Source organism: Meriones unguiculatus, chromosome 5, assembly GCF_030254825.1.
Source record: "Meriones unguiculatus strain TT.TT164.6M chromosome 5, Bangor_MerUng_6.1, whole genome shotgun sequence".
NCBI classification, from domain to species: Eukaryota; Metazoa; Chordata; class Mammalia; order Rodentia; family Muridae; genus Meriones; species Meriones unguiculatus.
Genome location: NC_083353.1, coordinates 124665162 through 124737250, shown reverse-complemented (window position 1 = coordinate 124737250; position 72089 = coordinate 124665162).

The window sequence follows — 72089 nt, the reverse complement described above, 5'->3', positions numbered from 1 at the left end:
GTGAGAGTGCTGGGTGAATGGTACCCATGAATGACATGATATGATACTATCTCTTTAAATTTCCAAGTTCATTGTGAACACTTTCTCCTATATTCTTAGGTAATAGAAGGTTAAGTATTTTCCCCCGGGATATAACCTATCAACAGGAGGACTGTATCAAAGTGTGTTTATTTGTGCCACAAAAATACTAGTAACACTTTCCTATTGTGTCAAACACCAATCCAAACCTTTTCAGTAAAGAGAGGAAACGGAATCAACTACAGTACTACTTTCAAGCACTTATTAGTACCAGAATAAGGACTGTTTCTCCAACCAAGGACCATGTAAGGATATAATCTAGAACTTCTGCTCAGATGTAGCCTGTGGTGGCTCAGTAACCAAGTGGGTTTCCCTAGTAAGGGGAACAGGGACTATTTCTGACATGAACTCAGTGGTAGGCTCTCTTACCTCCCCATCCTCCAATGGAGGAGCAGTCCTGCTAGGCCACAGAGGAAAACTTTGCAGCCAGTCCTGAAGATACCTGATAAAACAGGGTCAGATGAAAAGGAGGAAGGAGGTCCTCCCCTATCAGTGGACTTGGAAAGGGGCAGGGAGGAGATGAGGGAGGGAGGGTGGGATTGGGAGGGAATGAGGGAGCAGGATACAGCTGGGATACAGAGTTAATAAAATGTAACTAATAAAAATAATTAATTAATTAATCAAATGTCATAGTAAACAGAAAAAAAGATAATGCATAATGTTCTGTTAATTTTCTGACTTGTGAAATAACCCAGAAAATTAAGCGGGAAACACTAGATCTTTAGACTTAAGAGTCTTTCATACACCACTGCCACTGTTGTTGACAGTCTACTGTGTTAATGAAGCCCTCTGCATGGGGCTGGACCCCTGTGATTGTTGGTGGCTTCTGGGTTGAGCATCTCCACCATGCTGCTTGAAGAATGCCCATCAGTTGATTTGTCACACGGCAACAGTTCTAGTCCCAAAGAGGGCAACACAAGAATAGTACTGGTGCTTGCGACTCAGCACGGGAAGGCAAACACAGTGTGAGCCTTACATTGTGTTATATAAGAACGGCCATCATCAACTACTGGAGAAGTCAAAGTTCCCGAGGCCCATCGTAAAAGCGGGATTCCAAAGGCCTCTAAAGCGACATAGCAGAGAAGCAATGCTGAATACAAAATAAGTACATGTTCTTACAAAGAATAATGCCACATGTTTGTCTGAAGAAATTATAGGTATTCAAAATAGGTATAAAAATAAATGGGTACTAGATGTATAAATCTCAATGGCACCATTTGTTTTCTATGTAGTACATGACTGTAGAATAAGTTTAACCACTGTACTGCCCATTTTTAATAAAGCATCTTCAACTTTGCTTAATTTGTTTGTTTTTCACATATTTATTTTAGGGAATGAAACTTTATTGGCATTCTTAAAATTAAGAACAAGACAGTGAATATGCCTTTAAAAGCAAACTGTGGCCAATCATGTGTTGATGAGGCACAAAATAATCTTCCTATTCTCCTGTTTAATCTTAATGAAATTCAATAAAAGCTGAATTCAACTTAAAATCCACAAAATTTTTAAAGAGAAAGATTTTTCTGAGCATCAGTCATAAATCAAACAAATGACAATGGAAAATATTCATTAATTTTGGACACATACCCAGATGTCCCTCAGTTGAGGAATGGATTACAGAAATTGTGGTACTTTTACACAATGGAATTAAAAACAAGAAAATCATGAAATTTGCAATCAAGTGGTAGGACCTAGAAAAGATCATCCTGAGCGAGGTATCCCAAAAGCAGAAAGATACACATGGTATATACTCACCTATATAGACCTATAAGATAGGATAGGCATACTGAAATCTATACACCTAAAGAAGCTAAACAAGAAAGAGGACCCGGGGTAAAATGATCAATTCTCACTTAGAAAGACAAATGGGATGGATATTGGATGTAGGAGAAAACAAGTAACAGGACAGGAGCCTACCACAGAAGTTCTCTGAAAGACTCTAGCTAGCAGTATATCAAAGCAGATACTAAGACTCATAACCCAAACTTTAGGAGAGTATAGGGAATCATAACAAAGAAGGGGGAGTTAGTATGACTTGGAGAGGACAGGACCTCCACAATGACAAAATATATCTGGGCACAGGGGTCTTATATGAGACTGATTCTCCAACCAAGGACCATGTATGCATACTCTGCTCAGTTGTAGCCCATGGTAGCTCAGTATCCAAGTGGGTGTCCCTAGTAAGGGGAACAGGGACTATTTCTGACAAGAACTCAATGGCAGGTTCTTTGAACACTCCCCACCCCTGCCTGAGGGAGGAACAGCCCTGCTAGGCCACAGAGGAGGACTTTGCAGTCAGTCCTGAAGATACCTGATAAACCAGGGTCAAATGAAAAGGGAGGAGGTCCTGCCCCATCAGTGGATTTGGAAAGGGGCAGGGAGGAGATGACAAGGGAGGGTGGGATTGGGAGGGAATGAGGAGGGGGATACAGCTGGGATACAAAGTTAATAAATTGTAACTAATATTAAAAAAATAAAATAAATAAAATTTTGGACACATAAGGAGACTGATATTTTAAGTTATTGTATTTTAAGTCTGATATTTCCTGTTAAATTATTGAGTCCTAATGTATTTAAAAACTTACTACAATCTGTACACCTAAAGAAACTAATCTAGAGGGAGGACTGGCTAAAATGCTCAATCTCCATTGCGAAAGGCAAAGAGTATGGACATAAGAAGAAGAAAACAGGAAACATGTTAGAAACCTCCCACAGAGGGCTGCTGAAAGTCTCTGCCCTGCAGACTATCAAAGCAGATGTTGAGAGTTTTGGCCAAACTTTGGGCAGAATGCAGGGTATCTTATGAAAGAAGTGGGAAATAGTAAGATCTGGTAAGGACAGGAGGTCCACAAGGAGAGCAACAGGACCAGAAAATTTGAACACAGGGGTCTTTCCCAAGACTCATACTCCAACCAAGTACCATGCATGGAGATAACCTAGAACCCCTGCACAGATGTGGCCCATGGCAGTTCAGTGTCCAAGTGGGTTCCATAGTAATGGGAACAGGGACTGCTTCTGACATGAACTGATTGGCCTCCTTTTTAATTACCTCCCCCTGAGAGGGGAGCATATGTACCAGGCCACAGAGGAAGACAATGCAGCCATTCCTGATGAGACCTAACAGACTAGGATCAGAAGGAAGAAAAAGAAACCCTCCCCTACCAGTGGACTTGGGGAGTGGCATGCGTAGAGAAGGGGGAGGAAGGGAGAGATTGGGAGGGGAGGAGGGATAGAACTGGAGGGGGGGCTACAAAGTAAATAAAGTAATTAAAATAAAATTAAAATTAAAATAATTTAAGAAATTCGAAATAAAAATGATCACATTTATTTTCCAAAAACATAATTTATGATATAATATGTATATGTTTCATTCATCAATAAACACGATCATTTACAGAAAGAAGCAAAAAGTTTTTGAGACTTCTATTGGCAAAGAGTTTAGTCCAAGGTTATAATCTCCATCTTTCCACAGTGGGAATGAAACAAGGTGTTCCTGCTCTTCTCTTCAGCAATGACTTCTAATGAAGATGACAGCCATCATTTAAATACACATCATTAAGTAAAGAACATAAATGTCAATAAAACATCCCTTATTAAGTAACAAGCTGATGGCACCATAAAAGTGAAAAATTTTCAAGTTGTAAAATATAGTCAAAGTCATAATGGAGTACATTAATACAGGTTGACATTCTCCCAGTATTCCTTAGTGAGCCAAGAAAGGGGCTTTAATTAAAAGTGACTTTGATCACTTTGCATTTACACTGTGAACGACACAGTGTTTTCCAGGAAACTGATACTCTCTCAGAATTAATTTAGGTATCTCTTCAGCGACACTCAAGTGAAGACGCTCTCCAGAAGCTTTGGGTATTTTCAGTGGACCTTTCAAACCTTCCATAGATGTCAGCTGCTTGGACGGTGTGATTCTCCACTGGCGGCTTGCTTAGATCACTTTATGTTACGTTTGTTAGTAAGAGCTACATGTCTACTGTTGGGAAAACTACTTTTTCCTGGCCAATCTCCTGTAGTTCAGTCTTTTGACAAAATCATGACACAAGACATGGTGTAAACACTTTTACCTCTAACACTCTTTAATCCACAGCATGTATTCATGATCTTCCAGACTTACCCACTATGACTGAAGAACTGAAGTATATTTTCTTAATAGAGACCTGGAGGATTTCTTGCTTTCAACACTGCATCTGTGAATACACCCCCCCTACAAACACACACAAATATACACCCAGAGAAAGAGAGAGAAAGAAATCATAGAGACATATATATATAAAGTTACGCATGAATATATTAAAAATAAAGAAATAAATGAAATTAACTTAAATAATAATTTAATTTAGGAGACTATTCCTGTAGTTTTAGTCAAAAAAATATTGAAAAGTAATTATATATATATATATATGAATTGTTGCTGCTGATCATTCACATCTCCAAGATTTTATAATGTGGTAAAACAAAATTAATATTCTAGAATAAAACCAATTAATTTTATAGTCTATCTGTCTTGACAATACATTTTTTCAAATGCATATTATTGTATAATAATTTAATTTAATAAATAATTTAAATAATAATTTATTTTAGGAGACCATCTCTGCACTTTAAGTCAAGAAAATATTGTAAAGTAAATAAATTACTTAATAAAAATAAAAAGAAATCAAAACTTGTCATTTTAGTGACATGACAAAAATAATTTAAAATGAGAACAAAGGTGAAATCCAGTACAGACTGAAGTTAAGACTCACTGAAATATTATTAATCATCAGAAACTCCAGCCATGAGAAATTGCCTTTTATTTACTTATTATTTATGTTCTTCAATATTAGTCATTAACATAGAATGTTAGGGGAAGGTGAGACATGTGTCCACCGCAAAAGGACTAGAAACTAAATGCTGAAGTAGATATTAAGCAGGCACACATCCGATAGCTACAAAGTGCCAGAAACTTTCAACTAAATGTAGACACAGCAGCTGCAGAAGGAAAAGCATTGAGATCTGCAGTGCTTCCTTTGAAAGGAGCCAGGAGATAGAAAGCAGACATCTCTCCAACAGAAGTCAGTTCTAAATTTTATTGGGAAGAATTATGCCATTGAGTCCTAAAAATAAAATAATAAAAATCACATAAATAACAGCATGTTTGAGACACCAAGCAGCAGAGTGTATGTTTCCATACTCATCTGACGATTTCTATTTGAGAAACATCTTGTAAGTTCAGTCTCTTTGCATTGTAACTGAAAAGAAAGCATCCAGGTTTCAGTGGGTCACAGTCAGCCTTAAATGTCTTCTTCATGTAAGTCTTTCAGGTCATGTGTGAAGGCATCTTACACACACCAAACAAGAGTCCCACTAAATGGCACACGCCTTTGTTCATGGGCCACATCCACACATCCTTTATGCACAGGGAATGAGAATTCTATGGCTTCTATCTCTTGTCAGCATTATTTACTGTTTTTGTTAGTTTTTTTTTTTTTTTTTTTTTATCTATCGAGATATTGCCTACATGCATTTTTTTGTACACCACATGTATGCTGTATCTGTAGAGGCCAGGAGAGAACATCCTCTGAATTCCCTGGGAATGGGGTTACATATGGTTGTGAGGCACCATATTGGGTTTGAGAATAAAGCCCGTGTCCTCGGGAAAAGCAGCTGGGTACTCTTAACCTCTGAGCCATCACCACTGCAGCCCCAGAATTGCTATTTTAATATGAGTCAAAGAGTGGAACCAAAGTTTCTAGAGAAAGTCTAGAGTTTTGTGATTGAGCATAGAAAAAAGCCTGTACTATTGTAATTTATTTCTTATTGCAATGCACACTCCTTAAACCTGATGTGTGCAAGCAAGTGCATCCGTTTACAAAGAGTGCTGTACGTCTCTGTCATAACAGCTAAAGCTCTTGTCAAGGTCATCCCTTTAACTGGAGTCCATGAACACTTTTCCATCTTTGGGAACATAAACTTTAAGACTTATTATCCTTTTTTAATCTGCCTGTCTCTGTTGTCTGTCATGTCTCTTTCATCTTTGTCTCCATCTCCTTCATCTCCATTTCTTTCATCACCTTCTTCTTCACTTAGCTTTCCTCTCCCCCTTTCCTCTTCCCCTTCCCTTCTCTCCTTTTTGTTGTGTGTAAACACTGGTTCATATTTCTGGGTGCAGGTGCTTGTGGAGCTTAAAATTCTGGACCCTGAATTGCAAGCAGGTATGAGCCACTAACCTTGGGATTTAGGAACCACATTCAGTTCTTCTCAAAGAGCAGCAAGTGCTCTTAACTGTTGAGCCTTCTCTTGATCCCCAATACTTAAACTTTAGATTAAAATATTGTCTTCCACCATAGGTTCTCTGTTAGTAGTGTGTGTGTGTGTGTGTGTGTTTTGTGTGTGTTTGTGTGTGTGTGTGTGTGTGTGTGTAAGTGCATGCATGCTGGCGCATATGAAAGTCAGAAGTCAATTTTCAGTGGAATTTCTTAGGAGCTTTTACCTCAGTTTTTGAGACAGGGTCCCTCACCAGGACCTAGGCAAAGCTGGTCATAGCCAGGATTCTACCAATCTGCCTGTTCAGGGCTGTGAACCTATGCACATCCCATGAAAACTGGCTTTATGTGTCAGTGCTTGGTCTAGAGCACAGGTCTTCAGTATTGCTCAGCAAGCGCTTTACTGACTGAGCTCCGTTCATGCCTGGACTCAAGCTTAGAACTGGGCTGCTTTCTCTATGTAGCATGGGTAAAGTAGCTTTCCCCAGATGAGAAAAATGAATGTTGAATCACATGTTCTCTAAGCTTTCTTACTTTAAGATTAATAATTGTATGTCTGAATTATAATTCAAAATTACAAAAATACCCTAATTGGAAAGACTTTTCCAATAATTTTGTAAATTTGGAAAAGGTTCTCTACTAGCTTGTATTCAAAAGGAAACAGGAGACTTAGTTGCATGTGCATGTTAAAAGAATTGTGAGACTATGTAAAAAGTATCTAAGTTAAACTCTGTAAACTTGTCATTTGTATTCTACTCAAAAGAACGTCTTATCAACTTGAATATGTTTTTTTTTATTTTTTATTTTATTATTATTATTTTTTTGAGACAGTATTTCTCTGTGCACCCTTGGCTGTCCTGGTCTTGCTTTGTAGATAAGGGCTCTTACACACAGAAATTCTCCTGCCTCTGCCTCCCTGAGTGCTGGGTTAAAGATGTGTGCCACCATGCCTGGATGAAAAGATGATTTTTGTCTAGAGCATAATTTTAAGCTGAATTAGTCAGTAGTGTGATCAGTACAGTACAAAAGTATGTATGTAACACTTATTACACAGATTGAAAACTTTCACAGTCTTGCTAGAATTTTGCTATTGAACCATTTGCTTTCTTCAAGGGAGTGTGCCTATGAGTCCACTGCCCTCTGTAAACAGAACCCTATAAGAAAAAAAGCACCCTGTCTCAGGACAGAGGTGGCTATCTTTATTAGGTAGCTCTAACTGCTAATAAACATACCTCAAATGAAGTTCAAACATGTCATTTAATAATTTCCACTCATAAGCTCTATTAACTCCCTGTGGGAGATCAGGCACCAGACATTTGCTCTTTTGGCTCTTGTACACAATGGGCTCTGAAGAATTTGAAAGCAAGGTGCTTAGTCCTTTCAGCTACACCCAACTTGAAAAGAATATATAACGCTATAATACTAATATAATATTTTATAATATGTATACACACATATGTTAAATTTGCTTCACTTCATTTTATCAATAAGAAAAGAATTTTAAGGTTAACTTTATTGGTATCAAATACAACTCGCTAAAGTTATTTGATTTTGTTTATAAGGGAAAAACAAACTAAAAAAAATTATAAAAAGGTAAAGCATGGGAAAATGCTCGTGTCCTCATTAAAATGTTATTAAATGCTTCAACTTCCAGCACATTAGCTCTGACATTCTGTCGTTTAAACGATGTCAGGTAATGAAGGTCAACAGAAGCAAGAGTCTTGCTCCTGGTCCTTGGCGAGAGGAGCAGTGTACTTGAGCTTCACAGCAGGGTCCTGTCAGCCTGCACACCCTCTCTCCAAGTACTAGCTTGCAGCTGGCTCCAGCATATGGTACTGTATGCAGATATTTCTGGGGCCCGCTTCCTTGATCACTATTTAATGATTAATTACTGCAGCCTGATGTCGGGGTGAGACAGTCAATGCTTCAGGTAAAAATCTTAACTCTAGAAAAGATGACAGCAGGCATGGTTTTGAAAGCCAAAATTAACTCTGTATTTCTTCTGATGAATGACCTGATTTTTTTATCTACTTGTAAGAGTGAAGTGGGCAAAAAAAAAAAAAAAAAAAAAAAAAGAGGCAAATTAAAAAAAAAATGCCAACAATGACAGGAGCGGCATTCAGAGGAATATTCTGATTGACACTATGTTGGGGAGAGCGCAGACTGGCCCACACGGCTAATTCTCTACTGGAAATTAGCAAACAACTTTCAACTGACTTTGGGGACACAAAGGCTTTGAGCTTTGAGTGCTTCCAACAATGTTCTTAGCAAACAGCTAAGAGGTTAATTTTCTAAGAATATATTTTTCTAACAGTGTGTGGTATTGAGGTCCCTATATCCTGAAACATAAATTATTGATATTGTTTGGTATTTTAGACAGTTAACCATCAAGGAAATAACTTGGCAAAATGTCCAGCTTCAGGCCAAATTAATGCAGCATAATTTGATGATTTGTTTCACAAAAGCTGTGTGTAACTTTGATGATACTAGTTGCAGTATAAAAGTTGAAGAGGCAATCTGCCAGCTAATCAGAATCTGAGTTATGCACACTGAATGGTATACTTCAGATCACGAGAAATTTTGATCAGTCCACAATAATCTAGGTATTAATGAAAACATCACTGAATTAAACTATATTTATTTTGTTTATAATATATGGACATACATTGTGACAATGTTCTACGGAGCAAATTATTTGTCATTTTTCTCATCAAAGTGCAATATTTTTTTAAATATCTTAAAAGTATGTGTAGAGAAATAAACATTTCTAAAACAAATTCTGTTTAGGCATGATTATTCAGTGATATTGGTCATCATTCTCAGCAGGTAGCTTGGAAGCAGATGAAGTGATTATTTGGTTATTGGAAATGTTTTAGGAACTGAAAGAGAATTATTGAGGTCACTCAAGATTTTAGTATTTGTTGCTGAATTAATTTGGATAGACTACTAGTGGATAAATGTACATTTATGGGTTTATTCATTATAAATCATGATATGCTATTTTCATTGAATAATTTTACAAATGCATCTTCTATATTTAGGATATGTTCTTTAAACATCATTTAACTTGAAATGGAGAAAGTGAGGGCTGGAGAGATGATTCAGCAGTTAGAAGAACTCTTGGCACTCCCTGAGGACACAAGTTCAGTTCCCAGCACCCATGCAAAGTGGCTCAGAATCACCAGGAACTCTAGCTGTAGAGGATTTGGCATTTTCTTCTGGCCTTCACAGTCACCCACATGTACATGAGCTTATATACACAGACATGCACGCACGCGCACACACACACATTAAAAGGTAACTAAGCATAAACAAGGCAGAACAAGTGTTTACATGCAAAGATAAATGAAACAGTCAGCGTTACTACAACTAGCATATTCTATTGTGATTATAAACTACTGGCATTTAAGCACGTAAGTTATGTGGGATCCAGTTTGGAATGGATTTTCATTTTATATCCTGCTCTCTTCCCCATATTTCCCCCACAGATGCCTAACTCAACAAACAGGGCTCCAAAAGTTTTTAATATATAACAGCAATTAGTAAGACATGGGATCACATCAAGCTATTCTATGCCAGCAATGTAAAAATCAAAATCTCAACTACCTAGGTGGAAGGATGTATTTGGAAAACAAGGAAGAATTGTAACTTGAACAAGATTTGTTTTCTCCTATTTGGCAAAAGGATAATATAAGAGGCCAATAAGATTTACTTCAAAACACTATGTCACCTTGTCTCCTCCAACATTTAGTTTAAACTCTGTTTAAAAATATAAGGGGCAAATTACTTTTTTTTTTTTCCCAGTCTTTATTTCTATGTGGCCATGAAAGTGCTTAATGCTAATTTATATAGCTACAACACTACATTTGCACTGAAGGTTCCAGAAACAACACAGAATAGGAGGCAGACAATTCTAAGAGTCAGAGACTGGGGTATCTTCTATGAAACTGTTTTCTGTATAGGACGGGGAAGCTTCACCCATGAAATGGCAATAGTATGGCTCACGAAACACAACCTGAACAAGACAACAACAATTGAGATGTCACGGTGAGTAAGGGAGCTATGGAAGGACCAACCTATAGATAAAGAGCTATGGCAACTACGGACTGCAGAGAAAGGGTGTTTAAATATGTTTTTAATTCTTCAAAGTTTCTCTTTAGAATATCAATTTTCTTCACTGAAAGAAGTGGTTCTCAGCCATCCTAATGCTGCAACACTTTAATATAGTTCCTTGTGCTGTGGTGATGCCCAACCATAAGATTATTTTGTTGCTACTTCATAGCAGTTATGAATTGTAATATAAGTATCTCTATTTTCTGATGGTCTTATGTGACACGTGTGAAAGCATCACTCAAAATTCCCAAAGGTGTCACAACCCAGAGGTTGAGAACCAAGGGAATCAGCCGAGAACAGGCTTCCAATTTACAAGATATCTAACAGACAAAACACGCATGTTGAGTACTATGATTGGCTGTGTTGATACAGTGACTATATTAAGCAGTTCTCAATGGCTGTGAGGAAACAACTTCAACAGATACAACGTAGTGAAGAAACAATGTATTTGGGCTTATGAAAGCCCACTTGCAGTGACAGAATTCCTCCCCTGTCCTCAAAGTCCTCAAACAGGACTACAAACTGGGACCAGTGTTCAAATAGATGACACCATATTTTCCATTCAAAGCATGATAGCACGACTCTTCACTGCCCAAGGTTTTCCATACAGTGTTCAGCTTATCTTTGAAAGGGCTATTATTTGCAATATCTGAGACACGTTTTGAGCTTCTGCAAATGACAGGAAAAAGAGGGACAAACAAAAAAAGTGACAGAAATTGGATAAGGTACATCTGAGTCCTAAGGAAAATCCTGGCATAAAGGTAAGAATTAATGAGTCATTTATCTTGATTTTGGTGGAATGGCCACAGTAAGCACGATGTCAACCTACAAATATGAGGTAACACCTACGTGGCTTCCTCTAAAGAAACCAAAACTACTTCCCAGTTTCCTTCCGTTGATCTGTCATATTTATGTCCCTGATTAATGAAGCCAAGGAGTTAAGCTAGCAGTTATGATGAGTTAAGACCACAGCTTTGATAGTTCACCATCCAAACAGCAAAATTCCTTAATGCCATTTTATAGGACTTAGAAGACATTAAACTAAATGCGATTGCTGCTCCATAAAATGGTAGAATAGTTTTCCACAGATGGTATATATGCAAATACAATATCCCATCTCAACCTCCAGTGCCCATAGCAAGTCCCACTTGCAGTTTAGACGGAATAACTGCTATTGGCTTTATAAGCTTCTAAATCTTCCCCCTTTTTTTGCGTGCATCTAACATCAGAGCCAAGAACAATGTCTTACACAGAAGACCTCATTGTTTAAAAGCTTAGTTTCATCCCGCAAAATTTTCCTTCGCCATTTAAAATAAATTCATAAAGGATAATGACAACCCCATACAGGACTTGGGAAAAAACAAAACAAAACAAAACAGGGGAGTAGTCTAAATTTCAAGTGTGTCATATATTGGGCTGAGACTAGGGAATTCAGAAAGTAAGGGAATTATAATCTAAAAATATAAACTTCACTGAGTGTAAGCTTTGGGGACATTTGGTTTCTAGCTTTAAGAGCAGCAGGAAATGTATAAATTTTTCTTTAATCAGAAACCGTATGGCAATCACACTTAAGAGTTATGAATGTCATTCAGTGTAGACAGCCCAGAGTAAAAAGGAATACATGCATTACACATTTTGTTTCTCTAATAATATGTTTAATCCTATCTGATGTATTACTAATTATATATATATTTACAATCATGTTTTTTTCTGCAAAATAGTTGGTACTAACCGAAGAATCTAATATAAGTTCATGAGATGGTCACAAGGTTGAGGACTCAGTGTGTGCCTACAGGACATGCGTGCTGCGACAAGAAGAGCCCACCCCTCCCTTGAACCTCCTGTGATATGCTCAGTAAACTTTCCTTTACGGCTTTCTCCACCTTTTGTCAGTGGGATGATGACAAGCATGACAATCATGTTTTATAGAGCTGTGCTCTTTAATGCATTGATGTGTAAAATAGGTTTACTCTACTTAAGGATGCTCTTTCTAGAGAGGCTATGTCACAATTACCTGACCATAATGATAGACAAAAACTCAAAATAGCCTCATTTGGGATAAGCATCAGAGGATGGAAGGCACATTTTGACTATCCAACTTTGTCAAAACCTCTTTTCTTTGTTCTTCAAGAGTAGCTTTCCCCCATAAACTTTGCAGCATTGCTAGTCAGGCTGCAACTTATATTTTTCAGCCTTTCTCATTATTCCATGATGCTTATTCTTAAGTGATAGGAGGAACATTTATTTTGGATGTAAGTAAAATTAAAAGCCATAATTCTCTCCTTTCTGAGACTTATGATGAACATCTTTCAGGACTTAAATTTAATTACATCGAATTATAATTGCATGCTGTCAAAAGTTAAAAATACTAAATGATCTATCTTTAATATAGAAAGTGTTTAGAGATCCGCATGTCAAAATTAAAATAATTATTCATTCAGTCATTCAAGAACATACAGAGGGAGCCAATGGGAAGGGGCTATCAAAACTGATAGGTGCCAACACATGAGAGAAGTCAGTTTCAGAATTCAGAAGATGAAAAGACATACACATATTGTGAATTTTCACAGGGGGATTTCAGAATTCTTGAAACCTTAAAAGATGTTAAGAACTGAAAATAGATGAGAATGTTGAAAAAAGAGCATGCTATATTTTCAGAAACTCTCACCCAGGTTGGAAGGTTTTGGTGTTTCTTGTATCTAGCATGTCCTACATTTGTGGACCATAGAAAGCGTCTGGCTCCGGTTTAAAAAATAGGGAAGGTGGCCTTAACTCCTATAGGGCTAGGAGAGTGCCAGGGCAGTAATGCTCAGGTATGTTCTCTGATTTGCAGAAATTAGAAATGTATGCGTTCCTGTGTAACCTGTGTCTCACTTGAGAATAAGGGTGACTTGAGTTGGGGCGTTCATTAAAAAGAACCACCTAAAAATAAATATATCTGCAAAGAAATTTGGGGGTGGTGCTCAAAAAGGAGTCATTGGATTTTCTAATAGATAGATAGATAGATAGAGAGAGAGAGAGAGAGAGAGAGAGAGAGATAGATGCAGGAAAGGCACCAAAGAAACTTCAGAATCTGTAAAGAGGCATGGGGATAGTAGAGACAAATTGGAACTTCAGCCATTATTGGAAAAACTATGGAGCATAGTTTTGTTCATAATTATTAATTACTACCAAATTTTAGTCAGGCAAGGGTGCTGAGACATTAGCCAATACATAGTTTCTCTAAAAATATTTTCATGTGTCTTTCATTACTAATTTTAAAATACAGGGCACATAATCTAACATTAGGATGTTTTATAATTTAAATTATATATTATATATCATATACATATGTAACTGTACTACCTTTGGACTCGTTTTCTTTTGAGAAATCATCTATCATTTGTGAAATAATATAGAAATAAAATGTCCTCCTTTTCCAGGTTGCTTTCAAGACCTCACTATGTGGTGATTTTTTTTGTCTTGAGTAGCTGACAAAAGTTTTTTTTTTTAGCTGATTTGTAACTAAAAATAAGCTCATACATACTTCTGTTCTAAAAAATAACATTCTTGTAAGCACATATGTTGTAGAATTATTGACTCATGCTAATTAACACATACTTATTATTTATTTGTGATGAGAAATTTTAAATGTTATTTTTGGAGCAATCATCAAGTATCCAGTATATAATTATATCTTTATTTATTATTGATACACAATCTCAAATATGACAGTCTGAACCTTCAACTTGCTATTGAGTCAAGGAGAGCCTTAAACTTCTGACTCTCCAGCCTTCACCTTCCAAGTGCTGGCATGACCAGTATGAAGCCTCACGCCGGGCTTTGAGATGCTGGGGATGGAGAACAGTGCTCTAACACCGGATATCCTCAACACGAAGATTTAAGGCATTTTACTTTCCTCTTTGTGGGCTCTTAATATCTTTGTTAAAAATCAATAAGGCATGAAAAAATAATAACATGACTTTTCTGGCCTCAGAATGCTTTACTTTTGTCTCTGTGTTCTTTTAGTGGCATTAACATGCAGGTTTTACTACAGCTTTGTGAGTTTTTTTTTTATTAATTACACTTTATTCATTTTGTAGCCCCCCATAAGCCCCTCCTTCCTCCCCTCCCAGTCTCACCCTCCCCCCCTTTCTGCATACATGCCCCTCCCCAAGTCCACTGATAGGGGAGGTCCTCCTCTCCTTCTTTCTGATCTTAGTCTATCAGTTCTCATCAGAAGTGGCTGCATTGTTAGGGTTCTAGGTTATCTCCATGAATAATCCTTGGTTGGAGTATGAGTCTCTGGGAAGTTCCCTGTGTTCAAATTTTCTTGTTCTGTTGCTCTCCTTGTGGAGTTCCTGTCCTCTCCAGCTCTTACTATTTCCCACTTCTTACATAAAATTCCATTCACTCTGCCCTACAGTTGGCCATCAGGCTCAGGCTTTGTGAGATTTTTACATCAGGAAACATAGTACCTCCCTCCTTATTCTTTTGCCCAAGGTTGTCTTGACTTCTCAAGGTATTTTGTTGTCCCCATTCAAATATTAAATTTTCTTTTCTTTTTAAAACTATGAGGAATGTCACTAGAATTAAAAAGAAAACCCCTTTAAATTTAAAAAAAAATTAAATACAGACTCTTCAATAAACTGTTGATCACCACAAGTCAGATACTTACATTTTTTTTATTGGTTTAATTTACTAAAGTTCTAAGGAATGAAGCATAGGGTCTTTCTTCTCCATGGATAGATTTCTGCGTATGAGTTTTATCTGTAATCAGGATTTTTCAGGTAGTCTATTACTAGTATACAAAAATGACACTGATAACTTTCTATGTTGACTTTGTACCTAATGGGCACTACATTGATTTTGCTTCCTATAGTTTTTTCATGGAGTCCTAAGGTGTTCTCTATAAGGTCATTAAATCTACAAATACTGGCATTTAGCTTCTTTATTTATTGTTAATACTTTTTATGTAAGTTGTTTTTTTTGGTTAATACAAATAGGAATTCTGATTTAAAGCTCAAGTTATAATTCACACACTTGGATAGTTTGTTTTTTTTTTTTTTTTTTTTTTTAATTTGGGATCATTCCAAGTTAAAAATCTTTTTTTTTCTGTGTGTGTGTGTGTGTGTATGTGTGTGTGTGTGTGTGTGTGAAAAGGTAAGCATTTATTTCTGGTGGGAATGCAGACTGGTACAGTCACTGTAGAAATCAGTATGGAGGTTCTTCAAAAAGATAAATGTAGGTCTACCATGTGATTGAGCTATACTCATGGGAGCAGATACCCGAAGGACTTTAGATCCTATTAAACAGAACTTGCTCATCCATGCTCATTGCTATGATATTCACAATTTCCAGAGAGTGGAAACATCGAAGACGTCCATCAACAGATGAATGTATAATAAACAAGTTTAGAGAACAAAGTACTTTAAAAATAATATAATGTAGCGATGAACTCTAGTTACATCCACTAAAGACTCAGATACCATGAGATAAAACAAACGTTTTCTACTTTTAGTTGATTTTCTTAAGTGTTTTTAGTAGCTACATATTGCCTTGACTGAAAAAAGCCTTAAAGAAAAACAATGTTAATCATAATGGAATATTACTCAGTGATAAAAACAAAACAAACAAACAAAAACAAAGAAACAAGGAAATCATGAAATTTGAAGGTAAATGGTAGGAAATGGAAAAGATCATCCTGAGTGAGGTATCCCAGAAGCAGAAAGACACACAGGGTATGTACTCACTCATAAGTGGATATTAGTCATATAATGTAGGATAAACATACTAAAATCTGTACACCTAACAAAACTAATCAGGAAGGAGGGCTCTGGCTAAGATGCTCAATCCCCATTCAGAAAGGCAAAGAGGACTGACATAGGAGGAGCAAGAAAACAGGGAACAGGACAGGAGCCTACCACAGAGGGCCTCTGAAAGACTCTACCTTGCAGGGTCTTGAGGCAAATGCTGAGACTCATAGCCAAACTCTGGGCAGAGTGCAGGGAATCTTATGAAAGAGGAAGAAATAGTAAGACCTGGAGAGGACAGGAGATGCACAAGGAGAACAACAGATCCTAAAAGTCTGGGCACAGGGGTCTTTCTGAAACTGATACCCCAGTCAAGGACCACTCAATGAGATGGCCTGGAACCCCTGCAGAGAGGTAGCCTATGGCAAGTTCAGTATCCAAGTGGCCTCCATAATAATGGCGACAGGGACTGTCTCTGACAGGAACTGATTGGCCTGCTCTTTGATCACCTCTCCCTGAGAAGGGAGCAGCCTTACCAGGCCACAGAAGAAGACAATGAAGCCACTCCTGATGTGACCTGATAGGCTAGGATCAGAAGGAAGGGGAGGAGGACCTCCCCTATCAGTGGACTTGGGAAGGGGCATGCATGCATGGGTGGGGAAGAGGGAGAGTGGGATTGGGAGGGGAGGAGGGAGGGAGGTTCGGGGGATACAAAGTGAATAAGCTGTAAATAATACAAAAATTTCTTAAACAAAAACACATTATTTATTTATTTATTACTGCAGTAAGAAATTACAAATGTTGTAGCTTTGAAAAAAATAATTAGTATCAACAAAAATTTGATACCTTTGTTAGCTTGTTTTTAATAATGAGATATATGTTTTAATGTTCAATTAAAACCCTAAAGCTAAGATAGAAGTGTAAATAATTTTCTTTCATATTGTATTTATATGCTACTTTAATTTTTATTTATTTGGATAATACACTGAAGTAATTGAAGGTGCTATGGTTACCATCATTCTAATTTATAAATTATGTATTTCACCAATAATCTTATGTCTTGAAGTTTTAGTTCAGACTACAAGATTTGATACTGGGTGGTGATTGGATCTTTTATTTAATTAAATTTTTAATTTTTTACATTAATTGCATTTTATTCATTTTGTATCCCAGATGTAGCCTCCTTGCTCATTCTCTCCCAATCCCACCCTCCCTGCCTCATCTCCTCCCATGTTCCTCTCCATGTCCACTGATAGGGAGGTCCTTCTCCCCTTCCATCTGACCCTAGTTTATCAGGTCTCATCAGTCCTGGCTACAATGTTCAGCATTGAATCAGAATGGCTAAGATCAAAAACTAAAGTGACAATACGTGCTGGAGAGGATGTGGAGAAAGATGGGGATGTAAACATGCTGGTGGGAATGTAAACTTGTACAATCTCTTTGGAAATCAATCTGGTGCTTTATTAGAAAATTAGGAATAGTACTTCCTTGAGATCCAGCTATACCACTCCTAGGCATATATCCAAAAGAGGCTCAAGTACACAATAAAGACATTTGTTCAAATTTGTTCAACCGTGTTTGTAGGAGCTTTATTTGTAATAGCCAGAACCCGGGAACAACCTAGATATCCCACAATGGGAGGAATGGATACAGAAATTGTGGTACATTTACACAATGGAAAATACTACTCAGCAATTAAAAAACAAGGAAATCATGAAATTTGCAGGCAAAAGGTGGTATGCAGTAAAGATCATCCTGAGTGAGGTATCCCAGAAGCAGAAAGACACACATGGTATATATTCACTTATAAGTGGATACTAGACTTATAATATAGGATAAACACACTAAAATCTGTACACCTAAAGAAGCTAAACAAGAAGCAGGACCCTGGGTAAGATGATAAATCCGCACTCAGAAAGACAAACTGGATGGACATTGGAGGAAGGAGAAAACAGGGAACAGGACAGGAGCCTACTACAGAGGGCCTCTGAAAGACTCTACCCAGCAGTGTATCAAAGCAGATGCTGAGACTCAAACAAATTTTGGGCAGAGTGCAGAGAAACTTAGGAAAGAAAGGAAAGAATGGGGAGATAGTAAGAACTGGAGAAGGCAAGAGCTCCACAGGGAGAGCAAGAGAACCAACATATCTGGGCATAGGGGTCTTTTGTGAGACTGATACTCCAACCAAGGACCATTCGTGGATATAACCTAGAACCCCTGCAGAGATATAGCCCATGGCAGCTCAATATCCAAGTGGGTTACCTAGTAAGGAGAACAGGGACTGTCTCTGACAGGAACTCAGTGGCAGGCTCTTTGACCACCACTCCTTAATGGGGGAGTAGCCTTGCCAGGCCACAGAGGAGCACATTGCCGTTAAAAATCTTACCAAATAATATTAGTCAGAAGACTATGAACCCTGAAATTGTGTAATGGTTACATAGATGGCTTGTAAACTTGAAATAAGGAAAAGAACGTTGACTAAATTTGAGTGTTGCTTTTTAAAATTCTCATTCTGGCAATATGGCTAAGACAATAAATGGGCTGATACCTTATTTTGCACTCAGAACCCATATGGTACAAATAGAAAAGGATACCCATACTCTGCCATCTGACTGCCACCGGCACACAAGAGCGTACACTCCTACACACCTACAACTATGTGCACATGTGCATTATACACATACAATAATTAATAAAGTAAATCTAATAAGATTCTGAAATGGTAAAGGTCTGTTCACTAAAGAAAATAATGCAGGGAATCAATCTGGTAGATAGAAAGACCTGGAGGAGACAGGAGCTCCACAAGGAGAGCAACAGAACCAAAAGAATGGGTAGATAGAAAGACCTGGAGGAGACAGGAGCTCCACAAGGAGAGCAACAGAACCAAAAAATCTGGGCCCAGGGGTCTTTTCTGAGACTCATACTCCAACCAAGGTCCATGCATGGAGATAATCTAACACCCCGCACAGATGTAGCCCATGGCAGCTCAGTCTCCAAGTGGGTACCCTAGTAATGGGAACAGGGACTGTCTGTGACATGATTTCAGTGGCTGGCTCTTTGTTCTCTTCCCCATGAAGGAGAAACAGCCTTACCAGGCCACAGAGGAAGACAATGCAGCCAGTCCTAATGGGACCTGTTAGGCTAGGGTGAGAGAGAGGACATCCTTTATCAGTGGACTTGGGGAGGGACATGGGAGGAGATGAGGGAGGGAAGGTGGAGTTGGGAGTGGATGAGGGAGGGGCTACAGCTGGGATACAAAGTATATAAACTCTAATTAATAAAAATAAAATTTAAAAAGAAATTAGTAATTTAATGAAAGTAGACTTTTTTTTTTACATTTCTTGCACAAAATGACGAAGAGAAAAGCACTTATGACAATTTCCCCTTTGCAAATCCATTGCTTTTTATAATTTAAATATTTTTGTCATAACAGTTGTTACACTTACCAGATGTTAGGCATTATTTCACCTATTTGCTATTCTGTGCTGAGACATTATTAATTCCAGTCTTGTAAATGATGGAATAGCACACAAGATATTAAGTGATTTCATTATTGTTGCCAAGGAAATATCAAGTCACTTCAGTATTCCAAACTGTCATAGGCAGGAACTGGCAACACAACCTTCAAAGTCCAGAGTCTACAGTCACTGTTGCATTAAACAGAATTAAATATAAATGCTACTTATTTTTATAACTCAGTTACGAACATGTTTATATAACACAGCAATAATAAACCCTAGTTTGTGATAACAGAAATTGTAAAATTTTCTGTGCTAAGTTGTTTAAAATTAGTAATTATTGAATACGCATACATTTTTAGAAGAGTAATTATGTACATGATTAAAGTTAAGCAAGCACATATAACCGTATTATCATTCAAATTGTTTTAAAACAGTGTCAAATGGTTGAAGTAAAGATCCGCTCATATACATATGCATATATAGGTATGTATGTACATATGTGTGTGTGTGTGTGTATTTGCAAGCCACTACTGTAATTTTCCTAAGCAAATTGAATTTGAAGAAATATTGTTAATTGGAAACTTGAAATTAAAGTGTATCTCTTCTTGGACCAGAGTCAATAGTTCAAGTAGTTAAAAAAATGATTAAATATAGAATACAATATTAACTCGAACAAGTAGAAATAGATTCAAGATATGAAGAGGCTCATTTTACATGACTGCATATCCAAGGATCTATTCAGGACTGCATTAATATGCATATACTATTATTTGGGTATATGAGAACAGGATTGTACAGTGGTAATGTATTAACAAACCATATATATGTGTGTGTATATATATGTATACTTCATATATATATATATATATATTTTACTATATGTGCTGCCGAAGCGAGCACGATATATATATATATGAAGTAGTTATTTTAAAATTCAGAACCTCTTAATTAATGAACATATCACATTCTAAGTAGTAAAATGATCTCAATTTTCTTCATCTGGGACTGTAATGTAGAAGGGATACAGTGGGGGATTTTCTATATAAATGTGGGAAAATACAGTCAATACTTCTACTTTAAAATTATGTGTGCATAAGTGTTAAATCTAATTTTTATATGTACTTCAACCTATATTACATTGTTCCTCACATCATTTTTTATTTAAAATTTACTCCACCAAGGACCATCTATGGATATAACCTAGAACCTCTGCTTGGATGTAGCCCATGGTAGCTCAATAACCAATTGGTTTTCCCTAGTAAGGGGAACAGGGACTATTTCTGACAGGAATTCAATGGCAGGCTCTTAGACTTCCCCATCCCCCAAGGGAGGAGTAGTCCTGCTAGGCCACAGAGGAGGACTTTGCAGCCAGTCCTGAAGATACCTGATAAAACAGGTCCAGAAGACAGGGGAAGAGATCCTCCCCAATCAGTGGACTTGGAAAGGGACAGGGAGGAGATGAGGGAGGAAGGGTGGGATTGGGAGGGAATGAGGGATCGGGATACAGCTGGGATACAGAGTTAATAAAATGTAACTAATAATAATAATAATAATAAATAAAATTTCTACTGATGTTGTTTAATGTTTTATATTACTAATCACAAAACATTTTGTACTTTTAAATTAATACATTTCTTATTAATCTTCATTATTTTGGTACTCTTTGTTCAAAAGCTTTGTGCTACCCATAATTTTTCTTCTATGATCTGGCTTTAAAAACTATCTACATGAATTTATATTCATGACAACAAATGTGTCCAAAACTAAAAATGTTTATATTTAGAATTAGTTGTATACAGTGAGTGAAGGCTGTTAGCCTCATTGCAGAGAGAAGAGGAAAGACCCAGGAACAACAAACATTTTTATTAATTTTTTATTTTTATATTAATTATACTTTATTTACTTTGTATCCCAGCTTTAGCCCCCTCCCTCATTTACTTCCAATCCTACCCTCCCTCCCTCATCTCCTCCTATGCTCCTCTCCAAGACCATTGATAGGGGAGGCCCTCTTCCCTTCCCATCTGAACCTAGCTTATCAGGTCTCATCAGGACTGGCTGCGTTTAACTCCTCTGTGGCCTAGCAAGCTCCCCCTCAGGCGGGAGGTGATCAAAGAGGCAGTTCATCTCAGAGACAGTCTCTATCCCGTTACTAAGGAACCCACTTGGACACTGAGCTGTCATGGGCTATATCTGTGCAGGGGTTCTAGGTTATATCCTTGAAAGGCCCTTGGTTGAAGTGTCAGTCACAGAAAATTCTATGGTGCCCACATTCTTTTGGTTCTGTTGCTCTCCTTGTGGGGCTCCTATCCTCTCCAAGTCTTACTATCTCCCCCTTTTTCCATAGGCTTCCCTCCACTCTGCCCAAAGTTTGGTTATGAGCCTTAGCATCTGCTTTGATACACTACTGGGTAGAGTCTTTCAGAAGACCTCTGTGGTAGGCTCCTGCTCTGTTCCTTGTTTTCTCCATCTTCCAAGGCCTATCTTGTTTGTCTTTCTAAGTGAGGATTGATCATCTTACCCAGAGTCCTCCTTCTTGCTTAGAAAGAAGGTGTACAGATTTTAGGTGTACAGATTTTAGTATGTTATTATAGGTCTAGTATCCACTTATAAGAGAGTATATACCATGTGTGTCTTTCTGCTTCTGGGATACCTCACTCAGGATGATCTTTCCTTGATCTCATCATTTGACTGCAAATTTCATGCTTTTCTTGTTTTTAATTGCTGAATGGTTTTCCATTGTGTAAGACATGTCTTGAAGCTATGGCTTTGAGACAAGTGTTGCTTCCTTATTTATCCACAGCATCTCAAAAATAACGAGCCCAGGCAACAGAATGTGACGTCATCCATCAGCAAACATTTCACACTTAGACCACAATCCCATCTACTTCAGAGCTATGCTCAATCTCTAAAATAATCAGTTTATTCATGCTTTCATGTCTAGTGGATAAATAAGATGAATTTTCTAGTCTTTGGGCTACAGAAATCATGGCTTCACTAGAGCATTTTGTTTGTTGTGTACTTCTATATATCTTAGCTTGATAGCGTAAGGACAGCATACCATTATGGGAATTTCACACTTAGTTATTCCTTGTGCCTATCTGACCAAAGAAAATATTCTTTCCATCTTCAATTTTCATGTTTTTTGCTTTTATTGCAATGTAAAAATATCTGAATAATACTTAGTGGCAGAAATAAATAAATGCATATCTATTTCAACTTTCTAGAGGTAATGATTTATTTTATTATTTACAGAGTTATGAGTATCTTCCAGGATATTCATATTCTGCGCAATTCAATAAAATCTCAGGAGTTGTATGTATTTATGTGTGTGTCAGCTTCCTATATATAAAAATCATTCTTATTATCACAACATTGCATGTTCATAACAGAAAGTTAAGAACCATGCATTTACTTCACCTATGTTCTGTTACATCAATGAATGTGCCTGCTGAACTCAGTGTAGAGCTCACAGCACAGTCTTGACTTTGTAGGGTCTGTGAGAGCCGCCTGAGCTCTTGGTTGCTTTCTGAGGTTGGGCTGGATATGTACCCTAATAATAGTATCACAACACTTTCATAAGGTAGGCTGAGCCCCTTGGTTGATTACCATTAGCTCAGCCATGGGAAGGAAAAACAAAGAGCTTTCTAAATCTTTGTCAGTTGCTCACTTACCACCATGTATTGTCAAAATATGTTTAATAAATACACAGCGATACCTTACTTAGGTACACGATGTGTAATTTCTCTGAGTTTTCTGTAGCTCTCATAAATGTATATTTTAATGAGATAACTTGCTTTTTTGAAAAGGAAATTTGATAAAGGGAGGAGTATAGACTATTGTTGCCAAATGGATGAGCGTGTGACGAGCCTGAAGCTGCAAATTCTATCTGCAAATTCACCTTCACAGGAAAAGAGTCACTCCCAAAATTGTACACACACACACACACACACACACACACACACACACACATACACTAACACACTCACCACCACCACCAACAGTAATAATAAAAACAGTTAAGTAAGGCTGAGTGGCTTGAAGTATTTACTGTACATTCTTGATGATGTTACTTGGAACCCATATCCTCTGACTGAAAGGCAAAACACTCCAGAAAGTTGACTTTTGATTGCCACAGACATTGAGGCACACTTGTAGCTATGAAAACACATACACAAAGGCAGACAAACAAACAAATAGATAGAAAGACTGAGAGAGAGACACACACACACAAGAGATATACACTCTCATATTAATGATAATAAGAAGAAATAGAAAAGGAAAAGTCCTGCAGTGTTTATCAGAGTGGGATGATTTTAGAAAGAATCTCATTAGATAACAACTAAACTTATCTTTACGAAATAAATGAAAATATATTTGTATAAAATACGCTAAAAAGCTGTGATGATCTTTAATTCTTGAATATGAACCTATCTATTTTTGGAATATTAGTAATTTTATTAGGCATTGAATGTATTGTAAATGAATAATAATTATATGCATCAGTTAATTGTTATATTTGAATAATACATGAATATACTTTCATGCTTTTTAATTCTTCTCTGAGTTGATTCTAAGTATCCAGTGAACCTTGATGTGACTTGAGAGTTTGAGAAATTAATCAAGCACAATGACAGCTTCAAAAATTAGAGGAAATTTGTTTGTTTGAAAATCTTAATTTTAACCAAATAAAAGTTGCTGCATCAACTTTTAGCATCATTTTTAAAGATGTCCTTGTAGAATTTCTCATAAATGTCGACATTTTCAGCAACATAAATTTATAGTTACACTGAATTTTTATGACACTATAAAAATCCCAACTCACGGTGACATCTTTAGCTGCATTTTCACAGAAATATAAGAATTTATCTCCTAGACTTGTAGTTTATTCAACCTATTTTCTGAAGAGAAGACAATGAGTAAACAAACTACCTTGAGTTCCAAATAAGAAACACATACACACACACACAGAATGAGAGAGAGATGTGTATGTTTTTGAATTCTGTTATATATATATATAATATATATATATAATGTATATATATATCACAATATATAGATTTTTACTTTAATATTAATGATTAAAAACCTGTAAAATTATAAATAAAACTCATTATATTGGATAATTCAGATATAAAATGATTATAAGATTGATACATTAATATATACAAATAAATTTGATAAAAGTAGTGAGTAAATTCTAGAAGAATAGAAAATATAAATATTGATAAATAATAGCTACAAAATAAGAGGAAAAGTCTCAGCAGAGTAGTAACAAATTTGGACAGACCCTGAATAAGTTATTCAAAAACAAAAACAAATCAGCAAGAAAAACAAAACCAGTCTCTTCTCATGCTATTTCCACTAAAACCACAAAGAAGAATGTAAATCAAGACTTGCTAAGGTATTCCCAAAATTTAGAAGAACTGTGAATATTTTCGACCGTATTCTAAGAAGAGTACTATCTAAAAATAAGAGCAAACAATACATAACTATTCAAAAAGAGAGAAACAGAAAGGGGTATAGTAAGAAAGTAAAGAAGGGGAGGTGAAGAAGAAAAAGAAGTGGGGGAAGGGAAAGAGAAGGGCAGGGAAGAAAGAAGAAAGCGAAGAGAAGAGAAGGGAAGGGAAAGAAAAAGGAGAAGAGAAGAGGACAGAAGAGGGAGAGAGAAAATATCTAGCAAACCAAAAGTAATCAAAGAGGAAAGAATCATGTCTTTTACCAAGCAGCATTTTTATATGGATTGAAAGTCTTGTTCAATGTACTTGAATTTGTCAATAATATTATATTACAAGAAGAACAGTGAGGGTAAGTTTATTTCAGTGAAAGCAAAATAAGCATATTGGGAAAGGGCAACAACATTTTATTTTCACAGTTATAGTATGTACAGAATGGATTTACAAAATTATGTCTTTATATTAAACTCCTACAGTTACTATCATACCAATGGGAGAAATTTGGAAGCTGTCCTCTAAGGATTCCTACAAGGTGAAGATCACGCCTAACTACACTACTTTCTTTTAAAAAGCACTGGAATACCTGATAGACTAGGGTCAGATAGAAGGGGAGGAGGACCTCCCCTATCAGTGGACTAGGGGAGTGACATGGTGGGGGAAGGAGGGACTGTGAGATTGGGAGGAGAAAAGGGAGGAGGGTACATCTGGGATGCAAAGTGAATGAATTGTAATAAATAATAAATAAATAATAATAAAATACTGGTAGAAGTTGTAATCTTTAGTACTTGGTAAATTTCTCTGTATATGTTTGTTAGGTCCATTTGATTCATGATATCTGTTAGTTTCATTATTTCTACATTCAGTTTCTGTCTTGATGGCCTGTCATTTCATAAGTGTGGGTTATTAAAGTCTCCCACTATTAATGTATGGGGATCGATGTATGATTTAAGCTTTTCTAATGTTTCTTTTTTCAAGTTTTATTTTGTTCATTATAGCTATTTAATTATGCCAAATCTTTTTTAATTTGTTTAAAAATTATTATAATTAATTCACAATGTATCCCAGCTGTAGCTCCCTCCTTTATCCCATCCCAATCCCCCCTCCCAATATTTTCTCTTCCCAGTACACTGATATGGGAGGCCCTCTTCCCCTTCCATCTGACCCTAGCCTATCAGGCCTCATCAGGACTGGCTGCATTGTCTTCTTTTTCTGTGGCCTGGTAAGGCTGCTCTCCACCCTCATGGGGAGGTGATCAAAGAAACAGCCACTGAGTTCATGTCAGAAACAGCCCCTGTTCCCACTACTAGGGAACCCACTTGGACAAAGATGCCATGGACTACATCTGTGCAGGGGTTCTAGGTCATTGCTATGCATGGCTGTAGTATCAGTCTTAGAAAAGACCCCTGTGCCTAAAATTTTTGGTTCTGTTGCTCTACTTGTGGAGCTCCAGTCCCCTCTAGGTCTTTCCATCTCCCCCATCTTTCATAAGATTCCCTGAACTCTGACCAAAGTTTGGCTAGGAGTCTCAGCATCTCCTTTGATACCATGCTGGGTTGAGAGTTTCAGGGATCCTCTGTGGGTAGGTTCCTGTCTTGTTCCTTGTTTTCACCCTCTTCTGTATCTATCCCATTTGCCATTCTGAATGAGAATTGAGCATGTTACCCATGGTCCTCCTTGCTTAGCTTAAACCCACACACTTATGGATATCTGATTTTTGATAAAGATGCCAAAACCATACAATGGAAAAAAGACAACATCTTAAACAAATGATGCAGGTCTAACTGGGAATCTACCTGTAGAAAAATACAAATGGAGCTATACTTATTATCCTGCACAAAACTAAAGTCCAAGTGGCTCAAAGACCTCAACATAAAACCAAACATACTAAACCTATAAGAAGTAAATATGGGGAAATGCCTTGAACCCATTGGCACAGGATATACTTTCCTGAACAGAATACCAACAGCACAGGCTCTAAGATCAACAAGCAATAAATGGGACCTCATGAAACTGAAAAGCTTCGTAAAGATGAACATTGATGTCAGAACCAAATGACAGCCTACAGGGTTGGATCTTCACCAACCCTATCTGACAGAAGGCTAATATCCACAATATATAAAGAACTCAAGAAGTTAAACAGCAACAAATCAAGTAGTCCAATAAAAAATGGAGTGCAGCAGGCTCTTTGACCTCCCCACCCCCCCAAGGGAGGAGCAGTCCTGCTAGGCCACAGAGGAGGACTTTGCAGCCAGTCCTGAAGATACCTGATAAAACAGGGTCAGAGGAAAGGGAAGGAGGTCCTCCCCTATCAGTGGACTTGGAAAGGGGCAGGGAGGAGATGAGGGAGGGAGGGTAGGATTGGGAGGGAATGAGGGATCGGGATACAGAGTTAATAAAATGTAACTAATAATAAAAATTTAAAAAAGATTGCAAAAACTGGGGTGCAGAACTTTACATAGAATTCTCAATGGAGGGGTATTGAATGGCAGAGAAACACTTAAGGAAGTGTTCAGTGTCCATAGGCATCAGGGAGATGCAAATCAAAGCAACCCAGAGATGTCACCTTAAACCCATTGGAATGGCTAAGATCAAAAACGCAAGTGACAATACATGCTGGAGAAGTGGAGAAAGGGAGCCCTTCTCTATTGCAGATGGGAATGTACACTTGTACAACCATTTTGGAAATCAATCTGGCACTTTCTCAGACAGTTAGCAAGAGTGCTACCTTAAGATCCATCTACATCTCTCCTAGGCATATATTCCAAATATTATCAAGTATACAACAAAGGCTCAACCATATTCATAGCAGTTTTATTTGTAATAGCCAGAATCTGGAAATAGCCCAGATGCCCCTCAATTGAAAAATGGATACAAAAATTGTGGTACATTTACACATGGAACACTACTCAGCAATTAAAAACAAGGAAATAATGAAATTGGCAGGTAATTGATGGGAACTAGAAAAGACCATCCTGAGTGAGGTATCCCAGAAGCAGAAAGACACACATGGTATATGCTTATGCATAAGCAGACATTAGATATACAGTATAAGATAATCATCCTAAAATCTGTGCACCTGAAGAAGCTAATCTTCCTTTTACAAAAGTGGGTACCCTTTTATTTTGGGCATAGATGTTCAGATTTGAGATATTATCTTGCTGAATATTTCCTTTGATTAGTATGAAGTGCTCTTCCCATCTCATTTGATTTATTTGTTTGAAAAATTATTTTATTAAATATTAAAATGGCTAGTCCAGCTTGCTTCTTGGGTTCATTTGCGTGGAAAAGCTTTTTCTAGCCCATTACTCTGAGTCAATGTCTATCTTTGTTGCTGAGGTGTGTTTCTTGTATGCAGCAGCAGAATGATGGATCCTGTTTATACATTGATTCTGTTTTTAGTCTCTGTCTTTTTTATTTGGGGATTAAGTCCATTGATATTGAGAGATATTAATGGCCAATGATGGCTACTTCCTTTTATTTTGACATTGATGGTTGTTGTGTGTTTGTGTGTTTCTCTTCTTTTGGTTTTGCTGCAGTGGACTTATTTATTTCCTGCGGTTTTTTGGGTGTAGTTCACCTTCTTTGGTTGGAGTTTTTATCCTAGTATCTTCTGTAGGGTTAAGTTTATTCATAGATAATGTTTAAATTAGGTTTTGTCATGCAATATCTATGACAAATAGGTATATTTTCTCCAGTTATGGTGATTTGTATGGTATAGTGGTATACTATAGTTACTATAGGTAAACTATAGTATACTATAGGTATAGTAGTCTAGGCTAACAAATGAAAAGATAATTCTAACTGAGGAAACCCAGGAACAGAAAGACACACAATATATGTACTCAGTTATAAGCAGATATTAGCCATATAATATAGGATACTGATACTACACTCTACAGACTAAGAGACAAGGAGTTCCCAAGAGAGGCCCTCCTTAATCTCATTCAGTTGTTTTTATTCTCATGTTATATTTACAAATGCAAACAGAAAATAAAAGTTAACTCAGAGCAATGATTGAGATTAAATGCATGGAACTTATCCTCTGCTGAAGCCCTAATATTTATGTTTCTGATAATCTATATATTGATTTACTCATCAAAAAATGCAAAGGAAAATAGATTCCTTTCATAGAAAGATTAAAATGATGTTTTGACATCTGAAAAATGCTCATACTCATGGACATAATATGATTGCACAAGGTCATCTTATTACTCTACTTCCCCTTTTAATCACACGCCAATGTGCATAGATATGTATACATTTACATTATTTATCATGCAAATATTTATGCATAGACACAGATTAGAATTTAATTACTAAACCATAATATCTCTATAAGCTACATATTTCACTATTATCATTTTATTTTGTTGACAAACTTCCTGGAATAAACAAAATCCCAATAATTCAGGGCAATGGTCTTTGGGCCAGAAGTCATCCCTAATGTAAAGGAGGACTTTACTAAGGACTGTCCTATGTGCTGAAACAAGGGCAGTATGAAAGACTGAGTTATAATAATGAAAGTCACATAAAATGATATTGAAAAGGGGTCAGCTGTGTTCCAAGATACCTAGATTGTACAACATAAGAAGAACGTGGAAGTGGAAGTTTTACTCACTCAGAAATGATGAATAGCATATGTTACACCAGAAGTGAACTAGTACAGAATCATGACATTGATACATACACTATTAAGAAGTACAAGGAGAGTAAGGACACAATACATTAAATTAAATTAGATTGAACTAGAGCATGAAAATTCAGTTTCTACAACTTTTGACACTTGCTCATTATTACCACATAACATTTTTCCAAAACTAAAAAAAAAATAAATACAGTTTTTTTTAAAGCTGTTTGACTTTTAATTGTGAGCTTATCCTTAGACATTAGATTTGTAAAAAAAAAAAAAAATTAGAAATTACTTTTGCTATTAGTGAATTAGAAACACTGATGTCTTCTTGTTTTAATTTTTTATTATTATCATTTATTACAATTTATTCAATTTGTATCCCGGCTGTGGCCTCCTTCTTTGTCTCCTACCAATCCCACCCTTCTCCCCCTATACTCCTCCCCTAGTCCACTGATAGGGGAGGTCCTCCTCCCCTTTTATTTGACCCTAGCCTATCAGGTCTCATCAGGACTGGTTGCATTATCTTCCTTTGTGGATTGGCAAGGCTGCTCTCCCCACCTCCCAAGGGGAAGGTGATCAGAGAGCCTGCCACTGAGTTCATGTTAAAGTCCTTGCTCTCCTTGCTAGGGACCCCACTTAAAGACTGAGTCTATGGGCTACATCTGAGCTGGATTTTTAGGTCCTCTCCATGCATTGTCCTTAGTTGGGGAATCATTCTCTTTAGGGCCCTCAGGGCTCAATTTTTATGGCTCTGTGGGTCTCCTTTTGGAGCTCCTGCCCCTCCAGGTCTTTTTGTATCTTCCTTCTTTCCTAAGATTACCTGCACTCTGGGCAAAGTTTGGCTATGAGTCTCAGCCTCTGCTTTGATACTTTAATCAGTAGTGTCTTTCAGAGGCCCTCTGTAGTAGGCTCCTGTCCTGTTCTCTGTCTTCTCCTGCTTCTGATGTCTATCCTGTCTGTCCTTCTGAATAAGGATTGAACATCTTCCCTAGAGTTTTTCTTGTTTAGCTTCTTTAGGAGTATCGATTTTAATATGTCTACCTATATTATATGGCTAATATCTATATATATCTGAGTAAATATATACCAAGTGTGTCTTTCTGCATATGGGTTACTGCACTGAAGATGATCTTTCCTAGTTTCCATCATTTACCTGCAAATTTCATGATTTCCTTGTTTTTACTAGCTGGTACTATTAGATCCGTATTTATCACCTTGCACAAAAATTAAAAGACCTCAACATAAAACCAGACACACTAAACCTGTTAGAAGAAAAAGTGAGGAAGAGGCTTGAACTCAGTGGTACAGGAGACAACTTCCTAAAGAGAACACCAACAGCATGGGCTTTAAGATCAACAAGCAATAAATAGTACCTCATGAAACTGAAAAACTTCTGTAAAGCAAAGGACACTGTCATCAGAATAAAATGACAGCTTACAGATTGGGAAAGGATCTTCACCAACCCTGACAGAGAGCTAACATCTGGAGTATATAAGAAACTTAAAGAAGTTAAACACCAACAAACCAAGTAATCCAATTAAAAAATGAGGTGCAGGGCTAAACAGAGAATAAAGGAATATCAAATGGCAGAGAAACACTTAAAGAAATGTTCAAGGTCCTCAGTCATCAGGGAAATGCAAATCAAAACGACCCTGAGATTTCACCTCACACTCATCTTTTTGTGTTTCTTCAGGCAGCTGCATACACCTTGATACATATAAAAATTAGTCAAGATGCATGCTTAGGCAAACATACATGTCAGGTGAGGGGGCTGTAAAATTGAAGGGCTAGCTGCATAGTTTATGAGGAAATACATTGGTAATGGAAGCCATTTACAAATCTGTTTTGTGTCATTCAGAAATTTTGCTATAGTTGTTATGCCTTGCATAACACTGACTGGGATGAGCCACTGGAAGTGTGACCAGTTTCACATTTACAACACCACATCACAAACACATACACACAGACGGAGAGGTGATATATCTTTTTTTTTTTCAATAAGGTTTAAGGTCTAAATAAACCTGCCTTCAATGTTAGCTAACACAAGTAAAATATTTTAATAAAAATGTAATAAAATATGTTACGTTATATATAATTTCGTATATATCTCTATTATATACCCATATAATAAGTATATGTATATATGTGCATGCTTATGCAAATTGATTACTGTCTAAAACAAAATCCTTATTGAATGTCAATATAGAAAGGTCTCCAGTTGATTTAAATTAATAATATGTTAAGGTCCTAGTGACTAGCACCTGCATAGAAAACAAACAAACAAACAAACAAAAAAAAACAAAATACACACATGTCAATATGTATTATTTATTAAATATACTATATAAGTTGTATGTATGCCAATTTCAAAAATGTAAACTCTTAGTCAACAATTTTTAAATTATTCACTTTTATTTATTCATTTATTTGTTTGCTTAGTGTGTCTGAGCATGTATATACACATGATCAAGCTTGCATGTTCATGACAAGAGACATATGGTATTAGCAGAACAACTATATTATGTGTCTAATATCCACTTATAAGTGGGTATATATTCCATGTGGATCTTTCTGCTTCTGGGATACCTCATTCATGATGATCTTTTCTAGTCCCCACCATTTGCCTGCGAATTTCATGATTTCCTTGTTTTTAATTGCTGAGTTGTATTCCATTGTGTAAATGTACCACAATTTCTGTATCCATTCATCCATTTAGGGACATCTGGGTTGTTTCCATGTTCTGGCTATTACAAATAAAGCTGCTATGAATATGGTTGAGCAAATGCCCTTGTTGTGTACTTGAGCATATTTGCCTAGGAGTGGTATAGCTGGATCATGAGGAAGCAGTGTTCTTAATTGTCTGAGAAAGTGCCAGATTGATTTCCAAAGTGGTTGTACAAGTTTACGTTCCCACCAGCAATAGAGGCTAGGGTCAGATGAAAGGGGAGAAGGACCTCCCCTATTAGTTGACTGGGGGAGCGGCAGGGGAGAAGAAGAGGGATGGAGGGTGGGCTTGGGAGGAGACAAGGGAAGGGGCTAGAGCTGGGATAAAAAGTGAATAAACTGTAATAAATTAAAACTAAATAAAATAAAAATAACAGAACAACTTGTAGGAGACTCTTCTGTCCTTTGACTGGGTGGATTCTGGGAATTGAACTCATGGGTCAGGATTCGTGACAAGTAGCTTTATATTTTGTAAGCCATCTTCCTAGGCTCTAGTAATAAAATTTTGAGATACTCTCATTCAATCCAGATGAAGTAGGCTTCAAAGTTACTATATCTTGTTGAAGTATCCTCAGAACTGAGAATTACAACAGGTAGCACCAGGTCTGGCTCTGGTTAAGGGATGTTTTAAAGAGGAAGGAATCTAAGGATGGGGTTATATGTCATTGCCCCAAATTTAGCAAATGTGATTCTTAGGGGTTCACTTGCATTGATGCCAGGGAGAGGAAAACAGGAACACGCGGCTTATTTTTAAAACCATGTAGTTATCATCATTATTAATTATGTATTGTTACTGTCTCTTTGTGTGTGGGAGGTGTGTGCATGCACATGAAAGCTAGTGTTTGCAGAGGCCTGAGGCATGAGATCTCTCTTGAGCAGGAATTACAGGTGGTTGTGAGCAGCCACATGAAGACGATGGAAATCAAACTCAGGTTTTCAGCTACAGTGTGTGCTCTTAACTGCTGAGCCATCTCTCCAGCCCCCAGAAACCCATACTTTTAACATTGAAGACAATACTCACTGCTCTCAAAGCTAACAAGAGATTTTTTTTTTCACTTACTGCAGGATTATGATATTTTTGTCTTCAATTAAAATCTATACTTTTGGCAAGAATTAGATTTTAGAGTTAGAAAACACTGGTGGGGCTGATTGGGTAAGAATGAGAACCCACATTCGTTTCCACCCTATATTCCTTACGGAAAGTAATCAATGGTGTTCACTATTTTTTTTTTTAAAGCTCAGTAAGTAACTAAATATTCTGTAAGGAAATCAAGACATTTTGCTAATAGATAACAGAATGAGCTATTGATACTTTTTGAGACTTTTGTCAAGTTAGGAGATACTAGAGGAAGAAATTCATGTAAGTTTCTATACAACTACAGAGGAGAGCATCCTTCTGTGGACAGATTAAAATTTGAGGGTAAAAGTTTAAGTTTATAATCTACTGGGATACTGAGATGCCCTCTCAAGATTTGGTGAGTTTCCAATACAGCATCTGGCACCTACATTTCAGATACCTTGGCTGGTCTCTGTGCAGCTTATATGCAGCAAGCAACCTTATTGTGGTGGTTTGAACAGAAATGGCCCCCACAGGCTCATATATTTGAATGCTTGGTCAACAGGAAGTGTCATTATTTGATAGGGAAAATGAGGTGTGACCTTGGATTAGGATGTGTAGCCTTATTGGAGGAAATGTGGCACTGGAGTTGGCATTGAAGGTTTTCAAAAGCTCAAGCAATGTCCAGTGGTTCTTTTTGTGCTGCCTGCTGATCCTGCTGTAGAACTCCCAGCTATGTCATCAGAATAATATCTGCCTGCATGCTGCCATCTTTCCCTCCATGTCGACATTGGAATAAACCTTTGAAAATGCATGCAAGCCTCAGTTAAATGCTAAGGCATAACATATGGATATATATGCAGCACCAAGAGTAGAAAGCTGAGGGTTTCTTATAGAACATCCCGACAAGGCATGACTTACTGTCTGCTATAAACTCATTCTTGGGAAGTGTTATAGAGAAACACTGATTAATAGCAAGAGAAAAGAGAAATTATTTTTTATCACTGATACTCCTGCCACATCCATATAGATATCCATATAGATATCCTACTTCTTATAGCTAGAAGTATTTTTGCAGTAATAATACTACAGTGTTGTAATATTCTGTAAGTTTTTATTATGTGGAGTTCTTTAAGGAAAATTGCATTTGTATGGTCCAGTGATCACTCATAATCATACCTTGCCCCTTGTTTTCATTACTGTATATTACTTCAGTGATCTCAGGCCAGTTCAAATCAGAGAGTAGCACACTGTGCTCTCCAAAACATTTATAACATTCAATGTCGGTTTAGTAGAATGAAATGCCTATTCTTTTCCAAAGTTTAGCTCTGATTAGTTTTCCATTTTCACACAAATTAATTTAATTTGTTTAAATGTTAATAAGTAGATTAAGTGGTCAAATAAAGGTTGAGAAAATAAAAACACCAAGAGCATCTACCTATCAAGTATTCCTCAAGAGGAGAATTTTACTTACAGTGAAAGTAAAGTCTTCATTTTTTTTTTTTTCTAATCATATAAGATTTTATTTTGTGGCTATATGTAAGGTAAAGGGAAAAGAAATAAATTAGAAACACATGATGTGTGCCTGTGTTTAGGCTCTATATTAGTTACCTGCTTTGCTGAAGTAACAACTACAAAGCAACTTTTAGAAAGTATTTATTGTGGTTCTTTGGTTAAGGGTTCAGTGCATCATGGTGGGGAAACATGAAGCAGGGCCTTGAGGCAGCAAATCACGTGATTCTGAAGTCAGGAAGGAGAGAGGTGAATGCTGATGCTTCTCCTTGTCTGGAAGCCTATCTCCTAGAATGGTCCCTATTCATGGTGTTCCTTCCTATCCCTCTTAACCCAACCTCCAGGCTCTTCCACAGTCATGCTGGGAGGATTGTCTCCTAGATGAACAGAGATCCTGTCACGTGCAGAAGATAACCACAGCAGAAAATTGAGAAAAGAGACCATTCAGACTCACTGACCAGCAAAACACATCATGATACCTAACTAATTCCAACCAGACATAGTGGATAGAATTTTTAACTAAAATTTAAGGTTTTAACTTTTTTCTTTATTGTTATTATTTATTAAAATTTATTCACTTTGTATCCTGGCTGTAGCCCCCTTCATCATCTCCTCTTGGTCACATCCTTTCTCCCTCTTTCCCCCTCTGTTCCTTCTACAGTACACTGATAGCAGAGGTCCTCCTCCCCTACTATTTGACCCTAGTCTACCTGGATCATCAGGACTATCTGGATCCTCTTTCTCTATGGAGTAGTTAGGCCAACTTGCCAGGGGGAGTTGATCAAAGAGTAGGCAACCATGTTCATGCCAGAGACTGGCCCTGCTCTCCTTAGTAGGGAACCCACAGGGAGACTGAGGATCCCATGCGTTATATCTGAGCAAGGGGTCGAGGGCCTCCCCATGCATGGTTCTTGGTTGATTCATCAGTCTTTGCAGGCCCCTCTGAGCCCAGATTTTTTACTCCATTGGTCTCCTTTTGGATCTCCTTTCCCCTCCAGGTCTTTCTCTCCCTTCTTCCATAAGATTCCCTGCACTCTGCCCAAAGTTTGGCTATGAGTCTCAGCATCTGCTTAGATATTCTGATGGGTAGAATCTTTCAGAGGCCACCTGTATAAGGCTCCTGTCCTGTTCCCTGTCTTCTATCTTCCCTGTCTTCCCTGCTGTCTATCTTGTTTGCCCTTCTGAAAAAGTCTCCTCCCTAGGGTCCTCCTTGTTTATTAGCTTCCTCAGGACTATAGATTTTAGTATGTATACTGGGCATATATCTAAAAGATGCTCAACCATATAACAAGGACATTTGCTCAACCATGTTTGTAGCAGCTTTATTCGTAATAGCCAGAATCTGGAAATAACCTAGATGTCCCTCAACCAAATAATGGATACAGAAATTATGTTACATTTACTCAATGGAATATTGCTCAGCTATTAAAAACAAGAAAATCATGAATTTTTCAGTCAAATGGATGGGACTATAAAAGATCTTCCTGAGTGAGGTAACTCAGATGCAGAAAGATACATATGGTATATACTCACTTATGAGGGGTTATTAGCTACATAAAATTTAAGAATTTTAACTCAAAACAGTAGGCAGTGCAGAGCATCACTTTAACAATGACCATACTAAGTCCCCCGTGTCATTTTAGATTTCCTAACAAATTAAAATCTGTGTGAAAACGTTTGTATCTAAAGTTAGCCCCATATCCCCTGACTCAGAAAATCAACTAACTACTTCTAGCATAATTAAAAATTAAATGTTCCCTAATCACTGCATTAGCTAGCAAGAAATGGACAGACATAATTACACATGGAAATGGTCTAGGCTTCACTAATTCCAATATTAAGATATTTCAAAAGAAAGTGGAAAAAAAAAAAAAAACAGTGTCACATTACTCTACAATTCATTAATAAGCATGTTTTTTTTTTTACCCACTATTCTTCATGGTGTATTAACATGTGACAGGGGTCAAGATTACATTAAATTATGGAATAAATTGCTGTAGTTAACGGTGCCATTTGACAGCTTTATGGGCAAATGCTGTTCTTGAGCGTGTTCTGCATGCGTTGAATTTCCCCTCCATTTAAATGCTTTTTATTCTTTTTTTTTTCCAACTAAGGTGGTTTTTACCAAAGTAATTATAATATATTGGCATTTAGCTAGTTTGAACTGCATCACCTTGTGAACCAAGGAGACGCTAGTGGAAAAAAAAATTCTTAATATTGATTGCACTAAATTTCTTCATGATAACCCGGGCAAGATATTTAAAAGAATCAAATACTATTTGTGGAGAGTTGACTCCTGACAGAGTGACTTCCATTCATGATATATTATTATAGCTGCCAAAATCTCTAATCATATCTGAACCTCAGATTCATGATTATACTAAAACATATGTGTGACTGCATATGAGCTACTGAATGCAATGCTAATAATATTTATAGTAATTTTACATGTTCTATTACTGTTAATGAAGGCTTCATCATTTAAAATAATAGCTTGTGTGGTAGTGTAAAAACTGTTCTGTTTGCACGGACATGCCTGTAAGTATGCATACATATGTGTACAGGCTGTGCGCATAGATGTAATGCCTATACATGCTGATTCATACACATATTGAAGTAGCTGTAGCTAACTTGGCATATGTTATTATACAGGACTATGACAAAGCTAGTCTCTGTCTGGTATATATTAAACACCTGACCATTTTTTTTTTTTTTTTTGCTTTCATTAACTGAGTGCAGCTTTTGACCTTAAAAGGGTAGCATTTACATAGGAAAGCTCATCTCACCAGGAAGCATCATAATATCCTCCTAAAGGAATAATACATATTGCAAATTACTAGAAAAAAAAAGGTCATTATCCTAAAAAGTCCAATAACTTTTGTTTTAGAGAATCAGGCGCATATTACCTTTTGAGTAAGAAAACTTAAAAACTTGTATTTCCCAAGCTCTTTATATCCACATAAGAAGACTTTATAGATCATTATAAACTGAAATTTGTATTTGCTAAACCTTTACAATTCTGAATGTTGCTAGAACTGTGCATGTGATGTAAGCTACTCAAGATGAACCATGAGAAAATAAATAAAAAGTTAGGGAGGGAATATAGCTGATTATTAACTTTAAAAAGGCTTTTAATCCTTCTCTTTTTATACTTTATTACAAAATATCTGCAATATTCTTTAGAGTATGAGAGAGATAATTGTCACTAATCAGGCAACAGTGAAATATGATTTTAATGCACATTTTCTAAATTTTCAATAAATATTCCACTAGTATTACACAGTGCCCTTCATCTAATTTTCATCTTTCATCATTTTTTTTAAATAATTATACAAGGGTAGAAAAAAGATTCAACTGTTACTTATATATGCAATAAGTACTTCATAGTTTTTTCAATGATCATAATAACAATAGAATATCAGAATTTTCCAGAGTTGAATTAAAATTTTCAAAGATGGTTAAAATGTAGAACATTGTGGTCAAACAAACACGTACCATAGATTGTAGGAAAGACATTGATCTCAATGAAATGGAAGAAGGAGTTATAATGCTTTTGTCATCTCACTCTGAATGCAAAACATTGATACAAATGCAGAATGATTCTTTGATTCTAATTTAAATGTTACTTTCCTGAACAGTGAACTGTTGAGGTTTGAGAGGAACACTGTTCTCAAGAAATATACAAACCTTCAGAGAAAGCCAAACCAAGCAGCCTGTTAGGAAGTACATATTGTATCTTAATATACAGATACACATGGTGTGAAGCTATTTGCTATAGAAGAATTTTTAACAATTTTCAGGCATTTGTGCTCCGGTAAAACAAGTATTGAAAGTGAGGAAAGAGGCTTTTTGGTAACCAACAAAGTTGGAAATATTCACCAATTAGAAAGAACCTTCCTTTATAGATCCTCCTCCTTCTTGTCTCATTAAATAAGAACTGGCTTTTACAGGATAACTATAAAATATAACAAAATAAAATATTACAAGGTAAAAAAATTCTATTATATTGGAGTTGAACAAAACAAACAAAAAAAAAAAAATGAAGAGCTCAAGAGATGGCACAAGAATCAGAGGTCCACTGACTAATCCTAGAGCCTGTGCTGTTGGTGTTCTGTTCAGGACATTGTCTCCTGTAGCACTGAGTTCTAGGCTCTTCCTCACTTTTTCTTCTAACTGGTTTAGTATGTTTGGTTTTATGTTGAGGTCTTTGACCCACTTGGACTTTAGTTTTGTACAGGGTGATAGATGTGGATCTATTTGCATTTTTCTTCAGGTAGACATCCACTTAGACTAGCACCAAATTTTGAAGATGCTGTCTTTTTTCCAATGTATGGTTTTGGCTTCTTTGTCAAAAATCAACTTCAAGTCTCTGAAGAAAGAAATTGAATAAGATATCAGAAGATGGAAAGATCTCCCATGCTCATGGATCTGTAGGATTAACATAGTGAAAATGGCCATCCTGCAAAAGCAATCTACAGATTCAATGTAATTCCCTTCAAAAATACCAACACAATTCTTTACAAAACTTGAGAGAATAATTCTCAATTTCATATGGAAAAACAAAACAAAACAAAAAAATAGAATTGATAAATCAAGCCTGTACAACAACAGATTGTCTGGAGGTATTTCCATCCTTAATCTCAAGCTGTACTACAGAGAAATAGTAATAAAAACTTCATGGTACTGGCATAGAAACAGAATAGTAGATCAATGGAATTGAATAGAAGACCCAGAAATAAATTCACACACTTACAGATACTTGATTGTTGGCAAAGAAGCCAAATGAGTCTTGAGAAGTTTAAGTAACTGAATCTGGAATACATAAAGAGCATTAATATTGTAATCATTCTTTTATGCTAAGAGAGACAAATAATTACACACAGGGATAATGGGTGAACATATTTTGACTCATATTTGTTTTTGTGCATAGATTGGGGTACAACTGCAATCATAGTGTTATCATTCAGAAGATTAACTCTGAAACCTAGACCTGGTTCAGATTGCCCAAGGTTTGCTATCTGACAGAATCAAATCCAGTATGCCTATTGGGTAAGATTGTATACCTCCTTTGCATATAGAATCCATGACACATGCTCAGGGGCAACATATTTTTTTTTAATACTGGTTAAAAGCCAAAAAGTCAGATCAGTAGGTAAATAATTTTGCTGCTCAAATCTGACATTTGAGTTCAGTCCCCATAATCCAGAGCAGAAGGAGGTAACTAAGTCTTGAAGGTTGTATTTTTACCACCTCACATGTGAGGAGACCCATGTGTTCACACACACACACACACACACACACACACACACACACACACACACACTCACACACACTCACACCACACACACACACACACACACACACACACACACAAACTAATCCATAAAATAGAAATTTTACAATACAATGAAATCTGTTTAAATATTTGATAGGTCATCTGCTACTCTGGCTTGCTTTGGTGTTTTCCCATAATCAGAGGAGATGGTATTTCAAATTTAACATGTCAGATCAGATACTGATGATGTCAGTCTCTCTGCTTGCAACTCATATTTTCATGATCACCTGCTAAAGTGGCATGCAGAAGCTTTCTCCACCCTCACATATTTTTTTTCCTTTTTCCTTATTCCTATTATTTCTGTTGTGACTTCTATCCCCTCTTTCAAGGGAAAGAGAATTAAGTTTCAACTCTTGAGGAAGGTGTGTCATAACATGTAGACATAGCTCAAACATTACCTGAGTCATTAATATGCTGTCTGCCTCCCTTTAAGCCTTTGTTCACCAGAGTTGGTATTCAGTAGTTTTCTCTTTTTTTTTTCCATGCAGTAATGATAATGTTGTGTTTTAGTGGTGTTTTGTTCTTTCCTTTAGTCATTCTTGCTGTATTAATTATCATTCTGTAAGGAAATTTTTATCTAAGAATTACGATTACAAAATATGGTAGACTTCTACTCTGAATCCATCTGGTCTTAGGCTTCTTTGTTTGGAAGGCTTTTTATTTTTTAAACTACTTAAGTCTCCTCATTTGTTATTCATCTATTTAGGCTGTCGACTTCTTGGTTTGAGTGAATCAAGAAAATTGAATCTAGACTTTGATGGTTTGAGTGAATCTAGAAATTCATCATTTTTCAGCTTATCAGGTCTCATCAGGACTGGCTGCATTGCCTTCCTCTGTGGCTTGCCAAACCTGCTCTTCCCCTCTCCCTTTTATGGGGAGGTGATCAAAGAGCCAGCCCTTGAATTCGTGTCAGATACGGTCCCTGTTCCCATTACTAGAGAACACACTTGGATACTGGGCTGCTATGGGCTACATCTGAGCAGGGGTTCTAGGTTATATCCAGGAATGCTCCTTGGTTGGAGTATTAGTCTCAGAAAAGACCCCTGTGCCCATACTTTTTGGTTCTGTTGCTCTCCTTGTGGAGTTCCTGTCCTCTCCAGGTCTTATTATCTCCCCCTTCTTTCATAAGATTTCCTGCATTCTGTCCAAAGTGTGGTTATGAGTCTCAGCATCTGCTCTGATACACTGCTGGATAGTCTTTCAGAGGCCCTCTGTGGTAGGCTCCTGTCCTGTTTCCTGTTTTCTCCTTCCATTATCCATCCCATTTGTCTTTCTGAATGAGGATTGGGAGTTAGCTATGTTTTATTCTTATTCACTTCCCTTATCATTATCATCTCTGAACAGCTGTGATCTCCTAACATTACTGCCACATTCCTTCTTTTGATAAAGCCACAATTCTGCTATCATGTCACTGGTCTTAGCGACATTTTCTTCCTCCCTGCCTCTGAAGACCCATTGTCCCCTCTCATGCTTTGCTTTCGACTTTCATGACCTACTCTATAGGACATCAAACACAAATATAAATCTTTAGCCTGCTTGCTACGAGAAAACATGCATTGTTTTCCTTTCCGGGTCCTGCTTATTTTGCTTAGCCCAATGTGCTCTAGCTCCATCTAACCTTGCAAAAACATCATGATTTATGGTTTTGTTTGTTTGTTTGTTTGTTTTTTTTTTTTTTTGAGCTGCACAAAATTTTATTGTGTACATGTGCCATATTTTTACCTATTCATATTTGTGGGCAGTCATCTGGGCTATTTCTGTGTCTTAGCTATTTTTAATTGTGTGGTACCAAACTTTGATGTGTAGATAACCTGTGGCATGGGTAGATATCCAAGGGTGATACAGCTGGGTCATATAGGAGTGTAGTTTTCATTTTCTGAGGCACCTACACAGTGATATTCAGGATGGGTTTTCCATTTTGCAGTGGCACAAGTAATATATGTTTCCTCTTTCTACACATACCAGAGGCAAGTTCTTTTCCAGAAAATAACATAAATATTTTATTTCAGTTTCAACTAATAGATAATCTCAGTTCATATAACTTTTCTATCTATGGAAATAGCCTCCACAGAGGAAGACAATGCAGCTAGTCCTGATGAGACCTGATAGGCTAGGGTCAGATGGAAGGGGAGGAGGACCTCCCCTATCAGTGGATTTGGAGAGGGGCATGGGAGGAGATGAGGGAGAGAGGGATTGAGAGGGAATGAGTGAGGGGGCTACAGCTGGGATACAAAGTGAATAAACTGTAATTAATATAAAAATTAAAAATAAGAAAAAAAATAAAATTAAAATTAATAAGAAATTCCTTGATAATTGGGGAGATAGTTTTCATACTTCAGTATCAAGCCAGTAATTACAAGTTATGTAATGAACACACCTGTAAGTTACTATATACATTTTAAATGTCATATTGAAAAACCATATACCTGGAGCACAAATTATTTATTTAAAAATAACTCAGGTATAGGCTGGGCTGCAGCAGATGATTAATGATTAATATTAGCCTGTGTAGGCATTTAAATATTAGTACATAAATGGAACAACTCCATTTAAAGCAGCTTCAAATAGTTTTCATTTTGATTTTCTTGAATATACGTGAGCTTTTTCCCCCTACATGTAAACTTCGAAGTTGTTTCAACAACTCTGAGAATAAAATTATGAGCTATTTCCCTATAGATATCACAAAAGGACAGCAGTTTTGAAATATAGATACCTTTTCACAGTGCCATGGGATATAAAATCTGACTCATTTCTCTTCATAACCCATAATAAAATATGAGTCATTAAGTTCAATTAATTCTCATTTCGTGAGGTGTATCAATTCATCTTTCACTCTTCTCTCTGCCATTGTTTTAATTGATGTCCTTAGATCACGCTTGCTGTAGACTTGGTATGTCTAATTTTGTCCTTGTCACAAGCATGCTCCTTCCTTGATCTGAAGCAAATCTCCTCAGACTGATGGTGTTGTGACTTCTACCCAGTTTCCAGGGTATATAATTATGTATTTAATTCGTATGTAACAGTAACTCTGTTGGTTGCTTATATATAAACATATGTTTGTGAGGCAGCTACACCATCTTGACACAGTCAATATTAACCGACTTCCACCAATGATCTTGACATCTAATGGTACAGATCTGAATCATGCTTAATACTACTTATGAGTTACGTGAGCTCAATATATCTTCCATAGATTTTTCTTTTTCCCTTTATTCATTTATTTATTTTTTTTAATTTTTGGAAGGATCCCTCCATGGGGTCCTGACTGCCCTGGAACGCTCTGTGTAAACCAGCTGGTGTGTGGGAATCACTACACAGAGCAGCTGGCCTCAGACGCGCAGAGAGCTGCTCATACCTGTCTCCGTAGTTCTGGGATGAAAGTTGTGTCCTACTGTGCCTGATGAGTCTCAGGTTTCCTACAAGGCCTCGGAATGCTTGCTGAAGACGAAAGTTCAGTGATATATATCCATCTGGAACATTTTGCTTATAGCAAACCACTTAAAGCATTATAAATAATTATTATTTACTATCATTGTTTAAATAAAATAATTCTAAAATATGTTGCAAAGAAGGGAGCATATGCTTACAAGAAAGCTTCTTTTAAAATAATCTATAAAAGAAATAATGTTAGTCAAATAATATACTGAATGATCTATAAAATACAAATAATATAAGACAGCTCATGAGTATAAACATGTTTGCATAGTCTATATGCTCCAAGGTGATGAAATAAGTATCCATACTTGTGTCATTCATAAAAATAAGAAAGTCAATCATAAATCTCCTGACCATGACTCCATACACATTTGGTCTTACAAAGAAATTAAAGGATTTTTGACCTCATTGGCTATGATCCATTGCTCAAGTGACAGCCAAGAATATAAAACATTCATAGATTCACATTCTCAGGAGAATCCAAGAGTAATCAAGGGAGTACGAGGAAAATCTGGGCACAAACTTTCTGCATCTGTTTATGTGATAATCATTCATCTCGCTAAAAAACTTGCTAGAGAAAAACAAGTTTAGTTTCTACTGGGTGATAATTTCCCTTATCTCTCAAATGCATCCCACCTGTGTGCTGCCTGCTACTGTGACTTCTCAGAGATCTGTTTCTTTCCACAGTGTTCGCAGGTAACACTGAACAGGTGTTTTTGTTTCCTATATTCCTCTCTCCAAACTGCCTTCTGCACTGAAGTCAGAGGAATTGTTTAATGCATTTTAGATTCTAAAGCCCCCATGCTTCAAACCTGCAGGAGCTTTTACTGTCTCTGGGATGAACTACAATGTCCGTTTAATAAAGTGGGAGTTGCCGATAATTTGGCTGTGACAACCCAGTCTCTTCATCTCTCACTCCTGCCAGTTTGAACCTTTGCTCCATTCTTTCCAATGTCTTTTCAGGTTTGCACACTCCCTTTACTTCCTTTGATATTTTAACCTCAGTTCTTTCTCTTATTCCACATCCCTTGCCTGTCTGATAGGCAGAAACTGTTTGAACCTCAGTCCTCAGACTTGTGCCATTATTTGGCTCCAGCTGCAATGAAAGTGCCTTAGAGTATAAAAATAACTATAATGGCCTGAGATACCTTTTAAGTGCTTGTATAACTGAACTGTTTCTCAACTCACCATGTGCATTCATGGTTGTGTGCATTAATGGGCCACAAATTAGGTAGTGCCTCACTCTTATATTCCTAACACGTCTTGGACTGCTTCACTGCATCATTACAGTTATATTATGATGTAGAAGTCAGGGCATGATGATGATTATATGAGACTCTGCCAGTCTCTGAGTTCAAGTCATGTTACACCTTGGAAGACTGGAGGTCCTTAGAAAATAGGATCTTCTTCCAACCTCCTTTTAATTAAAATGAAAGTTTTCTTTACTAATTTTAATAAAAAATTAAGTATCTTACATGCCTGCTACTATAAATATGGTTAAAATTTGGTGACTAGGGATCTGATAGGTCTTAGAGGGTAGGCTACAACTCTTGGTTTTGCTAAACATATATGTAATCAAACTGTTTTTTAAATACCTATGACTATGTCTATTTATTAGCTTTGTTAGCTTTGATCAGAAAAGGCACTTTTTGCAGAAACTGTGAAATTTGTAACTGATCAAACTGTTGAAAGTAAGTTCTGGTAAGTGCTCAGCCCTAAAGGAAAGATCTATCAACCCCTCAAAGACTAAGAGAACATCATGGAACAGAGGAATAACTGAATGTAATAGCCAAAGGAAGAAGAGGAATACTATAAAATGCTGTCTTCTGAATGTGGCGTGACCAGTGCATCTATGAACTAATAGCAGCTGTGCTTACGTAAAGGAGTCATATACAAAAGGGATCTCATCAACCTCAAGTCATGGACTGGGGAGAAATTCATATGGCCCACCCCTACCTGAGGAACTAAGGGCAGGTAATGATTGCAGGAGGATGTGGAAACACTTTATCCAGTGTTTTAGCTAGTGGGAGGTGGTCTTTGCTTCTGCCAATAACCCTCCACCCATCTTACCAGGGACAATCTTAATTAAGATCAGTGGGTCAGCAGAAAGAACACACAGTAGAAGGCAAACTAGCTGGTAAAAAGAGCAAGGTTAGTGGAGGTGGGGTGTCAGTGAGTGACAAGTATAAGAACACATCGCATGTTCGTTTTAAATCACCTAAATGCCATCCTACTCGTCAAATAAAAATATTGAGGGGCACAATTTAAACATGCTTCTTCTCAGTTGAAGTACCGTGTTCTCATTTTATGCAATAGTATGTTTTATATCATTTGACTCATTATGTTGTCATTTGATGGAGTTTAGAGACAAAAGTACTTTTAAATTGAGCTTTTCTGTCTAGTATTTTTTAGTAGAAATTGCTATAGTCATATTTAAGATAATACCTCTCGATGAATGTATATACACTAGAATTTCTTTAGCTAAGGTCTGGGTTTCTCTTGTTGTCCCTGAATAGTGTAGGTATTCACATTTCCCCTCTCTGTGGCAGATAGCATTTCTGTCTGAGCTCTGGGAATATTGAATTCATTCCTTCACATATGACTTATTCTTTTGAACAACAGCACAGCAATGCAACGCAAATCCCTTGATCTGTTGATTTTTTAACTTTGATTGTCATTTTATTTCTTCCTCTTTTTAAATATCATCTCACTTTTACAGCACAAGGTGAGCTCATCCTCAGGATGCTCCACCTTCAGTCGCACGAGAATTGCCCCACCGTGCCTGGCATGACTTGGACAGTTGCTTTGGGTCTCTGAGTTCTGAAACATTTTTTTTTCCATCTAGGTTGTTAAAGGGTTGCCCAAATCTTGTCATTATGAGAAGGTCATTTTTGCCCCTTGAAAAAGTCTGTTCAAGTCAAGCAGGGTAGCTTTTAACTCAGTTATTTCTCATTTAACTTTAGCTCTTTTGTACATAGCAAAGGTCCCTAGGTCTGTTAGAAGGATTTACAGAAATCCTGTTTACAGTGTATAGGTCAGGCAAGATGAAAGAACATGTATAGAGTCAGGCAAACAAACAAGAACCTTTCCTTTCAAAGATCAGGCCAATCAGTTCATGTCAGAGACAGTCTCTGTTCCTATTACAGTGGAACCCACTTGGATACTGAACTGCCATGGGCTACATCTGTGCAGGGGTCTTAGGTTATCTCCATGCATAGTTCTTGGTTGGAGTATCAGTCTCAGGAAAGACCCCTGTGCTCAGATTTTTTGGTTCTGTTGCTCTTCTTGTGGAGTTCCTGTCCTCTCCAGATCTTACTGTTTCCTGCTTCTTTCCTTCCCTGCACTCTGCCTATAAGTCTCAGCAAGCAGCATTACCAGGCCACAGAAGAAGACAATGCAGCCACTCCTGATGAGACCTAATTGACTAGGATCAGAAGGAAGGAAAAGAAGACCTCCCCTATCAGAGGACTTGGGGAGGGGCATGCATGCAGAGGGCGGAGGAAGGGAGGGATTGGGTTGGGAGGAGGGAGGGAAACACAGGGGGAATAAAGTGTAATTAATAAAGAAAAAAATCTCAAAAATAAAACAAAACAAAACAAAACAAAAAAGAACCTTTCCTTTATTCACAGGTTGGCAATTGTGATGAAGAGAAGTATTAGCTTCATCAGGAGCCTTTCTATGTGGCTCGGGGAGGGGAAGAATGTGGGTGCACTTCTCCTGAGATGTCTCACTTGCTAAGAAAGCTCAGGGACACTGAAAGCTCTTCACCTTGGGCTTTATATCTTGGCTATAATTTGACTTCCTAGTTTCAAAAATTGAAAGACATACTATTTTAGCATGGATTGAGGATAAAGTCTGGTTCTTCTCTACATTACTCTCTAATGGGAAGAAGGAGAGTTCTTGCACATTCCACTGTTAATTTTAGACCTTTTGCCAGGACTCAGAGCTCAAGGCCAAGGAAATCTGGAGACTGGTTCTCTTGCAAATGCAAGATCCAAACAAGATAAAGACTAGTGAGTCTCCCACTCAGCAAAGGGCCACCTGTGCCACCTTCCCCAGCAGTTCCAGGGAGAACCACTGCAAAACCCCTTCTGTGCTTTGCCTTTACGTCCATGTGTTGAGAGAAATGTGAATACTCATGTTAGATTGCTTGCTTTAACTGCCTCCACTTCCCACTTTATTTTTTTCTTGTGTTCCGTAAAGTGATAAAACAGCTCGGGATTAGTTTTTGTAGATAGAATTGTGTCAGAGAATGTATATTTCTTTCTGAAGTAGCAAATGGAGAACTGAATTGTTAAAATTGCCTTCAATTATGAGCAAATACAACAAGGGAAGTTGTCTTCTTGATAAAAGAGCATAAGCCTGTGGCATTTCTAAAATACCACTATATGCTCAGGTTTTGTGTGGAAGACAGTCGAACAGGGATCTGCTCATACAGAGGCAACTGGGTGATTACATAGGGAAGCTCTGGATGCTAATGGAATATGGAAATGATACCATTACTGTCTGTTTAGTTATTAACCTCCTGTCCTAGTTCAAGCAGATATGTTGACTGTTTAAAAGCTGAGCAATCAGCAAACAAGTAATCACACATAACACAGTTAACCTGAAGACGGAATAAGTTCTTTTTCCATTAGGTATAAAATTATTCATTGTTTTTTTTTTCTACTAGTGGATTAAAGAGCAGAGGCATATGAAGAGCAAGTGCTTGCCTGATTTTTATGAGGTACTCCTTGTTATGTGTGGTACACAGTCCCTAAAGGTCACAGGACTAATTAGTGGCATGTTGATGACAAAATTTCTGTGCTCCTGACTCACTAACCAAGACTGTTTTCTGTAGGTAAATCTATGACACCCTTCTTATGGAAGCTTTCAAAATTTTTACATATAGGCAAGATTGCGACTTTCCACTGTCTTAGTATCTTAACTATAAAAACACTTGATTATGAGTAATTTAATATCTCCTATTTACAGATTCAGTGTCTGTAAAAACAAACAGAAATATCTTGTAGACTCTGATTTTGTATCATTTAAATATCATTATGCTGTATAAAATATATTTACATTATTTTATTTACACTGTGATTTCGTGTGCTTACTCTGATAAGCTGAAACTTTTACGTGGAATTTAACAACCATCTATCATTTATAACTTAAGGAACTTGACATATGTTTTCATAAATATAAAGGAAGATGGAAGGAATTTTTAAACTTAGGACCTAATATTGAGTACTACTTTTGAAAAATAAGCACCTATTATTATTAGTTGTTGAATATATGTGAAATACTTTGAAGTAAACCATTGATTATTTATGTACAATTTTCGAGCTGATTGTTAAGGCTAGAGGGTCAAAATCCACATTCATGTCACCTTATCCATTGTCTTTCTTCTTCAAAAATAAGACAAATGAGAAGAAAAAGAAAAACTGCCTGATGTTGGTGAATTAAATTAGAATATAATTATTACTCCATGTCTTCACAAAAGACATTTTGTAACATTTAAGATTTCTGCTAATTGCACGAGGTACATTATCATGCAAAAGAATGTTAGTGAAGGTTGAAAAGGACAAACCAACTATTCTCGTACATCACCATAATTATGCAGCCCCATGTTCGAACAATTACATCTATGTAGACCTACTGTTAAAATCAATGTTACTTGTACAGCTAGTCCTTAATCAATGAAATCAGTCAATTTCCCATGGTCACATCCTTCTTCTTAATTAAGACAGTGATATCTCTGGAGCACAGGGTCTCCAACAGATAAATAAGTACAGAGGTTGGGAAATGTCAAAGAGGTGACTCCTGATTTTACTCCTGACGAACTTGGGAGAAAATAAGACAGTTCCTTCAGTTCAGGGAAGCAGCGCAATCTTTGAAAGCAATGGCTTAGCATTCATTAAGAAAAGAGCAAGGAGTTGTGTCTGACAGAAAGAGCACTAATGAGCATAGAAGGTTTTCAGTGTGCATATCCTTCATAGTCATACTCAGAACTATGAAGGTTGTGCCATCTAAGCCAATTTTAATTAGAGTGAGCATGGACCCCTTTGGACAGTTAGCCTTTCTTTCCAAAATCCATTTCAATATGGTGTCATTTTGTTGTCATAATCAAAATGGCAAAGTGATGGAATAACCTACTTAAAATGTCCGTGGTGTTAAAGCAGATATGGCAAACAGCCTCTAATGACACATGTAATAAGGGTTTACCTGGGGGACGGTGACAGCATGCTCTGTGTTGTCAGTGGGGCAGGAATAATGATAGAGGTGATGGTCAAAGTCTTCAAAGATGCACTTTTGCTTCTCTATTTCACCAAGTGGCTGTAAAAGTTTCCTTCATTGAAAAAGAAACCCTTGCAAGAAAAATGAAACAGCTCTATTAAAAATAGAGAATGTAGACATCCCACAGTTTCTTTAAAACAGGATTCATAATGTAGACTAATTGTATATTCACAGGCTAGTAGTATCCATCTTATTCATCTTTTCTGATCATAGGATAAACCCTTGTTTGACTAAGCAAATTAAAAGAGGCATTCATTAAGATTTACCTGTAGGAAGTGTAAAATAACAAGTTAACTTTTAGGGATTGCTCAGTGGTTAAGAACATGCAATACTCTTACAGTGGATCACAGTTCAATTGCTAGTACCCATGCTGGGCTGCCCTCATTGCATGTAACTCCAGTTTCATGGAATCTAATGCCCTCTGTGGCCTCTGCACACACTTGCACTCATGTGCATAAACCACAGAAAGACAATAGATATAAATAAATAGATATAATTTAAAATTTTTATTTTTTTGTTTTTACAGGTATGGATATATATGAATACATATATTCATGTTCATGTAGAACATGAAGAAATGATTTCTGATCTCTCTTATTTATCCCTGTGATCTAATGGCATTATTCAAAAATATTCCAGAACATTAATATGTAAAAATATGTACTTGAATAAACAACGAGTATATTTGTTGAAAAACTTGATGCATGCTATTATTTCAAGTATTTTATTTCCCTGTGTTGCTTAAACTGCAGCCCCAAATAAATATATAAACATTTTAAATACATGAAATTGGTTGTTCTTAAGAGCATAAAAATGTGCTATCTGTCACATTTTAAGTCTATAAAGACTTTTTAAATTTAATTTGTAACAAAAATAAAATAGCTAGAAAATGAGAAAAACATAGCAGATTATGTACACATATGTATTGTTTTTTTAAAAAAGCTGACTGATCAAATTATTGCTTAAATCATCTAAATTTTAATTACATTGTAATTGTTGGGCACTAGACAACTGAGGTTTGGTGTCCTTGGGGTATAAGTCAGAACACTAGCCTTAAAGAACCTTAAAGAGAAATTAGCATTAATGGATTAGAAGGCCAGTTACTCCTTCCTACCTTTACCAATACATTTGTAAACTCCAGCAGTCTCCCTCATGTTACCTGTTGGAAAGGGTGGGCAGTGTTTATGACACTGATACAACAGGGTACTCCGAGTCTTGTGAAGATGCTAAAAGGAGATTATAAATTTCAAGACAGGAAGGAGGCAGGAGAGTATCTCTAAAGGAGTACAGGTGACTGAAAGAAAAAAAAAAAAGGAAACTCTTACACTGATAGAAGAAGACAAGTAGATGGATGAAAGCAAGGGCTTTGTTTTTCTCTAGCCATACTGTTTTGCCTGCTTGGTCTTCACTGTAAATAAGCAGGCAAGTTAAGGATGGCTGGAGAGTTGGCTTAGGGTTTAAAAGTAGTGGTTGTTCTTCCAGAAGACCCAGACTCTATTATGTGGGGGCTCACAAGCATCTGTAACTTTATCTTCAGGGCATCTGACACCTTCTCACCTTCACTATTTCCAGGCACACATATGAGGTGCAAACATCCATGGATGCAAAATAATCATGTATATAAATTAGTTTAAAAATGGTAATAAAAAATAGCTTCAAAGAATGAAAACAGTTTTAAAGCAAACTAACTTTTTTTAATGCTGTAAACAAGTCCAATTTGAGTAAAAAAAAAAAATCTCTTCTCACAACTCCAAATGACAACCATTAACCTGGAAACTATGGTCTAGAACAGCTACAAAGGCCCTTCTGGAGGCCCTTCATCCATGCAGAGAGAGAAAGAAATGATTCTACTCTTAGAATGAACAACAGATAAAATCCAAATGTTAAGAGGAGACAGGTAAAACACATCTTTTATTTAATTTTTATAACTTATTCACTTTGTATCCTGATTGTAGTCCCTCCCTTGTCTCCTCCATGGGCCACCCTCCTCCTTCTTCTCCCCTTTTTTCCTCCCCTAGTCAACAGAAAAGGGTGCCCTTCTCCCCTACCATCTGACCCTAGCCTATCAAGTCTCATCAGTACTGTCTGCATTGTCTTCCTCTGTGGCCTGGCAAGACCACACAGCCATGAGGAGGTTATCAAAGAGGAGGCAACAGAGTCCATGTCAGAGATAACCCACACTCTTCTTACTAAGGAACCCACATGGAGACTGAGCTGCCTGTGGGCTACATCTGAGCAGGGGGTCTAGGTCCTCTCTGTTGATGGTCCTTGGTTGGTGCATCAATCTCTGTAGGAAGCCCTGGCCCAGATTTGTTGGCTTTGTTGGACTCCTTGTGGAGCTCTTGTCCCTGTTGGGCTCTTCTATCCCCCTTCTTTTCCGTAAGACTCTCTGTGCTCTGCCCCAAATTTGGTTGTGAGTCTTAGAATCTGCTTTAGTTCCCTGTTGGGTGGAGCCTTCCTGAGAACATCTATGGTTGTCTCCTGTCCTGTTTGCCCTTTGATGAGAATTAAGCATCCTCCCTAGACTCCTCCCTGTTATTTAACTTCTTTAGATCAGTAGATGTTAGTATGGTTATCCTATGTTCTATGGGATGGAACTAGACAAGATCATCCTGAGATATCCCAGAACCAGAAAGACACACATGGTATATACTCACCTTAAGTGGATTTTAGCCTCATCTGCTTATAACACAGGTGAGACATCTTCAAAGTATATGCTTTAAATAAAAACACTGAGGCTAACTCCTCCCTACTCACCTTTGAAACTAGAACAGAAAGAGACTTACATCATTTGTTTATTTGAAGAGGATTCTAAGTGTTTGAAAGGCAGTGTGAGAGGCTCTGGCTGATCTCTCAGTGGATAAGGCATTTTCTGGGCCAGCTGAGGATGAGAGCTCAGATCTCCTGAAGCCACAGGACAGGTTGGACAGGCTTGTTCTCTCCTTACTGTGTTGCCAGAACTCAAGGGGCAGAGAGAGGGCAACACTTGCTGAAGCCAGCTGGATAGATTAGTCGAGCTGAACAGGGCTGGGCGAGAAAGCCTTCTACTGTAAACAGAGCTAACAGTGATCTAGAAAGACAGTAACACCATGTCTCACCTCCAAGTACATGGGCACACACATGCATGCACAGTCTATACATTTAATCACACATATGTAAAAACATGTGTGTCCATGTATGCACATGAATGAGACAAAAAAAAAAAATGCTCCCTGGAAATATATTACCACACTAAGAAAGACCACGAAGTTGTCATTCAGGTTAAAAAAATGTATTTAAATAATTAGCTAAAATGTGTAGTCAAATGAGAGTCAAATTATAACCCAAAAAGACTTAGAGCCAGAAGTACATCAGAAGATATTTTGATGTTGGTCTGGAAGCTTCAGGTTCTACTCGCATAATGTAATCTCTGAGCACAAATGAAGTAACATGGTTCTTCTTGCTTGGAGTAGTGCTTCCCTTTCTATAATGGGCTCAGTTCAGGGAGACAGTGTGGGACAAAAGCACACATATTTGTAATAATAAATATCTATGCACCTCCTTACCAGTGTGTGCATGTGTATAATGGATACAGACAGGGACACATAGAGATTACTTAGCAATAGATGACTCCATGACCTAGTAAGCTACACTATCACCTTGAGGACAGAATTTCTTGCTTAGAGTCAGAAAGCAATGTCTGATGGAGCAGTCAATTTAGGCAGAAGGGAGACAGAGAGAGCTGCTGCCCTCCTGTCTATATGTCTTGAATAGTTTCATCAAGACGATGCAGCAGTTGTGAGGAAAGCCGGTGGACAGACAGGAAGAAAAGCCTATAGAACCAGTGATGGCAGGTGACACAGGCATCCTAGTTGTCAGGTGTGTTTCTTATTTTTTTTCCTCCAACAAAAATGGCGATTTGTGAGACAGCCACAAGGGCCTGAAGCAGCTTCCTTCTTGGTCCAGAGGGAAATGATCCAGTCTCTCCTGGCGGAGTCTGCTTAGCGGGGCCCCTGCTTGCCTGGAGAATAGAGCTGATTATTTCCACCAGTCTCCTCCTGCCTTTTATCCTGTTTTCTTTTGAGTAAATGCACTTGAGGAGTCATTGATTTTTCTGTGGATATGGACTATAGTACAATAGCTTCACATCACCTAGTGCTGTAATGCCCAATTCTCTGACATTGTGGTTCTCTCTGAATAGACTCTTTGGTCCTTGTTATTCCAATGCTGGGTGCCTCTACTTCTGCGCCTAAAGACAATAGGCCAGATTACAGTAATCCAAGAATCACATGGAAGCAGATGCTGCCAGCACACAATAGATTCTAATAAGAACATGAATACCCCTTAAATAATTCTAAGGTCACTTGTAGAGTACAACTCATGGTCACAATGAACCAATTATATGTCCAGTGAGAGGAAGCCAGTTGTTATACTCTATAGAACAAAAACCATCATGTAGCAAGAAATGACTGATTATCTGTAGAAAAGAAATAAATGACTATTCAGTAGTCTGAAACCTAACTCAACATAAAGTCGTTAAAAGGGCATTATTGTGAATTTATTATTTCCTATGTGAACCCTTAATGCAGAAGAAAGTGAGGATTGGAAACAATCAACACCCTCAAAGAGGTGCACAGCAATGCCTCTGTTGTTCAGTTTCAGAGAACCAAGAAAATGTAAATGACTTTCATAAAAATATCATCTGAATTTAGAATATGAAAAAGTGGAAATTATAATGCCAAAAGTGACTTAAGAGAATTAATAGTCTTCCCAATGCATTTTACTCATTAGAAGTAAAAATAAAATTCAATGCAATATTTTAAACCTCCTAAAAGTAGTTATGTAATCATGTTATATGTTGCTTCTTGAGTTTTCAGATAGGAAATGTTTGCCTCATGAGGTGACCAGGATCATACTGTTCAGTTCATCATTAAACATGGATGCATTATGCGTCCCTCCATACAGAATTCAGAACTTTTATATTAACCTCTACTTAATTCATATAGGCAAAAGAGATTAAAATTACTAAACTTAAAGTGGATGTATTAAAATAGACTGTGGGCATATTCTGCTTTCTTGTCAGATTGTGTAAATGGACTGTAGGGTAAGGAGTTTATAGAAGTAAAAAAAAGACTGAGATGAAAAAGAAAGGAAAATGTCCACTTTTGCCAGATCTTTGAGAGCAAACTGTTCACCAGCTCCAAGCCTCACTTGCTAGTCTAGGAAACAAGGCAGTGGGTAGCCAATTGTGAAGGTCCAATTTTGGTACGGATGGAACAAAAGACAAAAGATCAACTCTAGAAGGATTTACTGAAGTTGTGGAAGGCCTGCGTTGATGCTGCTGAACCGTGCGTATGAATATTATTTTAAAATTACTGGGTATTTAATCAATAGAATTGTTTCCTGCAAGTAGCAGCTGCTTACTTTATTGAGAAAAAGGAAAAAAAAATACCTTCTATAAACCTAACTAAAATTCTGAGGTAATAAAGGTTCTTAATTATCAGCAATCAAAAAAGAACCTTATAGGGAGAAAGATGGATTCCTGGAGAGCTGTGAGGACTTGAGCTTAACAACCCCAGGGTCAGTGTGAAAGCCCTGTCAGTGCAGCAGCCGCCTGTACTCCCAGCATGTGGGAGGTGGAGAGCGGGAAATCCCAGGACAAGATGGTTACCAAGAGGAGCTCTTTCGGACGGTCACGCTTCAGATGAAAGGACTAGCTGCAATAAGTAAAATAAAGAACAACGCAAGAAAACACCCCTCACCACACACATACACACACACACACACACACGTGTATAGGCATCTCACATACAATCATCTACATACGTGCAAGCAGACATGCATAGTGCACACAATAAACACACAAAATGAAGAGAAAACAATTAGAAGTACAGTACAAACCTGAGTCAACCTTTTCTAAGGAAAGCAAATTGAAGTCATTGTGAGCAGAGAGTCACTTTTCACAGCGCCGCTGCATGTTTAATAAAGCCAGGGTCCTGAGGGATCTCTGTGGAGATGAGGAACACCTTGGGCAAAGCATAAGATACCCATGTTTTTATAACTGCACTATACAATGTATTGACAGGTATAGACACAGAACCGAAATGCTTTTTATCATGAAAGACAAAGACGGAAACATACTGGATGTATTTAACGAAAGAGAGCGAATTCTCTTCAAGACTCTCAAGTCTGCACGCGCTGAATCTATTTGCGTCGGGTTTGAGAAGCTTCCTCTGCAGGATCAGAAACGGTGGAAAGGAAATTGTAGTGATTTAATATTTGTAGAAATTATAATAAATGTAAAACTGTAGTCAGGATGTGTTTTCACAGTGCTTTCTGCATAGACACAGAGAATTAAGAAGAAAAGCCTCGGCAGCTCTGGGGATTAGAGAAGATATTTTTCAAGTTCAGAAGCAGATGTTCCGCCTTCTGTGGTACCTGCGTGCTCTGGCTGCATCACCACCAACCTGACCTGCTGCTAATCCGGCAGAATTGCTCACCGAATTGTAACCAGTTATATTGTGTCTCTCCGTTGTAATCCAGCCAGCTATGGCATAGTGTGCTTACTGTTCTTCTAAGCAAGTAAAACAAAGAATTAATTCAGGAAACTGCACACGATGATGATTCCTCACTCCTTATGACTGAGAAATAGTTTTAAACTTAGAGAATATCACTTCCCTTTTTTACTTTATTCTGTATTAGCGCAGAGAGATGCTGATTTTTAACATGTAAGATGCACATAGTAATTTAGTCTAATTTTAAGAAAATTTTGTAGATGAAAAAAGCTTACATTACCCCATAAAGTAGTTCTTTGAAAATTAAGGAAGTTACAAGTAATTTTTCCTTAAGAATATTTGTCTTAGGAAATGATTATTTCACAGAACCGACTTCAATTATGCTTGTCAAATTTTTTTTTTCTTTTCTAGTTCCTACAATTTGCCTGCAAATTTCATGATTTCCTTGTTTTTAATAGCTGAGTAGCATTTCATTGTGTAAATGTACCCCAATTTCTGTATCCATTCTTCTGCTGAGGGACATCTGAGTTGTTTCCAGATAGTGGCTATTATATGAAGAATAGAGTTGCTACGAACATGGTTGAGCAGAGTCCATGGAACTTTATGGGGGGAAAGGGGGGAAGATAGAAAGACCTAGAGTGAACAGGAGCTCCAAAAGGAGACCAACAGAGCCAAAAATACCTGGCCCTGGGTGCCCTGCAGTGACTGATACCCCAACCAAGGACCATGCATGGAGAGGACCTAAAACCCCTGCTCAGATGTAGCCCATAGACTCAGTTCCATAGGGAACCAAGTGGGATCCCTAGTAAGGGGAGCAGGGGCTGTCTCTGACAGGAACTCAATGACTGGCTCTATGATCACTTCCCCCTCATGGAGAGCAGACTTGGGAGGCTACAGAAGAACTCAATGAAGCCAGTCCTGATGAAACCTGATAGGCTAGGGTCTGTAGAAGGGGAGAAAGACCTCTCCCCTACACACTAGGGGATGTGCGTAGATGGAGAAGAGAAAGAGAGGGTGGGATTGGGAGGAGATAAGGGAGGGGGCCACAACTGGGATACAAAGTAAATAAATTGTAATAAATATAAATAAAAATTAAAATAAAGAACAAAATAAAGAGGCTATGAACATAAAATACATTTTCATGGAAAATATTATTTGTTTAAAATATTATTTATTTAAAAATATGGTACAAAATTATGCTAAAATAAAAGTAAAACAAGAGTGTAGTAAAAAAAAAGAATTTTATACAGGTGTACAGTCTAAGGACAATTGCTTTAAGAAACTTAATGTTTGAGAAGGAGTGATGGCCCCTGGTAATCGAACCATGATTCCATGTATGGCCACAAGTCAAAGACTATATGGGCAGTACCAAGTGTATTCAAGGACTTTTTTTAATGATGTAGTTGGTTGGTGTGGTTATTGGAATGAGAATGCTCTCAGAGACTATTTTATTTTAACGTTTGGTCTCCAAGTGATGGATCTGGTTAGAAAGGAGTAAGAGGTCCAGTTCTTTTTGGAACAGGTATATGTAGCTTGGGTGGACTTTGAGGTTTCAAGAGACCATGCCATTCCCGGTTAACTATCTCTGCTTTGTTTTTGTGAATCAAAAACGTCAGCTCTGGATACAGCTCACACACTGTGTCTGCCTGCCTAATGTCGTGCTCCTCACTATGATGGTCATGGGGCATAAACCCCTGAAAATACTTTTTTTTGTTAGTTGACAATAAAATCTTTTGTAACTTGTCTTGGCCATGGAATCTTATCCCAGCAATTCAAAAGTAACTTAGATGAGGGAGGGAAGATGGGATTGGGAGGGAATGAGTGAGGGGGCTACATATGGGATACAAAGTAAATAAACTATAATTAATATAAAAAATAAAAATTTAATTAAAAAAACAAAAACGTAACAATGATAGATAAACAGTAAAAGGAGATATATCTGGGAAGAGTTTTAGGCACATCTATGATCAAAATACATCATATGAAAATTTCAAAAACTGGTTAAAATTAGAAAAATATAAAATTAATTAGATGTGTTTATATATTCTCTCTCACCATTCTTTCTAAGACAGTAAGTAGTCTGGAGCCCCTCATTCTTCAAATAGGATTTTCTTTATTTATCTAATAATTATTTTCTGCTCTTTAACAATCAGTTTCCCTCTCTCATTTCTACAGGTTCATTAGTAAATCAACAAAACAAAAACTCTTTTTGATAATGTTCTGGAGTACAGAAGTCCTAAATCTGTCCTTGGCCTAAGACCATGGTGTCAGCAGGACTGACCTCCTGAGGCCTCCAGAAGACACTGTTGTCTGTCCTCTGGTTCCTGGGGAGGTCTGCATGGCTGGGCATGTAATGTTCTGCAAATGTTCTCATCATGCCTCCACATATTTTACTACTTACGAGTTTTTCCACATTGCTTTTAAGGATATGCCCTGTATGGAGAATAGTCACAGGGATGAAGATGTGAACATTTTTTGTGGGATCAACATTCCATCCTCAACACTGTTGAAGAATGTTTATGATCTAGAGACTGATTGGACAATGAGGGAAAATGATACAAGCTCTATTCTTTGGTCCAGTATGGACTATCACTTAGCAATATTTGAATATTATTAATATTATTTTTAGTTTTTTTTTTTTTTTCAATGCAGTTTATTCAGGAACCTTGAACAATCATCTGACCCTGGGGAAAGCCAGCCCACTTTAAATAGCCTCTGGGTAGCCAACCTCAGCATGCCACGTGGGCAATGCAGATAGGTCCACATACATGGAAGCAAGCCAGATCCTCGGCCTTAGCCAAATGTAGAGTTGTTCGTGACAGAGAGCACTCACCATCAGGAAGGTGGAAGGCGGAAACCAGCTCCATCTTTCAGGCGCGGCATTACGCAGCTCTCTACAATTCCGCCTTTTTGTTATAGACGCATCAGGCTCATGACCATTCAGGCCTTTACAGCCATTGAAGCAGGACAGTCTCCCCAAGCATGGTTGGCTACCATAAAAAGCCAAAATGTTATGCTCAGGATGCGAGGCAAAGCACTGCACTCAGGGTCAGCCACTTTGGACCCAGAGAAGAGCATGTCTGATTGCATGCGGGTTGATGCCCCAGGTCCCGCCTCTGAGAAAAAGGTATTTTTAGTTTTAACACATTAAGTAAGTGAGACACCTTGAGTAGAATTGGAGAAAGTGATATTTCTAATGAGTTTGTTTTAGTATTAGGTGATTACAGAGTTTGTACTTTAGATACTCTGATTTGGAGATGTAACATATAATGAAATAACCAGAGATTCATGGCTGAAGATGTTTTAACTCTATTGTCAGAGATCAGTGCAGTTACATCTAATGAAAAATATAATTTTTTATAACATTCTAAAAAATTAGGTGGATTAAGCATTATCTTAAAATCACAAATATTCATAGGTTTAGAGAAACTATTCTAGAGACTGAATGTTCTAGGATACAGAAAGTATTCTAATGGTGAAAAACACGTTTAATGGAGCTTGGCTGGTAAGTGAGAAGAGGTGAAATGAGAGAGAAATAAGCTAATTGACATAGAAAATGACTGATGAAAATTAATTTAGAAATGTAGTCCACACACTGAAGACTAAAGACGAGATTTATCACTGGAGTGACACAGTGCTGTTCCTATTCCTGCAGGTAAACTCTGACTGCTGAGTGAAGAAAAGGTTGAGCTGTGGCAACTCCGTATGTGGCAGCCTTCCGGAGCTATCTCAGGGGAAGAGAACCCATGTTTTACAGTGGGGTTGGTAGAAATGCCATAAGCTGTGGTGAAGGGAGTCCATGAGCGACTAGATTTGAGTGATTTCCAGACTATCTCTCTAGCAAGAAAAAGTAAAGCGAAATGCAGATTTCTTGTGTGTCTAAACATACAGTAATGTAATGTACATTGTACATCTTTATAATTCTAGTTATTTGTTTTCTCTGATCCACTTCTTTGAATTTAACTTTTTTCCTTTGTTCCCTCTCTTCTTTCTTCTTTGTTATTTCATCTAGCTGATTAAATATAGTATTTTGAGAGCTGTGTGAAAATAGGCTAATAATATAAGATCCTTGAGAATAATGTCTACAGGTAACCTATATACATAGCACACCAAACAGCCTGTATAATCTTCAACTGATTAGGCAATGAATAAACCTTTAAAATAGGAAGTACTGAATAATATATGAGTTAAATAGCAATAATTAAGAGATTAGTTAGAGATTATGTTGCAATTAGACATTGATTTACATGGATTCAGAGACTTTTTTCTTTCACAAATTGTTACATAGACACTGAAACCTTTGAAACACCTGAAATTATTTTTAAAGATTAGAAACACCACCTTTTGTAATGATGTCATCACTTTCATTCCTACTGTATTTTTATGTCTGATTATTCCTACTTAAGTATATTTGTATTACTCTCAATGCCTTTCCAGTTTTGATTCTGCAATAGTCACAATCAGCATACTTTTTATCATTATACTTTACAGCCTAGTTGATATAAGGGGAGATCATAAATCTGAGAAAGAGAGGCCTTAGTTTAAAACCCACTGAATTACTTTCTAACAATGTGACAAGATAGTTCCAATGTTGAAACTTGTGGGTAACCAACAGCTGTCTAATTGAACTGACAGACCACCTCATTCAAGGAAACCTCTACCTGGTACTGAAAACCTTACCATCCATCCGAGGTTGGAGAGGAGAATCTGCTATGGTCATTTTCCTTCTAAGGATTTTTTAAACATTTACCCTTATGGTCACAGCTAAGTGTAACTCTCGACACTCATTGAAGAAACTTCTCTTTGCAGCAGATGGTGGCTACTGCAGAGGGATACAGCTTGTCAGATTGCAGAAAATAAGTGACAGTGACATGGCCAGCCGAAATTGATAGATGTACAACACAAGTCATATACCTAATATTCATGGAAGAAGGTTTGGAAATGTTGTATGAGACAGAGGAACAGGGCAACTTAAATTAATCATCACCACAACAAAAAATAATTATAAATGCAGAAGCCAGGAATCCAAGAAGAAACTGGGGGGGGGGAGAAGTTGGATGGGAAAAGGGGAGTGTTGAGAACAGTATAAATACAGTATACTTACATATATAAAATTCTCAAAAAACTTTAAAAAAGAATGCAATACAATATTTGTGCACTTATTTCTAATTGATAACATTGTAAGACTGAAAGTAATTTTTAGTTCAATGTACCACGTATATAATTTTTAGTCTCTGTTGCAGAATTTTAATAATAGAAAAAATGGAACGTGCCAGAATATTCCAGTTATATCTGTGGATTTCATGAAAATGTTGGTTCAAGAAGAAATTAAATCTGCAATTTTGATCTAGCTTCTAATCTCTAGTTCTGATAAAAAGAAAGGTCCACCAAATAAAACATCAGTCTTAGAAAACAAAAACAAAACATGAATTAAAAATAACCAAAAAGCACTGGCAGAGAGAACCATTCTGAAAATCCATCAGGAGATAAGTCTTACATTTTAGCTAACTTTGGTTCTGTCACTCAAACAGGTTATAATGTTCAAGGCTAGAGTGTGATCTATGGCTGGCTTGGTAATGACAGTCAAGTTTGCCAACACAATCACAGCACTACATTATCTAAGTCATTGCTCTGTAAAGTGTTCTGGGATACCTTGACTATGAAAGGTTATATATCAAGTCTATTATACTTTATTCTATATGGTGCCTGACTTTGGGCAATGCATATTCAACAAGATGAATAAAAGGACCTCCAGGTGTACTCTATTAAAGTGCGCTTGCACTCTCCATACAAAAGAGGCCCAACTTGAGCTAAAAGAAAGAAGTTATTTTTGAGAGAAAGAATCTCAGTCCTGAAGGTAGAAACAACAACTTAATAGACATGCTACCATCACCTCTGCTCCAGATATCCGACCTCTCTATTGTCACTCAGAAACCAAAATGGCCGTGCTTTTCATACATGAGTGATGTGTGAATACAAGAAATACAGGAGACTCATGAATGGTTTATACTACATACCTAACATTTCTAAAGGAATTATGAATGAATTAATGAATAAATGAATCAATCAATCAGTCAGTCAGTTAGTCAATCAATTATTGTATCTATATGATATATGTGTAATTTTCCAACTTTATTATTTAAAATTTTTAATTAATGTGAGTATGATTTTAATTAGCAAGTGTCACAGGAGTGTGTTTGTGTGTGTGTATCAAAACCAACATTGAAAAGTGAGATCTTTCCTTAAACACCCTCCAAAAAACAAAAAAACACAAACAAAGAAACACACAAACAAAAAACAGACATTGGATCCCAGACCTAGAGTTACAAGCAGTTGTGAGCCATCCAACGTGCTGGGAATCAGACTGGGATAAGTAGTACCGGAATCATCTCATGAGACTTATCATGGTAATCATTTTTGTTGTTGTTTGTTTATTTGGGTTTGTTTTTTTTGTTTGTTTGTTTGGTTTGGTTTTAAGGAAGAGACAATGTAACACAGAGTAGCTACCAGCTCTAAGTATGCCATTTAGAAAAAATGTCAGTTTATTGATCTGCATTATGTTTCCATCTACTTAATGAGCCTGTTTCTAGACTCAAATGTATTTATTAAATAACTATCTACACTATATTCAGTTTGTGGAGGTACAAATTTTAAAAGTGCTTGACTCATTTATTCTATACACAGAACTTTAAAAACAATATTTAACTCAAGTATATGAGGAAATCCCCTCTTTTAGTCACAGGAGACTGTGAACATCTCAAAGGATCAACATAGGCACTCAGAGTAAGAAGCTGCAGTTTCACAGAAAAGAGTTTTCTTATTCCAAAGAGAAAGAGAAGTATGATGTCACTGAAATGAATACAGTAAAGCATTTGTCCTTGCCTGATTTCAGCAACTAATCATGATTAAATTCACTCAGGAAAACACAATACAAGAACACAATAATTTCTATGTTTTAGCTTATCACCAAAGTCTGAAAACATGTGTTCTTAATTATTCAAAAGTTGGCACTCAGCTATAGATTTAAAAATAATGATATTCTATATAATGGCTAAATATACATTCTAGAAAAAAATGAATATTTATTTTACCTCAAATCATGCATAAGAATATTTGGATATATTTAAATATGAAAAAACAGATTTTGAAATATTGGATTTTGTGGAGTCAAGTATAAGAAGAAAACCACTAAGACCATCACATAGTTAAATATTCCTTACAATTTTGGTGCTTGTTCCAAAGGAGAAAATAGGAAACGACAAATATCATGACATTAAAATTAATAACCTCAACTCTTCAGAAGACACTAGTCAATGGGCGAAGAAAATAAAGGAGTCTGGCTGAGGCCAACCCAGAATTTACATCTGAAAAATATGCAGATTGCATAAAGAATTCTCATGAATCAATGGAATAAAAACTTCATGTTCCTTAATAAAACGTAGACAAAACAAAAACATTAAATTCATAAGCATATGGAAATCTCCATTATTCATCAGGGAAATATAAATTTCAATTAAAATTTAATGTGTGTTGGCATAAAATGTATACAATAAAATGAAAAGAAGAAACATGGTATTGGGGCATGTGGAATAGTCACACATTTTGTACATTGCTGGTGATGTAGAAACTGTCACAACCACATGAAAAAATCATTGTATTTATTAAACTTCATTGGACCAACTGTGTGACAATAAAGATCTGTTTGTCAGTCACACAATTGCTTAAATATATGTTCACCAACTTCATGTCAACAATTACTTAGAACGACATCTTCAGTAATAACAATTATTGGAAAAAATCTTTAGTGGATTTATGTGACAGTAATAAATCAGATCTTTTACTAGGGATGAACAATGTTGATAAATCAAAGGCACAACAGAGAACATGCTTTTTTATTGCCTCACATACAATATGAAAGGAGATGTAATCAATCTATAATATTAAAGTTCAGATGACTAGTTTCCTTCAGTGCCTATCAGAGGTTGATTATGTGACTACATTTCCACTGTGAAAATTCATCTATTTAGATATTATGAATCACTTTTACATATGAACGCTCTAAAGAGATATATGCAAGGGAGGGAATATGTGTGAGAAAGCCAATACATTTGTTTATCAACACTCTTCATATTTCTTAAACAATATACTTATGCCAACTACAAATAGTAATATATGATTTTCATGATATCTAAATCTTCCTAAAACTCTTTTTGAAAATGTTCAGAGGTTCCAGAGATATTTAGCAACTTATATAATAATTCAGGCTCCACATTGTGAAGGTCCTTGAGTTGTTACAACAAACTACACAACTTTGTATAATTTAGTATTATTCCATAGATCTAGGGGTGGTTAATCCACATTCTTAAATTTACATTGTATTTGAGGAAAACACTGCATTAAATTGAAAAAAAAAATAAAGAAGAAGAAGAAGAGAATGATGGCATCATCAAATGAAAAATATCCCAAATGGAAGTGGGTATGTGCTGTTGGAGACAAGGGACTGAGGAACTAAGCATGAGAAGCTAGATGTGATAGTGAGGATTTGTCCCAGGAAGAGTTAGGTCTGAGAAGGATGGAGTCAAGTGATCCCGGGTGTTCACAAGGCCATGGGTTCAGTTTCCAGGCCTCCTAGGTGTAAGAGAGCAGAGGCTTAGCAGTTCAATATCTTCCTTTTAAACACAACGAGTAAGTGCTCAACCTGGGCTGTAGGATCTGTCTCAGACTACAATAAATTTGATTGACAAAAGCAATGGATGGAAAACACAAGTATTATTTTGTGTACATCTGGCACACATTACACATTCAGTATGATCCTAAATGGAACACAGAGGTTAAGCATTGTCTTTGGATTTTTGTTTGTTTGTCTAGAATTTTTTTTTCTCAGACTCCTGCAAATACCACTGTGCAAAAAATAAAGAGATTAACAGTATATTTGTGTTCTATTCCCCAAGGTTGCTCTGTGTGATCTCAGGCTAGACAAAGAAACCTTACAAACCAAATAAAACTAGTGAGGTCATTGGGCCATTCATTGAACTATTGGAGAGTTAATGTGCTGGAGAATGAAGATTAAATATGAAGTATTTAAAGTAGAATGAATTGAATATCCCAAAGCCAGAATAATTCTTTTATTCTTCTCAGTCATGCTTTAAATTATAATACTAAAAAAGGAGATATGAAAATTACAGGCCCAAATTCATTCTTTTAAAAACTACATTTTAGTGTGTTTCTGTGTCTGGGGTGTGTGTGTGTGTGTGTGTGTGTGTGTGTGTGTGTGTTATGGTGTCACAGTGCCTGTTTACAGGGCAAAGGACTACTTGTCTGTTAGTTCTCTCCTAGGATCAAAGTTCCATGGGTCAAAGTCAGGTCTTTTAGCTTAGGACGAAGTTCTTTTTTAAGTTTACTTTTATTAATTATTATTATTATCTACAATTTATTCATTTTGTATCCCACTTGTAGCCCTTTCCCTTGTCTTCTCCTATTCCTACCCTCCCTCCCTCTTCCTTCCTTATCCCTCTCCCCTAGTCCACTGATATGGAGTTTCCTCCTCCCCTACTGTCTGAATTTAGCCTATCAGGTCCCATCAGGACTTCCTCCATCTTCTTCCTCTTTGGGCTGGCTACCTCATCCCACCAGAGAGAAGTGATTAAGAAGCAAGCAGCTGAGTTCATGTAGGAGACTGTCTCTTCTCCCCTTACTAGGGTACCCATATGGAGAGTGAGCTGTCTATTGGCTACATCTGAGAAGGGCTGTATGTTCTCTTTATATATGCTTTTAGATAAATGCATCATTCTCTGTAGTCCCCCCTGGGCCCAGCATTTTTAGCTTTGTTGGTCTCCTTGTGGGGTTCCTGTCCCCTCCAGGTGCCTCTATCTCCCCCTTCTTGCACGAGACTTGAGTCTCTGCATCTGCTGGGATCCCCTGCTGGGTGGAGTCTTTTTAGAGGACATCTGTGGTAGGCTCCCATCCTGTTCCCTCTCTTCATCTGCTTCAGAGGAGAAAGTTCTTTGACACCAAGTCATCTCTACTCAGCATTTCCTTCAGTAAGAAAATGAGGGATTACAGTGAGTTGGGGAAAGAAACAAGTGAGTAAATAATTCATGTAACAAACTGGTATATGCTCTAATGTTTCATTTGTGTTTAAGACTATGTACTGAGTGGAGTGGTAGCAAAAGGGTTAATGGATGTAGAAACTAAGACATGGGTTAGTTTGTTTACTCAACACTTCAGTATGTAATCAGTAGAACAACAACAGGATTTACAGGGTCATGGCTTACACTAGACTATCAACTTTCAACCATTAACTAATGGTGTCTTATTGAGTATAGAATACCAGGTGTGTGTGTGTGTGTGTGTGTGTGTGTGTGTGTGTGTGTGTGTGTGTGTGTGTTGAGGGAGGTGGCTGACAATTCAAGTTAGTTGGTAGAGTGCATGCTTAGGATGCACTGGGCTTGCTCCCCAGCACCCATTACAAAATCTGAAAGTAGTAATGCATGTCTGTCACCTCAGCACTAGAGAGGTAGATGAAGAAACTCAAAAGCTCCAGGTCATTCTCTGATACATAATGGGTTTTTGACCAGAATGGACAACATAAGACCTTGTCTAGCAGAAACAAACAAAAAACAAACAAACAAACAAAAACTCACATAAATACAGTTTTTTGGTATATAACATTTTGAGTTCACAAGCCTGTGTTCAGTCACTGCTTTGAAATCTTCCCAAACAGTTGCTTCTGCAGATGGTCTGTTTGTTGCTAGATTGTTCTCATGGAATGACTGTACTGCAGTTTATGCACTAAGCCACTGGAGGATGTTTGAGTTGTTTTCAGGCTTTGACAGTTACAAAAAAATTGCTATGTGCATTTTCTCCCTCTCTGGATTAAATATACATGACAGAAATACTACTTTGTAGAAAACCTTGTGTTAGCTGCATGCAAATGAGGGAAGACAAGAGGATCTTCACCTTTCGCCCCGCCCCCAGGTGGAAGAGGTAAGAAGAGTCATAAACAAAGCTATCCAAATGTGTTAGAGGTCAATTAATTTATTTGGGTACTCCAATTACTGCCTTTCTTTCTTTTTCCATTTTTTTTAAATTTTCAATTTATTTTTTATTAATTACAGTTCATTCCCTATGTATTCCAGCTATGACCCCCTCCCTCATCCACTCCCTTTTCCACACATCCTCCATCACTTTGCAAAAAACAGAGAGGAGCCTTGCACACATTTCTTCTTTGCAATAAAATTCACAGTGTTTATTAATAGAATGTTCAGAGGGATCATGGTGAGAAAAAGAAAATGTCTTCACGTCTGGACTGCTCTGGCTCCCTTCAATTTGCTTCTGAGTTTGGTTTAAGCCATGTTTATGGAGCCTATCTGACAGAACTCTGCCTGGTGGTTATCACACATATTCAGAGTGGCTGGTAGACATGGACATGGATAGCATCTTAGGTTCAGCCAGCAAGCTGGTTCTCCTTCTTTCCCGTGTGTTCTTTCTATTAGAGGTGATTCCATGACATTTATTTTCAAATACATTATTTTTACATAGTTAAAATAAAAGCAAATTCCAGGTGGTTCATGTAGTATTTATTTTATCAAGAATATATCTCTTCATCTTATCTTATACCCATTGTAAATTTTGTCTCTGTATAAATTCTATGTTAAGTATATTTCAAAGTTATATATGCCAAGAAAATAAATTCACACTATCAGGAATTAGGTATCTCTTTTTTGAAATTTCATTTTCTTCATTTTCTTAAGAGACCTTAATGCAGGTCTCTCTCTCTCTCTCTCTCTCTCTCTCTCTCTATATATATATATATATATATATATATATATATATATACACATATATATGTATATATATATATAATTTCTACATATAGAAATATATATTTTATTTCATTATTTCTATAATGACTTTTATTTCTATAATGACTTTCTGATTGTTCTCAAAGTCAGTAGAACATAAGAGTAGCCAAGAAAACGTATTTCTTATAAAAATACTCCTCTCTACAGGCTTCAAGTTTCCCTGAGAGTAGATCTCTCCCTAAGTTTGGGGAAGAAATTTTGTTCTTTCCAGCCCGATTCAGCCAGAGAGGGACTCAGCTTACTTCACCCAAATGGGAGGACTAAATGCAAGTCTTTAAGGGTGCTACATAAGACCCTTTCCCTGCTCCCAACACTGTCATTACTTACAGTCATTGGACAAGTCTCCTTGGTATTTCTGAAGGAAAAGACTCTCCCTGAAATTTAAACCTCCGAGTTAAAATTTAGTCCAATACTACAAAAATGGAAGTTAGGTTTCCAACAGCCAACATGTGGTGGGAGCAGAGCAGTGTCCTTCTTCATCTGCAGTAAGCACAGATTCAGAATTGTGTGGTTGACCCCTGCTTTCCTACAAGCTGGCTGTTAGAAGCAATGCGAGATATATGAAATTGGCAAAATTGGACAAATGGCCACCAAAATGAAAAGGAATGGCTAAGCCTTGCAGCTATGTGGGTTAACAATATCTCTAAATTTTATTTCTTCCAACATAACATACTTTGTAACATTTTAAGTTGAAAAGTACAAGGTAAAACATAAACATTTATTAATATTTTCCTATCACCTGGGACCATTTTATGCCTTATTAAGCTTCTCTGCCCATGGGCCTGAACAGAACAAACACGTTTATTCTTTTTTTTTCATTGAAGTAAAAAACAAGCATTTTTAATGATTTTATTTTTTTCATACATCTTGATCATATTCTTTACCTTACCCCCTGTCTTCCCAGATATCCCTTACCACCTACCCACCCAAATTTATATTCTTTCTCTCTCTCAAATTAACAACAAAAAAGCCAAAAAAAAGCCCCCGAAATACAGAAAATGCCAAACCACATGTTTTTTAAAAGGATCATGTTGGTGAGCATCTCCTGATCACAAGGGTGGTGATATAGTCATTGTCACTCCACTCTGTTTTTCCCTCTTTCAGCAGATAACAGTTGCAAATAGTGCCTTGGAATTTTGTGTCTAGTTCCCTTTAAAGTATTTGGATTTACTACTTCCTCTAGCTTGAGTTATGCAACTCTTATGCATGTTGTCACAGTCTTTTAATTTATGTGTGCTTCATCTGTTTCGTGTCTGCAAGACACAGTGTCCTTGGCATTGTTGACCACCTCTGGCTCTTACAGTCCTCTTCCTCGTCTTCCACAGAGACCCCTGAAACTTGAAGGGAAGGGGCTGATAAAGACATCCCATTAGGGCTGAGTGCTCCAAGGTCTCTCACTGTCTGCATACTGCTGTGGATCTCTTTGTTAGTTTGTATCTACTGCAAGAAGAATGTTCTCTGATGAAGATTGAATAATGCATTGATCTAGGGATATAACCATGTGTCATTAGGAGCCTTTTTATTGCTATCATCATTTAGCAGAACAGTAGTAAAAAACTAATAATCCAGGCTATTGCTCTGACACTGTATGACTAAAGCTTAATTTTCATGACACAGGTCCTTCTTCACTGCTGTTTATTTTTTATTAATTTTATATTCTTATCCATACATAGACATTATGAACATATACTCTAAAGTGCTCAGGTCCAGTAGCTACTTCAGGGTAAACATGCCTAACAGAAATTTCCCAGAGAAAATGGTAGGTACATTCAAGAATACTTACTTCATGAGAACTACAGTATATAAGCCCAGAACAAAATCATAGGATCATTTCAACAATGGTTCAGACTTATATGTTAACATATCTTCTCTGTATTTAACTTTGAGCCCACGGGGAACTATATAGAGGTGTGTATGTATGTACATATATGTACATAGATATATCCTGGTATCAGTGTGTTACAATTAATAGCCCACTTCAGTGTATATTTGATCATGGGCATTTGGTGCACTTCCATTGGGCTCCACATTTAGGTCTCATCAAGCTCTTCACCAGGAGAATTCAGACATCCATCTTGTGCTGCTTCAACTGAAAATGGTGCGGATGACCACACTCCTCCAGTACCTTTTTTAATGTTGTCATGGGTGTCATCTCTGTTTTCAGCTTTTTGGTTTTATTGCAGTTTTATTTTCTGTAATTTTCTCGAGATGTGGAAGAGAGAGCTGTGCTATGATGAATGGGACGGGAAAGCCATAGCTCAGTCACCAGTTTGTTCATAGATTGACCATCGAGTGTAAAGGATGTGACGCTCAGAACAAGCTTGATGAGATGCACTGTTGCATGCACAATGATTCATGCCTTTTTTTTTAAGCTGCTAACTTTATGTCCGAGTCCTGCCTCATTTTTCAGGTTTCCTTTTTAATAGATGGCTAGAAGGGCAAAAATCTTCCCTAACCATAGCCTAGTTCAAAATGAATTCTGTGGGCTACCCATTAAGCTTATGCACAGGATTTACCTCGTTGCATTGTCTAGGTTCTTATTTTTAATGAGTTTATGGTGTGATTTTATACAGAAAAGAATTGCTTGAATTTTGCCATATTTTCCTAATACCCTAATATCTCTTCATGAGAACTTAAAGCTGATGGACCATTTTAAAAAATTGAAAGTTTCATACTATCTGATTTAACGTGTTCCATTAAAGAAGCCATTTTTTTTGGAAAACATATATGCTTTATTAGTTAACTTTTTAAAAATTAGCTTTTATCCGATGACCATGTGTATTTCTTTCTTAAATTAACCTTCTTTGAGAAATCTGACCTATTGACAAGAAGTCATCAATGCCAAGTTCAATTGTCAATAAGAAACAAATGCCCTCCCTGACACAGTTCATGAAAAGGAAAAAAAAGACATAAATCTTCATTTAAACATTTTTATACATAACATCTTGTAACATCATCTACTACATGAGAATAGGAAAAATAAATTACACAAACAGAAAATGGAGGTGGAAGGAAAACATATATTATCCATTTTATTTTTTCCCACTTGTCCCAACAAGTACTCAAAACATTTACAAAGTAAAACCTAATATAAGGACCATTTACCAGAACAAAAGTGTGCAGACATGGGCTGTGTATCTAAGGGCAAGAGGGCTGAGGAGTGTTATTTAGGAAAAAGAAAAAACAAAACAAAAACAATGACAGCAACAACAACAACACACACACACACACAAAACAATATCACAAGGCAGAATATGTATGAGGACTGGTTCATGTCCCCAGGAAACAAGTTTTCGATGTCAAACTTGCTCATTGTTTCATTATAAACAGAGGTTTGTTGCTTTCATGAAAATATGAATGATGTGGATGGAGAGATGGCGCCTCGGGGGCAGGTGATGCTGCAAACAAGGAAGGTCAGGTTACCAGAACCCACACAAGGTGGTCAAACCACCTGCCACTCAGCCACAGAGGAGTCACTACCCTCTTTTGCTCTCTTTCTGCAGCACTACACTTACACATGAACATATCCGTACATGTGTGTCATACACACACACACACACACACACACACACACACACACACTTAAAGGAAATATTAAAGAACAGAATATGTTAATCAAGGCAAACTTTTTTACATCTAATTTGGTGAAAATCCATTTTTTTTCC